The following is a 72,089-nucleotide window of genomic DNA, read 5'->3' as shown; positions in this document are numbered from 1 at the left end:
AAACAGGTCTATTGACGGACCTCCACTGTACACAGTTAGGCCTAAGATGACCTTCTACAGAATCCATTCACTGGGGTCTAGAAGAACCTGCTTAGAAAATATGCCATGGTATTTATTGTTCAGACAGAATATAAGCAGTTTTGAAGGTTAGTCCTATTTCTTGGGTCAGCATAAAAATCTTCCTAGAAAGGCTGCACAGGAGGCAGGAAAGAGATCCCCTTTATATGTACCAGATCACTGTGGTGGTGTCTGTCCAGATTGGCAGGGTCCCTGGACTTAAGCTCTGTTGGAAAGCTTTTATGGCCAGGGAAACTGCTAGCAGATCTTTCTGATTTGTATGCAATTTTCTCTAAGCAAACCAAATGCCCTGCACTTTCAAGGAACTTTAGTGGACCTCCCAAGATATGTCACAACTGCCTGTGGTGATGGTCTGGTGTGCTTCTGATAGAGATAAACTGTCCTTGGATTCCGCAGTATGATGTTCTTCCACCACAGGAGTTCATTTTTCAGACACAGTAGGAAAGGAATAGTGTTTCTTGTGGTTGGGTATGCTGTTCTTAAGCATTTTTCAAGAGCCAATGAAGTTTTCTCAAGTGTAGCTTTGCAAGTGGAATCATGAGAATGCAAGATGACCTGTATTCCAATATCCTCAGGATTTCCACTGCTAAGATGAAGTGCTTTGGAAGTAGACTGGTCACATAGCCTCTCAAGAAAGTAACCTTGTCCTGGGAAAGGTCAGCTTTCTGTTGGACTGAGTTTTTGAGGACCTCCAGAAAGAATTTGAGGAAAAGCTTGTGATTTTTAAAGGTTTAAGGTGAGAACTACCTTCTAAAAGTAAAGGAAAGATCAAAGGGGGGGGGGGGGTTCATCCAAGTTGGACGTTCAAGTCTGTAGTCGAAAGTGTCCAAAGTGAGTCAATTCCTTCTCATCTTCAGATCTAGAGGAATCTGTACCTTCATGAAAAGCCACCTCCCTGGTTTTTTTTTTTTTTTTGGATGGGGAAGCCTTAGTAGTAGCAGCAGCATTGAGAGGCTGCCCTAAATTTTATAAAGGCCATGAACTCCTGTGCTACTTTATAGACCAAAGTCGAAGATCCCCTTAAAATAGTAGTTGCAGGTGGTGGCAATGGAAACTTGGGTTTGGGTGTCTCTTAAAAAGGGATGACCTGAGGTTGTGCTTGACTGACTAACACCTTGGTTAAGTTTAGCTAATCAAGTTACACAAGGTATCTCCCTTGAGACCCATGTCACAGACATAGGAAGCTAAGGTGTGCTGACTGACCTCAGACACAACCAACTTATGCACTGTGGTAACATTCATACATAGGCCAGAGACCCTAAACGTTTTCTTTTTCTTGTGACTGGACAAGGAGGAACTAATGAACTAGTAGCATTCTCCATAGTCCAGCTGAGAAACATTCCTGAACAGTAGATAGCAGAGCAAAGGCTGTATAGAATTGGTACGTTCTCCCTGTATCTGTGGGGTCCCTCTCACTTCTCTAAACATGCTGACTGTTCCCACCACAAAGTCATCCAAGAATGGATTTATGGGCAGATGCACAGACCCTAGATGGCGCCTATCAAAGAAGAGTTGTACAGACAGACCACTCTGGGCTTCAGAGTGTGTGCAGTACCCTCTAGACAGGAGATCATAGATTACACTCCATGTCAAGGCTAGCCACTCCAGTGTAAAACATAGCTCCAAGTGACTTGGTCACGTTGGCTAATGCCACCAAAAAATGGGCATGGATATTTACCATATGTGGGTTGAGGACCAGGCCTACTCAGATAACTCATACTAATGGTAAGAGGGGCCTTACTGTGCCCCTATTGGTCAGTGTGCGCTTGCCATAAAACCTAGCTGCCGTGGGTCAATAAGCTACTGGCCTGGTAGTGGCCAGTTAACTAGTTTGGGCTACCTGGGGCAGATGGATGAAAAACAAATCAACCTGCCAAACGAACTACAGACTGCTATACTCAATACAGGTTTACTAACAAGACAGAAAAGTGGATGGCATGACAGTAAGGAGGAGGTTGGATAACCACAGTACCCAGGAGACAAGATGGAAAGGCAGTGCAGCAAAGTCACTTGGCTTGGGACACAGTCTAGTACTCAAAAGGACGGACGGACTAGAAATGATGTGGAAACTAGTGAGGGAGAGGCTTTGGAAGACAGTGAGGGATGCCATCACAATTAGTGAGACTCATGGCAATCAAGACTGCAGTGTGTAAAGGACAGTGTTCATAATCTCAGCCTATGTTGAATAGCAGGGCTGTCATAGCAAGGAAAAGACTGCATTCAGGCAGCAATTGCAGAACCTTCTACATAAAGCATGACAAACATGAGTCAGTGTTGACAATGGGGGGGCCTAAATGCAAGTATAGGGACAGAACAGGACAGAAGGACTGCTTGGGTCCACATGGAGGGGGGGGGTCAAGTGAAATAACAGAGGTCAGGCCATTATAGACTTCCGTCTAGCAAATGACTTGATGGTGGCCAACACATGGCTCATCAAGAGACACAGTCTTAACATTACATATAGAAGTAGCCAACATGCAACTCGTGTAGACTTTCTCCTAGTAAGGAAAGGGCACTGGGGGAGAATCAGTGATGGTAAAGTCATCTCCAGTGAAACAGTTGGCCCGCAGCATAAACTGCTGATTGCCACCATCAGCTGCAAGGAGTGGTGAGAGAAGACACCAAGATCAATGGAGACAAGGCTGAATACCTGGAAGATGACTGAAGAGAAGGCACGAGAGTTCAAGGAAATACTTGGTGCTCTAGCTCCTCAGGAAGATGACGAAATAGGTATAGTTGAAGAATAAAGGCAGTGCCTCAAAACCATGCATGACAGTACAGAACAGATATACAGCAAAGTCAGGTTTGGAAATAAGGTACATAAAGAAAGCTGGCAGTGGAATGCAGAAGTCTATGAAGTCATCAAAAGAAAGGGTGCAGGAAAAAGTGGGAGACAGAAAAGATGGACCAGACTAAGAAGGAATACTAACAGACCAAGACAGCAACTTCAACAGCGTATAACAAGGCATCAGAGGGTACTCCGCCAGCTTCTGGAAAGCGACTCAACAGATGGCATAAAAAAATATCAAGTTGCAATGCAAAGGCAGAAAGGAAAGGAAAATGGTCAAACACGCTTTATAAGGGATGCCAGCAACAACCTGCACACCAGTCCACAGAACATTAAAAACAGATGGAAGGAGTACATCCAGAAGCTTCTGAATGAAGAACACCCCACAGAAGCTATACTGCGCCTCAGACACAACTTACAATGAAAGAGAAGCCCACCCCAAAAGATAGAACAGCACTGTGGAAAATGAACTTTGGGAAAGCAGCAGGCTCAGATGTCACTACAGATATTCTCAAGATGTTGGGTGAGTTAGAGTAGAAACATCTCCTGAGGGTACTCACGGCAGTATGGACAGAAAGGCATATCTCAGATGACTGGAGAATAAGATTACTAGTGCCAGTGAACAAAGGGGACATTCACATGGTACAAAGTGTCAGGGCTAGTGTCTAACAGAAGAATGCTAAAGAAGCTAAAAAACTGTACAAAGCAGTACTGTCATCAGTACTACTGTATGGTACAGAAACCTGGGCAGTGAAGGCAGAGCAGTTGAAGTTAGAGGTGGAGAAATATGAAAGTGTCTGAAACCGAAGGTAGGATGCACATTGTTGGACAGCAGAAATAAGGACATCAGAGCAGAAGCTCAAGTAAACTCCAACCGCAGAGATCAAAGAATAGATTAAGGTTGTTTGACCACATGTGCAGAAAAGCCTAAGACAACCACTCTGAAGATTATTTGGGACAGACAAAGAAGGCAATAGGAAACTAGGTTGTCCAGCAAAGAGATGAATTGTGTGAGATAAAACCTGTGATGATCAGACATGACTGTTGAAGAAAGTAGGAGTGTAGCACTGAATCTAGAGAGATGACGACAGTTTATGTGACATCCAGACCCCATCTAGAAAATGGGTGTTGACTACAGAACATTTTAGTCTGCCCACTCTTATAATGGCTTCCCATGGGCCAGCACCAAAGAATTTGGAAGCAGATGACAAATGGTCCAAAGGTTAAGACAGCTACAATGAAATCATTCATTCACAACCAGTGAAGACATGGCTTAGAAGCCCCAACTAACTTCCTTTTCTTGGCGACAGGAGAGAAGCCATCTGAGGTATAAGTACCTTAAATGGCAGATCATGCAAGAGATTTTAACAGCTAGTTCATGACAAAGTTTCAGAGAACTAATGCAACTCCCTAGTGAAGTTCAGTTTTAATGAATGATAAATGGAAAAAAGCAGATGTGATGTTCCTCGCGTAAACAGAAATGAGAAGTTTTCTGGGAAACTCTATAAGGCACCTGATACCCACAAAGGCACTTACTCTTTCAAAAACGTAAGACAAAACAGGACTGCTTTTCTCAGAAAAAAAAAAGAAGTCCACAATGAGGTACTTATTTACACAATTTATTGTTAAGAAACAGACTAGAAAACCAACAAAGACACAGTGAAGAGTCTTTTACTGGGTCAGTGGATACCACATCCCACAATGCTGAATCCTTCACAAATGCTTTCTATGGACATCTCCAAGAATGCATGAATCGTGCAATCCCAAATAAATCCAAGTCCCTCTCCACCAAAGGCAAGCGTCCTGTCTGGTGGACCTCAGCCATAAACAAATTGTATAACAAAAGAAGGAAGCTACTGCACGACAGAGCAAAATCCCATAAAGGGAAGACATCTCTGATCAACACTAGCAGAAAACTACGTTCTCTCATAAAAGCATCCAAGGCAAACTTTGAGAGAAAAATCACTAAGGACACTAAAGATAATCACAAAGCCTTCTTCAGCTATGTTAGAAACCTGGGCGGAAACCCTCAGATATGCTCAGAGTTAATTCACAACAACAAAAAATACACTGAACCCACAGATATTGCCAACATTCTGGCTGACAGGTTCAGTGCAAATTTCTCCCCTCCCTCACCCCCAAAAGAAGAAATACTTATCCCAGCTGAATGTAATCTCCCTGTCATCTCAGATGTCCAGGTGAGAGCCGCCCTCAGCAAAGCTAAAAACATAGCATCAATGGGACCTGACGGTATCCCGGGTTGCGTGCTACGTGAACTCCAAGAGGAGCTAAACCCGCACATAAAAATGCTATTTAACCTTAGCCTTACTACAGGATATGTACCTGAACACTGGCGTACAGCAACAGTGGTCCCACTCCACAAAGGGGGTACCTCTACAGACCCTGGGAACTACCGCCCCATAAGCTTAACCAGCCTGGTCTGCAAAGCTATGGAAAGAATCATTATGGAACTCAAAGAGACATTGGGGACCTACAGATACTTGACCCCACCCAGTTCGGCTTTGTAAAGGGCAGATCCTGCCCTTTGAACCTGGTTGACTTTTTCGAAACAGTCACTAGAGCCATTGATGAGGGCAAAGCAGTCCATACAGCCTACCTGGACTTGGCTAAGGCCTTCGACACAATACCCCACTCAGGCATCATAGATAAGCTCAACAGCTTAAATGTAAACCCTTATGTCACTAGATGGGTTGCAAACTGGCTAAAGGACAGAACCCATAAAGTTAAAATCGCTGGAGCAATGTCAGACACAAAGCCAGTCACAAGTGTTGTCCCACAGGGATCTGTCCTGGGACCCCTGTTGTTCGGCATTTATTTCTCAGATGTTAAAGCAAACATGGGAGGGTTGTGGCTGACCAAGTTCGCAGATGACTGCAAACTAGGCGCCATAGTCGATAAACCAGCGGACACATACATCCTACAAAAAGGCCTCACAGAAATGGACAACTGGTACCGGAGTCATGGCCTTAAACTAAATGCCAAAAAATGTATAGTCGTCCCCTTTGGGAAAAACAAAGTACCCACAAATTATCACATAGACAGCAACCCACTGAGCAGGGAAAAAGTAATCAGAGACCTAGGGACCCAAGTCGACAGCGACCTCTCATTTGACACCCACGTTGCCAAAGTGGTTAGAAAAACATTCTACCTTGCACACCTTATCATGAAGAGATTCACATCCAGATCCAAGGATGTCATTGTATCCCTATACTCCTCCCTCATCAGACCCATGATTGAGTACAATGCCCCATTTGGTATGTACCTCACCCGGCATTTGCAACAGCTGGAGAGATCACAAAAGTACCTCACCGAGAGGATCAAGGGGCTCCAACATATGTCTTATTCTGCCAGACTAAAGAAACTCCAGCTCCATTCAGTAGCATACCGCCTGCTTAGAGGTGATCTCTGCCTGACGTACAAGGCCATGTCCAATCAGGAACTGATGGACATGCTCCACCTCAAAAAATCCAAATCCATCAGAACCACGAGAGCTAAAGACTTAAACCTCGGCACAAGTATGAATAGGACATGCTGGAGGGATAGATTCATAACCCAGAGGCTTCCCATGCTCTGGAACAAGATCCCCGTTCATGTTAGGCAGAGCTCCTCACTGACTCTCTTCAGGAGAAATCTTGATGAGTGGATGGGAGTTCGTAAGTTTACCCCAGGGGTCACATCTGTGTCACTACTAGACAGGGGCACAGTAAACTAATTCTATTATATAAGGGGACCTTCACTGTGTCACTACTAGACAGAGGCACAGTATTCTAAATCTATTCTGTGCATTTTGTACCATTTTATGGGGTGGCGAAAGCCACATCACTATGGCTAGGCTTACAAATGCCCCAGGGCAGATAGCCTAGTACTAAACTATGAAACTATGAAACTGGTAGCATAAACAGCCAAAAGCTTCTGAAATTTGGCATCTGCTTTTACATGGGTACACTCTTATACCTCCTCAGATGTACAAGTGCGAGGAAGGCACCCTAAAGCCTTGGAAATTGCTTGAACATCTGATGCTTGGCAGGATACATCCCATATAAGTTAGGCTATTTCAACAGTGATTTAATGATTAACATCAGGAGCCTTTTTCAGAGCTGCTATTGAAGCAACAAGGCCAAGCTTGGGGGCATCAGACTACAATGAGCAATCCCTCAGGATGTGAAAAATCCTGACTTTTTAGGCACTGAGTCAACTGTGTCCAGGTTATTCTATGTTAACTTGGAGACATTTTAAGGATGTCTTTTCAGGGATGGGACCACTCAAAGTCTAGAGGGGGTAAATATGCAAGTCTAGTGCAGTCTTTGCAATTAAGGACTGGATTTCTGGGCCACCTCCCTTTATATCATCATGAAATTGAGGAAATCTCAAAATTTAAGGTCAAGAGAAGATTTCAGAGATGACATACCCTTCCTCACTGTCCAAATCTATGATATCTAACTCTGCTTGTAAGTCAACTTATTTCATAGGCACTAGCTAGATGAATTAACAGAATGGTTGAGGCCATAAAATCTAGGATTCGAAGAATGAATCTTGCTATAGGAGACTAATGTTTTAGAAGAGACGAGGCTGTCAACTGAAGAGACAAGAGTCTGTGACTGGGTAGGCTAACAGACAGTATTCACATGGCATTCTATGAATTCTGTTCTGTGTTCGGGTGAGCCGGAAGTTGGGTACATTTACTGTTATGCCTAACAGTCAAAGCATTCCGAGCAAGGAGAACTGTTTTGACAAATTTGATTTGAGGTAACTGTCAAGAGCCAACCGTCTACATATGGGAAAACTTGGATACCTAGCAGACAAGAGTAGTGCTGCTACCACGGCCATCATCTTTGTAAAAACCCTAGGGACTGTGGTGAGATAGAAGGGCAGTGTTCGACACTGGTAGTGATCGTCTCCAAGCCTGAAATGGATACATCTCCTTGAATGCATCTGTCTTAATGTGATAGTATACATCCTAGAGATCTGCTGAGCACATCAAATCATCCCTCCTCAAAAGATAAAATGAAATGAATTGTGACCATCTGGAATTTTGACTACATTAAGAATTTATTTAAATGACTCAGATCTATAATGGGTCTGAGGTCCCCCGTTTTCCTTGAAACTAAAGAATCTTGAATAGACTCCAGATCCTTGGTCTTTGGGGACTGACTGAATTACTCTTTTCTAGTATCTTTGAAATTTCTGTTACTGCCAGTTCATACTAACTGGGTGAGATGCCCGAACCAATTTTGTAGGTTGTGAAGTACAGGGAAATGGGATTATATAGCTTCTGAAAATAATGTCCACCACCCAGGAATCTGCTGTTTGGTGCAGACACAACCCCCCCCCCCCAACTTCTTCCAGAGTGCAGGTGTTGGGCAACCCTTCAGGGGTGATAAAAGGGTTTCTTGGAAAAAGGCCTTCAAACCCTGATTCTGCAGGCTGTTTCTGCCTCTTGGGTGACATCCATTATGATATCAGCCACCCCTGCCCCAAGCAGAACCATCACTAGAAATCTCTTGATAAGACTCCTGTGATTTTCTGAACCACCATCTTTTTCCCCGACTCTCTGGTTGCTAGAAAAGGCCCCACAAGGTGCAGAAAAGTGATACTTATGGCGGAGAGGGTCTTACCATCCTGTTAACTTGTAGTTAGTGTGCCTTTGACTTTTTGCCCAAACTATGTGGATCCATCATAGGGGTCCCTTGATAAAGGAGGTCTTGAAACATCCCACAAAGTTATAAAGACGCATCCAGACATTGTAATGCCAGTGCTTGCTGCCCCGATTAAACCATCTGCTACATTCAAGAGGAGTTTCATGGCCACATTAGATGATAACTGTAGAGGGTTGACAGCTGAGATTAGATTTCACTTTCTTCTGGACATCCAAAGGCAAGACTCCAGAAAGATACTTGGAAATCCCTTTGGTCAGGTCTCCCTGAAAACGAGTGACGGGGCCAAGTAATTCAGTGCTCTAAGGGCAAGTGACACAAGCTTACATCCATTTCCCAAAATGATCCTAAACACTATGGACTCTCTATTTGGAGAGTGGATCGTTGAATTCTCTTCCAAAAGTTCTTTCTTGTTGGCCGCAGTGACCAACATTGCATCTACAGGATGACCCTTGTTCCAATGTTTCCTATTAGCCAGGGTGGATAAAACAGTCAGGTTTCTTTGGGACAATCTCCACTATATCAGGATCCTTCCATGCCCACTGGGCTATCAGGTCCATTAATGGATCCATGGGAGGAACCACCTTGAAGAAGATGGGCCAGAACAAAAAGCCTCTAGAAACATGGACTTATCAGGGGAAGGAGAGCGTTTGGACCACCCCTCATTCTGTTTCATTTATTCCAAGATTTCGCCAAAAAAGACATCTTCAGGGGGGCTTCTGGGAGATCCTTTCTGCAAGTCTGCGTCCTTGAAGGACACTGGAAAAAAGAGTTAATATGTTTCTGCCTGCAACTCCATTTTTGGTGTACCCGCTAAGTGGAAAAATCCAAGGGTTCCAAATCAGACTGGGAACCAGCACGCAAGCCTCCTGTGGCTTTGGTACAAACTGATGGTGGGAAGAGCCATATTCCACATAGGTCTTGGGTGAAGCTAATCTAACTGCAGACATCTTCTCCCCAGCAGTTGGCAAGACCCTCTAAAATGCTTCGAAAGCCAATGACACCATTTGTTCGGAAGGAATTCACTCCAATGAAATCAGTCCAGACCCACTGGAACCAACAAGCCTAGACTCTGAAGCTGATCTCCATGCCGAACTTTTGAGTGCTGAAGCACCAAGGGTCAGGGACAGCTCTGACAACTTTGGCATTGACCACCACCCCTTCCTTCGCACTTCAGCACAGAGCCCAACAGACAGGGACTATGTCGGAGTCAAAGAGGGTAAGGTTTTCAGGTCAGACAATACTTCAGGGTAGACAGGTGCCGAAATCACAGATTCTGACAGACTGATCAAAGTCAGGCAATGTAAATGAGAGGTGACTGGATAGCACTTTATACTGCCTGAGAAGATGATATAGAGAGAACCCAGACTTAGATCTGTGTTCTTAGTAATCTCATCACTGTCAACATCTTGCTTGGACATACTACTATAGGACCAGATTGATGATGCCACCAAATCTGGTCTAGTTGGTCTCTTCCCTTGAAGAACTGAGAAATGCAACCTAGGGCTCACCGGCTCCAGTAAGAACTGGGGCCAACTAGCAGGCGAATGGATCTGAGATTAACAGATATGAGCATCTAGGTATTTTTGGATCAGGCCCAGGTGCTGGGGTCAGATCTGGTGCCCTCTTTCTAGACTTTTCGGTTTGTTTTATCTTTTCTATCTACATCCTTTGAACATTCCATTTGTTTAGACTTCATTTCCTTTAGCTTCTTCTCCTTGGGGTTGGAAGTAGTAGTAGTAGGTGTAAACTGGGGGAAGAATTCCCTTGTCAATTAACTTCTCCCTTCTTTGCTGGAAAAATGGGTTATTCTGCAACAATAATGCTATGCAATTCTAAAAAGTAAAATACACTACACATGCACAAAAAGAAGTTATGTCTTATCATAACGTTCCATCTGTGTTGCTGATCTTCTTTCATTCATCACTGATGGGTTCAGTTCCAAGCCCTCGGAACTGAGTCGGCCTAATACCAAGCTCACGCCAGCCAAAAACCCTCGAGCTAAGCTTTTACCCATAATGCCCTTCTCCGTTACCGCAGATGGAGTTTGCCTAGTAATAGTAAAGCAGAGGTCATTTCTGCACAAATGCCCTAACTCACCACTTGGACCCAAAGTATCCCCCAGGAGCCTTTGGAGAGGGAAGGAGGGTGGGAGGTGATGAATGAAAGAAGATAAACAACAGAGATGGAACATTATGGTAAGACATAACTTCTTTATCTGATGTTTATCTTCTTTCATTCATCACTGATGTGATAGAATCCCCAGCTACCTTGTGTTACTTGGGCAGCCCTTATGGAAGAACATTCCTGAGCACCACTGAGCCAAAGGCAGTTCTCCCTCTGGAGACCATATCCAATTTGTAATGATTAATAAAAGTGTGGTGGGTAGCCCATGTGGCTGCTGCACAAGTATCATCCATAGAGGCTATCGAATGGAAGGCTACAAAAGTTGCCATAGATCTGGTAGAGTGGGTTTTAACATTCTGTGGTACAGGCTTTTTTGCGAGCAAATAGATATAATGTATGCAATCCCTTAGCCATTTAGATAAAGTCACCTTGGAGACGGAATTTCCCATTCTAGGTCCAGAGAAGGAAATGAAAAGTTGGCCAGTTTTACGTACTGCTTTGGTTCTAAATAAAACCTCAGTTGTCTATAAACATCCAAAGAGTGCAGACAGTATTCCCCTTTATTAGAAAAATTTGGGAAAAATACTGGCGCGTCAATGGTCTGACTGATGGAAAAATCTGAAATAACTTTGGGGAGAAAGGAGGGGTTTGTCGGGAGTGATGCTCTGTCCTTGTGGAATATTAAATAGGACATTTTAATGCATAATGCATGAAGCTCTGAAATTCGTTTGGCTGACATGATAGCTACCAGGAAAAGGGACTTCCAAGACAAAAATTTGAGGTCACACTTTACTGCAGCCTCAAAATGCGGTTGAGTTAAAGACTGAAGGACTAACATGACTAACGTTCCATGGCTCTATAGGTTGTCTGACTGGAGGCTTAATGTGTGAGATTTCTTTAAGAAAGGTTTTGCATAACCGAAGCGATATGAGGGGAGAATTACCAAAACCACCATGAAAGTCAGAAATAGCCTCTAGATGTACTCTTATGGTAGAAGCTGCAGCTCCATCCTCGAAAACTTTGCAGGTATTGTATGACTGTTGTAACTCGAGCAGAGTACTGGTCTAGCCTTCTTTTATTAGACCAAATAGAGAATCTCTTCCATTTGTCTAGATATAGTTTTCTGGTGGATGGCTTGTGTGAGGCCAGGATAATGTCAAGTACAAGTGAGGGAAGGTTATCCTGCCTGGCGATTAATGAAGTGGAGAAACCAAGTTGTCAGCTTGAGACTGGATAGGTTCGGGTGACTCAACCCTTGGGGGTGAGAAATCAGGTCTGGAAAAGGGTCCCGAATACACGGTTGACATAATAGAGGAGGCCGAAAGAAGGGGAACCAAACTTATCGAGGCCAAAAAGGGGCTATGAGGATCACTTTGTATTTCAACCGAATAGCTTTCTTTATGAACTGGGGAATCAGAGGGATGGGGGGATAGGCATATAGCAGTCCTGTGGGCCAATCATGAATCAGAGCATCCCTCGGGGACTCCCCCGTGGGGTAAATAGGGCAAAATAGCTGCTGCATTTGATGTTTGACGGCAAGCCAAATAGTTGCAGCAAGGCTGGCCCCAACGGGTGAAAATTTTCACACCTACTTTGGGATTGAGGGACCACTTGTGAGGCAGAATACATCTGCTCAACTTGTCTGCAATCACGTTGGAATTCCCTGGGTTATGTGTTGCTATCAGAAAGTGGTTGGTAGCTATCGCCCACTGCCAAATTCTCATGGCCTCTCGACATAGGGGATAGGACTTCGTTCCTCATTGCTTATTGATATACCAGACCATTGACATGTTGTCTGAATTGCAATCGTTCCAAAAGGAACAGACTGGAATGCTTGCAAAGCTAACAGCACCGCTCTCAGTTCTAGAATGCTGATATGCAAGTTGGCCTCTAAAGTGGACCATGTACCTTGGACGGTCTTTCTCTGGCAATGGCCTCCCCACCCTATCAGGGAAGCATCCGTGGTCACAATGGTCTTGGGTTGGGGAGGATGGAATGGGCGGCTCCAAAGCTCTGTCTCTGGCATCATCCACCAAAGAAGGCCCTGTTTGCAACAATTGGTTATCTGAATCTGAAAACAGAGGGTGGTGATTTGGAAACCATGGAAATAGCAGAAGCCAGTGAAGTATTCACATGTGTAGTTTCACAAGAGGCACTATCAGTATGGCAGCTGCCATGGATCCCAAAAGCTGAAGAACCTCCCTTGCTGAGGCTTTGTTTTGACAGAGTATCACCCGGAGCTGGAGCCTCAATCTCTGAAGTCTGTGAACTGGGAGAGACACCAGACAAGAACGGGTGTCGAAGACTGCTCCAATGAACTCTATGCAGTGGGTTGTTATTCCCACATGTCTCACCAGGGAAAGAGTGTACTGCAGGGCTGCTACCAGAAGATGCTTGGTGGGGGCAGTAAGGAGCCAATCGTCCAAATACTGAAAGACCCAGAATCCTTGCAGTCTCAAGTGAGCTGTGACCACTGCCATGCACTTTGTGAACACTCTGGGACTGTAGAGAGTCCGAACGGCAGGGCACAAAATTGGTAGTGATCGTCTCCTAGCTGGAAGTGGAGACGACTCCTAGAGCTTTTGCCCATTCTGATGTGGTAATAAGTGTCCTGGAGATCTATCGAGCACATCCAATTACTTTCACTTAGAAAAGGGAGAATGGACTGAACTGTGACCATCTGGAATTTCGTTTGGAATTTCGTTTGGGCAACTGACTTGTTCAAATTGCAGAGATCCAAAATTGATCTCCAGTCCCTTGTCTTTTTTGGCACCAAAAAGAATCTTGAGTAGAATCTGGACCCGCATTGGTCTGGTGGACTATTTGGATGACTCTTTTGAAACAGCTTGTTTATTTCTGCAGCTGCTTCTTCCCTTTGACTGGGTGGAACATTGGGAATCTTTGTCGAAATCTCTGGGTAAATAATTAGGGGAATGGTGTAGCCTCTGGTTATAATCTTCTGCACCCAATGGTCGGATGATATTGAATGCCAGACAGCGTGGTGTAGAGAGAAACAACCTCCAACTGCTTCCAGAGGAAAACAATTGGGCCACTCTTAAGGAGCGCTGGTAAGGCTGCCCAGAGAAAGAATCCCTGGGTCTCTGATTACATGGGCCCTCTCTGTCTCTGTAAGGGTGTCTTCCAGAACTGTTACTCCCTCTGCCCCTGGGGCTATCATCGCCATGTGTGGCATGAAAAGGACACAGATTTCATGTGCCCCATTTTCCTGCTTCTCTGCTTCCTGGAAAAGGAATGTTGTGGATTGGAAAAACACAGACCTACAGCAGACAAGGTCTTACCGTCCTTCTCACACCTGGCCAGGTTGTCTTTCACCTTGGGGCCTAAAAGGGAAGATACTTCAATTGGCGCGTTCAGGAAGGAAGACTTGAAAGGGTCTGGGAAGTCACAGAGGTGTATCCAGGCATGGTGTCTCACAACTATGCCTGAACCTGGCACTCTAGCCGCCCCTTCGGTTGCATGAGAAAGCAACCTCATGGACGAATTGGAGATAAGATTCCAGGGTTGCGAGCTGTGAGGCAACTTTGTCTCTTACCCCATAAGACACCTGTCCTGCGAGCATTCCAAAGAGTTCAGAAACCAAGTCTCTTTGGAGTCTCGTAAAATGTGCCAAGTAATTCAGAAATCGTATGGTAAAAGTCGCTGAAGCAAAAACTCGCTTCCCTTATCTGACAACAGCCCAGGACACACTGTTGCGTGGATTAACAGTATGACTCATCGGCGAGATCCTTTTTCGTGGCCGCCACCACCATAGCATCAACTGGTAAACCTCTTGACCAATGTGGGTTTTCCTCAGGGGGGGGGCTAGTATCTTGTCAGGTCTCCGAGGGATCGACTCAATAGAGTCCGGGTTCTTCCAGGTGCGCTGCACCATGAGTTGTACCAGCTCGGCCGCAGGCAGGGTCACCCAAGAGGTAGACGGCTGGGTACAGAAAGCCTGCAGAAACACAGACTCCTCGGAAGAAGGTTTAGTGGGCTTCCAATCATCCCTCTGTTTCAACATTTGAAGGATGTCCCCAAAGGAGACATTGGGGTTGACCATGGGGACCCTTCACAGTCAGCGAAATACGTATCCTCTGTCAGAGATTCCTCACGGGAGTCTACGTGCTTCCTCTTGTACGATCTCTTACATGGGGGCTCCTCAGCAGGGGCCTCTAAGGAGGACTTAGAAGAGGGGGCACTCTGTAATGGGGTCTCCTACGACTTTCCTGCCCAGTGTCCCAGGGTGGTGGCTTGTGTCAGCTGTAGCTCAGGAAAAAAGGAGGTCTGAGGTTCCGACGTCGGCGGAATACTGCCAGAAGCAAGACCCCTCTACATAGCTCGGAAAGCAGGTCCACCCAAAGAGGGATGGGAGCCTGGAACAGAGGGGGACAAACCTGGAACTAGGGTCACGCCCAGCTTAGTTGAACCTGCTCCCGAGGGTGGAGCCTCAACCAGGATCGGTGCAGGCAGAGCCCCTGGCACCGTGGATGGAACCGCAAACACACTCAGAACTGTACCCCAAGCTGAAGAGCCTGCAGCCCAGTCACAAAATTGAGGAAAGCTCAGTTCAGAAGCGACCGTAGCCCAAAGGGACAGTCCTGGAGCCCCAGTGAGGTCCACTACAGGCACCGAGACGGGGGGGGGGGGGGTGTTCTGAAAATGACATCAGACCAGAAGACTTTGGCAGCCAAAAACACCTCTCTCTCAATGCAAATAAACAAAAAATTCTACTATTCCCTCCCACAAAGACATACTCCTACAACAAAAATGCTTTCAAAGTCCTCAGTCAAACCAACTCACCTATAGAAGTGGTTCCTTCCGCTAAACTACTTGGCATTACTACTGACGAACAACTCAAGTTTGATATCCACATTCAACAAAATGTTAAGAAAACCCACCAAAAGCTAGGTATACTGTACAGGAACAATCACTTTCTCTCCTACTCTACTAGGCATACTCTGGCGTCTACTTATCTACTTCCTTCCTTATTATATGGAGCCCCTCTCTTAACTAAACTGTCCTCCTCTATCACCTCCAAACTAGAAAACTGCTACAATAAAATCTCTAAATTTGCCACCAAATCCAAAACTTCTACCCATCATTGCCATTGCCTTAACCTACGATCCCTAAAATTGGCTTGAACTCCCAAACTACCTAGACGTCCTCCAACTCACCACAGCAGACAGACTTGTATTTCACCCCACAAAATGTCCAGCTCTAACAAATATCCATCCCCCTTACACCCCCAACAGAACTCTCACATCTGAGCATCAAAACCTAATTGCTATCCACAAACCCAAACTTCCAGCTGGCCAACTTATCTCTGTCTCACTAGCAAAAAATGGAATTCTCTTCCTTCCTCTAAGAACCATACTTCAAAACCCAGCTTTTCAAACATCTGTCCATGAAAGGGAAATGTACCTGCCTTCACCCCACCTAATCATTCCAAGTATATGTCCCCAGGCAGTTCTTTCTCAGGTTCCTAAGCTCTCTATAACATCCCACAGCTATTTTCCTATGAGTGTATCAAAGCTCTCTTCATCTTTTATAGCTACTTACCACACGACTCAACTTTGTAAATAGCTTCATACTTTAAAAGTGTGCATGTAAAGTGCATCCACATTTACTTAAATGTATGTAAAATGTTTTCAGACCTAATACATAACAGTGTTTGCTCAAATGAAACTGTGTAACCCATAAGACCACCCACAATGAATTTTGACTATGCATATCATTGAATGTACTTATTTGTAACTGTACTATATAATGTATGTTTTACACTTTTGTATATTTGTATTCTAAACTGTATAATGTATCTTAGAGCTTTTCTCCCCGGGCCTCCAATGAAAATGGGTAATTTAGGCCTAGTGGACTTCCTCGGTAATCAAACTGGAAATAAATAACTGGTATGGTCAAAGGAAGAGAGTAGGATGGAGTCTGTGGAGAAGCCAACCCACATCCTGCAGGTGGATGGGTCCTAGACGGAGTGGGTATCCCCTGACTGTCAAAGCTAATCCACAAGAAGCACCACGTCAAACTCAGAAAGGGTCCTGGTTGATCTAGTGGATACTACCGACAGGGAGTCAGGTCATTCTAGGAACGGACTATATGCTTGCCCTAGAAAAGGATCTGTTGATATAGAGTATCGGGTCTGTGGTGTGGATTCTATCGGCACCAATGTCTCAAGTTTGGAAGAAGGGACGTCAAAATGGTCATTATCAGAACCGTGAAAGGACTCATTGCCAGAGGGGCAACTTGTAAGAGACACAGAAGGTTCAGTAGTAGTAAATGGAATCGCAGAGGTAAGCATCGAAGGCCTGCACTGTGCCAAAGCGGCACTCTGTGCTGAAGTTGTAGTACCATTGGAAAAACAGCAGTCAGTGCCATAGACAGTATTGAAGCCATAGCAGGTGCAGGTAAAACAACAGTTGTAGTCGGAAGAGGTCAGTGATGATGAAGCAGACTTATGCTCCGAAGATAATTTTGGTACTTTAGACTTTACAGACTTGTTCTGGTCACCTGAGGGTGAAGAGGGGACAGAGTGGGATCTTTTCTTGTCTTTAGTAGGAGGGGATGAGACCTCAGTCACACAAAGGGCCTCTGCGCTCATTCAAGGAGCGGTGATTAAAACTTTGGCAAATCACACAAGGGGGTTGCACCGAAAGATAAGGCACCCCCAGCCAAAAAACAGTCATCATGGGAGTAATTCAGGCAGTTTTCCCTTACAAGAACCCACCGCCCTAGAAAACAATAATGGAAAAAAACTAAGGGTAATGCTGCTCAATGCCAGAAGTCTAAATCTCAAGATGCACGCCCTCGAAGCCCTCCTCAGTATGGAGAACATCGATGTCTGTGCTGTGACTGAAACCTGGTTCAAGGCTCCTGAGAGCACCCTGGCACTATCAGGTTTTACCTCATATCATGCGTTCCGGCCCCAAAACCTGGACCGTACCACAAAAGGAGGGGGTGTATCCATATTCATCAAGGATACCCACACCTCCAGGCTGGTGGCAACTCACGAAGCATCAGAGACCATTCAGGTGCAATTAACCATAGGCAAAACTGCTCTACAGTTTGTAGCATGTTACAGGCCACCCACTCAAACTCAGGAACCCCACACAGCCTTCCTGAAGACACTGAAGAGTATAAATGTCTCTCCAAACACCATCATATTGGGTGACTTCAACTACCCAAACATAGACTGGGAACATTACTCACGCCCCAATACCCTAGCCCAAAGGTTCCTGGAGTTCATAAACTCAAATGCTATGGAACAACTTGTCACCATTCCCACAAGAGGTGAAAATATACTAGACCTGATCACAAACATGGGGACAAAATGCTCCACACCGGAAGTATATCCCTCATTGGTGAGATCAGACCATAAACTAATCTCACTGGAGATCCACATCCCGCCCCCCCCCCCAACAAAAAAGACCACAGTGAAGAACTTCTCAAAAGCCAACTTCACACTTCTTAAGACTGGTGTGGTATCCTTCAAGGCCCCTGAGCCATTGGAAACCACAACCCACGCTGCTGAATCCCTTACAAATGCTTTCTACGAGCACCTCCAGGATTGCATGGATCAAGCAATCCCAAATAAAATCAAGACCCTTTCCACCAAAGGCAAGCGCCCGATCTGGTGGACCCCAGCCATAAACAAACTTTACAACAAGAGGAGAAAGCTACTACAAGATAGAGCAAAATCCCTAAAAGAGAAGACATCTCTGATCAATACTAATAAAAAACTACGATCACTCATAAAATCATCCAAGGCCAACTTTGAGAGAAAAATCGCCAAGGACTCATAAGACAATCATAAAGCCTTCTTTAGCTATGTTAGAAATCTGGGTGGAAACTCCCAGATATGCTCAGAATTAGTCCAAAATGATACAAAAATCACTGAACCCACAGACATTGCAAACATACTGGCAGACAGGTTCAGTGAAAATTTCTCCCCTCCCTCCCCCCCAAAAGGAGAAATATCTATCCCAGCAGAGTGTAGCCTCCCAATCATCTCAAATGCCCAGGTGAGAGCTGCTCTCTCTAAAGCTAAAAACACAGCATCAATGGGACCGGATGGTGTCCCCGGCTGTGAGCTACACGAACTCAATGAGGAACTAAACCCACACATAAGGCTGCTGTTTAATCTTAGCCTTACCACAGGATACGCCCAAAGAGTGGCGTACGGCAACTGCGGTCCCACTCCACAAAGGCGGTGCTTCTACGGACCCTGGTAATTACCGCCCCATAAGCTTAACAAGCCTGGTCTGCAAAGCTATGGAGAGGATCATAATGGAACTCATAAATAAAGACATAGGGGACCTACAGACATTGGATCCTACCCAATTCGGCTTTGTCAAGGGCAGATCATGCCTCTTGAACTTGGTCGACTTTTTTGAAACAGTCACCAAGACCATTGATGAGGGTAAGGCAGTTCACACAGCCTACCTTGACCTTGCAAAAGCTTTCGACACAATACCCCACTCGGTATCATAGAAAAGCTCACCAGCTTAAATGTAAACCCATATGTCACAAGATGGGTTGCAAACTAGCTCAAGGACAGAACCCACAGGGTTAGAGTTGCTGGTGCCATGTCAGACTCCAAGCCGGTCACAAGCGGTGTCCCACAGGGCTCAGTCCTGGGCCCCCTCTTGTTCGGCATCTACTTTTCAGAAGTGCAGGCAAACATAGGAGGATTGTGGCTGACAAAGTTTGCAGATGACTGCAAACTGGGCGCCATAGTTGAAAATCCATCAGACACAGATATCCTTCAGAGAGGTCTTATAGAAACGGATAACTGGTGCCAGAGCCATGGCCTTAAGCTAAACGCCAAAAAATGTATAGTCATACCCTTTGGTAAAAACAAGGCAACCCCAAGTTACCACATAGGTGGCAATCCCGTTATCAGGGACCTGGGGACCCAAGTTGACAGTAACATTTCTTTTGACACTCACATTGCCAAAGTGGTTAAGAGGACCTTCTACACTGCCCACCTGATTATGAAGGGATTCACATCCAGATCAAGGGAGGTCATTGTTCCCCTGTACTCTTCACTTATCAGACCAATGATTGAGTACAATGCCCCATTCGGAATGTATCTTACCCGACACCTGCAGCAATTGGAAAGACCCCAAAAGTTCCTCACCAAAAGGATAAAGGGGCTCAAAAATATGCCATATGCTGCCCGACTGAAGAAACTCCAGCTCTATTCAGTCGCATACCGTCTGCTCAGAGGTGACCTGTGCCTGACATACAAGGCCATGTCCAACCCGGAATTAATGGACATGCTCCACCTCAAAAAATCCAAATCCACCAGAGCCACAAGAGCAAGAGACTTAAACCTCAACACGGATATAAATAGGACGTGCTAGAGGGACAGATTCATCACCCAGAGACTCCCTATACTGTGGAACAGAATCCCGGTCCATGTGAGACAGAGCACCTCGCTGGCTCTGTTCAAGAGGAATCTTGACCAGTGGATGGGAGATCGTAGGTTTACCCCGGGGATCATCTCTGTATCACTGCTGGACAGAGGCACGGCAAACTAATGGGTATAGTATTCTTCAACCTAAGGGGTGGTGAAAGCCACACAACTCTGGCTAGGCTTATAAATGCCCTAGGGCACATAGCCTAGTATGAACCTATGAAGAAGCACAATGCTTAAACACCAACGTTCCTTTTTTTTTATCAGACATCAAGAACAAATACACATTCACAAAAGTCAGATAGGAAACTAAGGCAAAGAGTTCTATATTTATATCTAAACAGATATCAAAGACAGGATGAAAAAAAGGAAGGAAGATAAATACTAACGATGGTATTTAAGAAATACCAGGAGGGTAGGAAGAAAGGCCGTACCATCAATGGTACTGAAAATTACCAAAAAGGTAGAAAGAGAAGGGCAAAAAGGGTCTATAGAAAAATCAAAAATACCACCAAGGAGTAAAAGGTAGACACAATATCCAGGAAAAAAAACCTGAAATGTTTACACTTAGCCGAGAGCTTGGCTTGGACACAGCTTTACAGCTATGTGGCAAATGAGATCTGGGGTAACAGGGAGAAGGGCACTATGGGTAAAAGCTTATCTCAGGAGTTTTTTTGGCAAGTGCAAGCTTGGTATTAGGTTGACTTGGTTCCGAGGGCTCAGAACCGAACCCATCAGTGATGAATGGAAAGATGATTAACATCAGATTAATTTTTTTCTTTACTGCCTAAACACTACATTGAAAATTGCAGAATCAAGAACACTTCAGGAATGCACAACAGGAAAAACCTACTAGTAAACTTACAAGTCTACAAACTACAACACCTATGGTATCTAGGTTCATACGTAGGTACTAGGCTATTGGCCCTAGGGCCTATATACGCCTAGCCAAAAAGGTACCCTGGCTTTCGCCAACCAAGAAAATTATTTTCCTGTGCCCCTGTTGAGCAGAGCCACAGAAGTGATCCCCGGGGTGAATTTCCCATCTCCCATCCAATCAAGATTTTTCTTGAAGAGTGCTAATGTGGAGCTTTGCTTGATATAAGCGACAAACCTACAAACTACATGCAACACTATAAAACTGTAAAACTGTAGGGGAGGAGTAATAAAGGAATGTCCACAAATGGAAACAAATACACAGCCCTCGAATGCATCCAAACTCTTCTGTGGCAAACTGGAGGTGATTAGGTGATGCCCTAGGGATTACGGGTAGGGGAGGAGTCAACAGCCCTGAAGCAGAAATCTTCCAGGCAGTGCCAAGGTCAGATCCCATCGGATCAGACTACCCACTGTTGAATCGGACAAAAACAGGCAACACTGGATACCATATTAACATTTTGCCATTTTATATGCATTAATTACATTATCTTTTTATTTGTAATTATCCTCTGTCCAACATGGCATAAAATTGATAAATTCTTGCCTTTTCTTAAACCTCACTCCTGAACATTTTTCTGCATATGTTGTTCCCACAATTCCCATTTATTTCTAGGTAATTTTGCTCCTTCTCTTTTCTAAAGAGCCGCTTTCCAATCTTTTATCTTTATCAATAGCTCAAATATAGTTGGTTTAGACTTTGATTTCCATTTTCTAGTAATTGCTTTTTTGGCAGCCAACAGAATTAAACTTAAGGTCTTACTGTAGCTAGGCAATTCAGATCTTGTATCCCAGCACAAATGAATAATTTCTTTAGTTACACCCATTTGCTCACCCAGTATTTCTGACAGAGTACTCTACTCTGCAGGGGAATTTTTAAAACCTTCCAAATCATTACACTCCTAAAACACATTCCCAGTTACCATTTTCTTCCTATTCATACCTCCAACATTTGCTATCTACCGGAAGAAAAATTCTATGAAGTGTACTTGGGGTATAAAAATACCTATGCAAACACTTCCAAGCAAAGATCCTAAACCTTCTGGACTTTGCTGCACACTTGGGAGCCATACGTATATTGTGTCCCATTGTTTTCTTCTAAATTGCTTTTCCAGTCTCTATTCCTAAACTCATCTAACCTCCTCTGAACGATTTTTATAGTTATCACACGACATTTTACACACCCTACTAATTATCCCTTTAATAGGTGCTTCTGTTCTAGATTTAGCTAAAAACCCACAAGAGCAGGTCTTTCACTTTGGATTACCCTGTCCCTTTCCCCATATTCTGATATTAACTGTGTGGCTATTATTCTCATAGACCTATATCCAAACTCCCACTCTCTATTTCTTGAATCTCCCCCCAGTCATCCCTTTTCATTTCTTAATTACAACTTTATGTACGTTAGCCTTAACTGTGTAGCTCTAAAATTTCCCTTCAAATCAAGTAATCCCTATATAACAAGGTGCCTTAGAAGGATAAACGTATCCCACTTAATTCTCTCCCTCTTCCCTCACAGATAAATTGCTTTAACTCTAATTATTGTCAACAACTTCTCCTCTTGATAAAAATATACCTGACCTGTATATAAAATTAGAGAATAAAAGCATTTCACTGCTTGTATCTTACTATCCATAAACAAGAGCTTCCAGTTTCTTAGTTTTGGTATTATCCTTTGTGTAGTCTCTTCCCACATATCTTTAGCTGCAATAACAGAAGCTTTTTTAATCCATGCTACTAAATACTTCATCTTATCGTGACCCCATAAATATGGATATCATTGAACCCATCTGTATATGTAGGTACTTTTGTTTTATCTTCATTCACTTTACATTGCAGAGACCTGAAAATGTCTCAAAATGTTCCACGACACTGTGATGTCTTTTCTGGATTCATCAGGTACAAAATATCACATGCAAATAATATTAACTTTCCTTGATTACCATATCCATTACATCACCTGCAATTTAGTGTAGCCAAAACAAAGCCATTGTGTAGAGACAAGCTTAGAGCAGCTCTTTTGCACATTAAACAGAACTACTATCAAATCTTAGCAGAATTTAACCTAATATTGTACCAAACCTCAGAGACCAGCCTAGGAGACCTCTGTATAACCCAGTCCACGATCTACAGTAAAAACACAAATACAAGTCCGGACAACGCGGACATGCAATTTCCAAATGTTTCCATAGCCAGCTTGTAAGACATGGGCATCCTGAGACAATGTAGCAATTGTCACAAGTTCACAAATAACAATTTAGTCCTTCAAGAAACACAGTATGCAAGAGATGCACAAATACGACTGCATTGGTGGCAAAAATTAAAATACAAACAAGCTTGTTAAGAACATACAATACCATCCACTATACAGTGTCCGCCACACGCACCAACTTATGCTGAGGTAATAAAAAACAATCTTGCCAAACCTCAGACTACCTAAGCTTATAAACAGCAACAACTATCCTCCGCAATATTTAAAGGACTCCAAAGGTAACACCAAAGACCACACATATGCCTGCATCCAGTGGCTTCCCAAGAGCAAAGTCCATGAGGCAAACGTATTACCCAGGACTCTTGCCATAGGGGACTCCACTTTATAACCCATAGATGTCCACTCCAGACTGAACAAGTAGAAGATAATTGTTAGTTGCTTATCTGGATCCAGGACCTATGAAGTTAAACACGCACTCAATTCACTACACCACAGGTATCAATACGATTCCATCATAATCCATGGGGGAGTTAATACCCGAGATGTACTTCCTTAGACTATATGGGAAAAAAAAACATTGTTAATCTTTCTGAATGCATCTCTCAGGCAGGGATGTGCCTTGCAATGAGCAACATTCTACCTTCACCAAAGATGATGCCACAGTAGGAACAAAAGGTGGACTTCAGTAACTGCCTTTTCGGGAGGGGGGAGTTCAATTCCTGCACCCATTCTCCCCAGGATTCCAAATATTTGTTAAAACTTTACCCACCCCCTTACAGCCTTGTTCAGGCAATGCCAAACAGACAAACCTACCAACAAAGCAAATAAAACTCAAAAAGCCTAAAGGTGTCACTGCTCAATGGTAGCAGCCTAAACAAGAAACTATACAAACTACAAGCTCTCCTCACTCTGGAGAACAGACATCTGTACTGTTAAAACAGACCTAGTTTAAATATGCAGAAAGTACATCAGCAGTGCAAGGCTTCAGTACCTTCCACACATTTAGAATATCAGCTGCACAGACAGGAACTGGTTGCGGGGTCACAGTCTATATTAGCAACAAGTTCAACCAAATGGCGTCCAGGTGCTAAAATAAAAGCAAGTAACTAATGATAGCACAACGTTGTGAGTCCACAGAAACTATTTATTAACACAAAGTACATAGATTAGTTAAGCGCTTTTATCAAATAGTATGACTTCGTCTCAAGTGCCTAAATGCAAATTAATAACCAAGAAATAAGGTACTGGAGGGTTCACCACATAGCAAAACCAACTTTAATGAGCACACAAACAAAAAAATGCCTTAACTGAATCACCGCATTTTCATCAGTACAACTTCATCAGATGAGCATACCAACTTCAGATCACCCTTTATATACAGCCCTTAATAAATCAATTAACAAATGTTCCACATTTAAAGACACAACACAAAATAAAGTACATAGAAAAGTGTAATAAAAACTGTGCATGTAGATCTTAACTTAAATCACAACTAGTCAATTCAAAAGTACAATAAAATGTAAGAAAAAAACATGAATACATATAGAAATAATAAAACTGTGCAGTGAACATTTAAAAACTGATGTAAATAAAAGCAGTCATGAATCTAAAGTTCTTCTCTTACATTTTATTGTACTTTTATTGCTATACCCACTATAGGCAAACACAAAAACTCAAAATAAATCACACTGGTGGAACCTTAATAGGGAATATAACAAAAAAGAAAAAGTCATGGCTACAATCACAAGAGCAACTTCCCTAATGACAGGAGCTCTCTAATTAAACTAAACAGAAAACTAAGAGGGATAATCAAGTTAAACAAGGCCAATTCCAAGGTCAAGAAAGCCTCACAGGCTGAAGACAATCACAACACCCTCTACAGTTATGTCCAAAACCTAAAAGGAGCACACACCAGTATGCTCAACTGGTAGTCAACTGTGCCACCTTCACAGCACAGCAACAGCAAATTTGCTGACAAGAATTCAGATCAAACTTCACCCCCCACCCCCGCCTCCCCAGTGAAATACAAACTAGCATACCACACCCACCAACTATTAACATGCAGCATGTCCTAGCAGCACTTACCAAGGAAAAAAAAAAACATCCTCAGTGGGCCAACAATATCCTTGAATGCCTCCTAAATAAACCGAATCATGATATATCAGTATCACTTGAATCACTTTTCAACTATAACTTCAAAACATGCCTTGTATGCAATAAGCCAATAAATGTTCAGCTAGTTAGATGTAGCACCCCCCTAACTCTTGCACTGAAGAGCAAAAAAGGACGTTCATTTTACTGGCAAACCAACCAGGTAGCCAGACGCATGACAAACACCCCTCCCTAATGCCCCAGCCATTTAGGTCTTGTTTCTGTGCTCTGCTCCAACTCTCCCGCAACATAACTTCTTTTAAACTGTAGCAAACAGTTTGCTACAAAAATTGCTACAGTTTATACCCTGCCTGCATGAAGCTCTATGGCACTCATGTTTTTGTTAAACCACAAAAAGTTTTTTTTTTTTTTTTTTTACTTTTAAACTGTACACTACACACAAAGGAAATGCAATACTGTCTTTTAAAAGCTGGTACTGCATTAACAGAAGATCAGGAACAGCTAGTTGCGCCCTCCCCTACACTTTGTGCCTGGGGTATTTGCCCTCTCACCCCACTCTAGCCATGCTACCTGCCCTCTAAGTAATTCTTATTACTTCTTAACAGTATCTTTAAAAATAGGGTAGAAATAAACTTATTTTATCCCAATCGCTAGCCGTAACTTCTGAAGATATTTCTATCTTTCCATAACTACTCTCAATTTCCACTACCTATTCCTTAATTTTTTTTTTTTAATAGGCAGGAGGGAAAAAACAATGTGATTTTTACTTCATTACCCTGCATTTTTATCTTAGTTTTTATTGATGCATGACCTGAAACAGTTATTCGATGTGTGTTGAAGCTTTCAATTAAATGATGTTCCTGTGAAATGTAATTGCTGTCTAGTCCAGCTGTTGTACCTTGGGGAATAATTTGTAAATTATGTCAAGAGTTTCTAGTACCAAATTCACATTTTCCATACCATTTTATTTTTATAAATTTCTTCAGAAATCAACCTTCTTTTGTTACATTTTCCCTTCTAGGTCCCCAAATAAATCCTCACTATTTCAAATCAAGTTCCAGCCGCCACCTGTAAATATTCTTTGCTAAAAGTGGATTATTTTTCCTAAAATTTTCTTCAGCTCCATAATAACAGTTTTTGGAGAAATATAAATACATGCCGGTATCATCCTCCTATCTTGCCAACAGCCCCTTACTACCACAAATCTACCATTGTCTTTTTCATTTTCTATTACTATTGGAGCCCACCAGTAGTTAGTATAATTACTCACCTTTTTCATGCCCCCACTATTCTGAATGTCTACCTTAAAATCCTTTATCAAATTCACATGCTCATTTCTTTTCAAATAGGTCTCCTGCAGCATTGCGATATGCACTCTGCACTTTTTAATTCAATACTGTTTCCTGTCTATACCTTCAAGGCCAGTTACTTTCCAGGATAATAAGGATAGTATATCCATTATAAAAAAAAAATTACTGTTCCCACATATTATACATGACAGTTCTTTTGAATGTCTATTTTCAACTTGTGTGTTACATTATGCCAATGTTTGTCGGGCTGAACTTTTATTTTTTTTTAGAACTTTTACTAAAATTTTAGTGAGAGAGAAGAAAAAAAAAAAAAACCTGACAACCATATAACTATTTACAAGAGTCCATACCATGAATATCATACAGACTTTTTTAAACCATTAATATTTTCTAAGTATATGTCCAAGTTTAAGCCAAGATTTATAAAGATGTGGGACACAATATTCTCATCTTAATAGTTTACAATCCATTCTTGTCAACAATTTTTGCTAAATTTATAAAGTCAGTAAATAATGGGGTAGTTTTCAGTTGCATCTTCTAGTCTCCATTTGGACCAGTCACATTTAAGAGCATTTGTTTTAATGAAAATCCTCAAACAAAAATTAAATACATTTTTTAAAATACCATCATCTGTATTAACTTGTTAAAAAGAAATTATGTCTTACCATAATGTTCCATCTGTGTGGTCGATCTTCATTGATCCTTGTCTGTGGGCTCAGTTCCGAGCCTCGGAACAGACTGACATTTTTTCAGTTCGCGTCTCCCAAACTCGAGCTAGGCTCCACCCATAAAGCTCCTCACTAAATTACCTCAGATCAAGTTTGTCTATAATAGTGACAGATAGACAAGTAGTAATAAATAAGAGACCATATCTGTTTCCCTATTAAGAAGACAGTCTTTGGGAATATTCGGTCTACTAAGAGTCTTAGGCAAGGGGAAGGGAGGGCTATCAAGGATAAGTGAAAATTGACAACACAGATGGAACATTATGGTAAAACCACTTCTTTATCTGATGATGTGAATCTTCACATAATCCTTGACTGTGGGACAGAGTCTCTAGCTACCTGAATCTTGGGAGGTCTCATAAAAGAATATTCCTGAACATCATCAAACCAAATAATGCACATCCACTAGAGACCTGGTCCAGTTTGTAATGAGCAATGAAGGCATGAGGAGATGACCATGTAACTGCTGCACACGTCATCTAAAGAGGCTCTAGCATGAAAAGTTACAGAAGCTGCTATAGCTCTTCCAGTTGAATGAGCTTTCACAGGATGTGGTGGGTAAATTCCCTTTGAGCGATAAATAAAGGTGATAGTCCCTTAACCATTTTGCCAAAGTAACTTTAGAAACTGGGTTACCCAAGGAAAGTGAAGAGAAAGCCACAAAAAGTTGGTTGGATTGTCTAGCATCATTTGTTCTGTGTACGCAAAAGCATAACTGTCTGTGTATATCTAATAAGTGTAGACAGTACTCTCCTTTATTGGAGAAATTGGAGAAAAACTCTGGTAGATGTAAAGTATGATTGATATTTGACTCTGAAACAACCTTAGGTAAAAAGGGTGGACTCGTCCTGAGGGAAACCCTGTCCTTATGAAATATTAAACAGGGGGCTTGGAGGACAAGGCTTGAATCTCCAATATTCTTCTGGCTGAAGTGATAGTTATCAAAAACAAAACATTTTCCAGATCAAGAACTTTAAATCACAATTTGCCGAAGGTTCAAAGGTGGAAAAAATGACAGACTGTAGCACCCAAAGGCAAATCCTATGGAACAATGGGTTCTTTACATGGAGGTCTTAATATTAAGGTTCCTTTCAAAAATGTTTTGCAACGTTTATGAGACATTAGTGACGATCCATCAAACCCAATATGGAAACTAGATATCGCAGCGAGATGGACTCAAATGAACAGCCAGAGTGACAAAGAGAAGCTAGAAAATCTAAAACTTTATCCACAGGAGCTGCATAGGGGTCAGTATTACTGTCAAGCGACCACTTAGAAATTTTATACATTTGTTTTGGTACAGCTTTCTAGTTGAAGGCTTGTGGTGGGCCAAAATGATCTTTCGGACTGGGGAAGTGAAGGAAGAATGCCTGGCAATCATGGGAACTGGAAGGATGAACCACTCCCTCTGGATGGGATAACAGGTCTGGAGCTGGATCTAGAATCCAAGGTTTCCAAAGCAGATGAGGTCAAAAGAAGGGAAACCAGATCTGGGAGCTTGAACTGATAGTGACTGGCTCACAGACAGAAGTGCAGGAGTCTTCTGGAGCACTTGTCCATTTTTATGTGGTAATACACATCCTGAAGATCTACTGAGCAATGAGGATTATTTTGTTCTTTGACCTCTTGATTTTCTTTAGGAACTGACATACTAGAGGAGTCGGAGAAAAGGTAGACAGAAGACCGGGAGGCCAATCATGGAGAAGTGCGTCTCTGGATGACTTCCCCTGAGGGGGGACTAAGGCATAGTAACTGCTGCACTTGTTGCTCAGATGTGACACAGACCGCAGCAAGGTTGACCCCAGTGGCAGAATATATTTTCTGCCACCACTGGATTGAGAAACCACTCATGAGGAATTAGGATAGTTCTGCTCAACTTGTCCACAATCAAGCTGGAGCTCTCCCGTTAGAAAGTGGTTGGAAGAAATCGCTTATTTCTATACTCTGAGGGCTTCTCAACAAAGTGGGCAAGACTTGGTTCCCCCTTGTTTGTTGATGTACCAGACTACAGACATCGTCTTTTTATACTGCCACTGTTCCAAAGGGGAGGGTATCCTGAAATGCTTGCAAAGCTAAGAGCACCGGCCTCATCTCCAGAACACTGACATGCAAATTGGCTTCCATCTGGGACCAAGCACATTGGACTGTCCTTCCCAGATAATACCCCCCACCCTACCTGAGAAGCATCCGTGGTCACTACAGCTTGGGGCTGAGGGAGGACAAAGGGACAGCCGAAAAGATTTTGTTGGAAAGGAGACACAAATACAGGTCTTGTTTTTTAATGATTGGTGATCAAACTTTGATGAGACATCGGTTGGTTTACTAATGACCACAGGGAGGCCAGAAGCCATTGAAGAATCCACATGTGATTTCTGGCCATGAGAACTAGGGTAACAGAAGCTGCCATTGACCCTAAAGCCTGTAGTATGAGTCTTGCTGGAATACTTCTGTTCTGAATAATGTGATTTACTTGTGATCTGATCCTTTGGAGCCTTATGGTAGCGACGCAAATCCCGTGACTATGTCTACTATAGCTCAATGAATTCCAGTTTTTGCGTGGGGTCCAGATGAGATTTTTCATAATTTACTGCGATTCCTAAGGTGGTGCCAAGATGAAGGGTGTAATCTACTGCCTTTACTAGTTGACACCTGGTGGTACTGGTAAGGAGCCAGTTGTCAAGATATGGAAATACTCTGAAACCTAGCAGTTTGAGATGCACTGCCATGCATTTGGTAAACACTCTGGGGGCTGCAGTGAGGCCAAAGGGCAGCACCCTGAACTGAGTGACTGGCTCCCAGCCAGAAGACCAGGAGTCTTCTGGAGCACTTGTCAATTTTTATGTGGCAATACACATCCTGAAGATCTACTGGGCACATCCAGTCATCTTTCTCCAAGAATGAACGTACTGATTATACCAAGACCATCCAGAACTTTGTTAGACTGATTTCTTCAACTGGCTGAGATAGAAATTGTCTCTCTGGTCCCCTGTTTTGTTTGAGCACTAAAAAGTACCTTGAGTAGATAGATTCTGGATCCTTTCTGGTCTGTGTGACTGACTGGATGACTTTTGTTGAGCAGTTTTTGAATGTCTATGACTGCTGCTTCCCTGTGACTAGATGGAACATCCTGGAGTCTTTTTGTCTTTTTGGTTTCATAAAAAAGGGGAATGACGTATCCTCTGGAAATAATCCCTTGCACCCATTTGTCTGTTGTCATTTGTAGCCAAGCATGTTGGTGCAGGGATATCTGTCCAACTGCCTCCAGTGGGAAGGCAAATCGGGCCTCCATTCAGGAGCTGTGGTAGGAGTTACCCGAGAAGGAATCTCTAGACCCCCTGGTTTTGCGGGCCACCTCTAACTCTAGAATGGCATCTTCCATTATTACTTCCCCCTCTGCCCTGGGAGAAGTCCTAGCCACATGAGTCCTGGAAGCCCTTGGGTCATTTTAATCCATAGCCTCCCACTTCTCTGGTTTCTAGAGTAGGGCTGTTAAGGAGTGTAGAAACGCATGTCTTTAGCAGAAAGCATCTTACCATCTTTCTCACATCTGGCTAGTGTTTCTTTAATCTTGGGCTCAAACAGGGATGATCCGTCGAATGGAGTGTTGACAACAGACATTTTAAATGGCTCCAAAAAGTCACACAAGCACATTCAGGTGTCTCTCCTGGTAGCTACACCTCAACCTGCTGCTCTTCTCATCCAGTCAGCAGCATGAGCAATTAGCCTCAAGGATGCATTGGAAATCGATTCAAGGGTGGCAAGCTGACAGGTAACCTTATCTCTGACCCCTTCAGCTACTGGTCCTGCAAGAGTGTCTGAAAGCTCTTGGATCTCTCTACAACCTAATGCAGTGTGTCATATAATTCAAGGACCTCACAGCAAAGGGTGATGAAAATACTTGCTTCCCAAACCTATCCATAGTCCTAGACTGCTTGTTAGGAGGAAGGATATTAGGACTTTCTTCTGCAAGTACCTTTATGGTGGCTGCCGCTATCACCATGGCATCTACAGGAATACCCTTGGCCTAATGTTGCTCATCCTTAGGGGCAGAAAGAATCCAGTCGAGTCTTTTTGGAATCTGTTGATTGTGTCAAGAATTTTTCAGGCCTGCTGAGGGATTACTTTAATAAGCTTGTCAGAGGGATGAGACATCCAAGAGGTAGAGGGCTGGGCACGAAACAGATTCTTCTGAGGAAGGTTGGAGGGAAATCCAGCCACCCCTCTGATTCAGGATTTCTAGGATATCCCCAAAGGAACCCATCAGGGGGTGACCTAGGGGAACCTTCCCCTTCATCGAAATCAGTATCCTCTGTGAAAGACTCCTTTGGGAAGTCCAAGTGCTTCCTCTGGCACATTTTCTTCACAGGTACCTCTTCGGTAGGATGCTTGGACAGGTATCAGAAGAAGAAATCACAAGGGTGGATCTCTCCTGATGCTTTTGTGTCCTCTGTCCCAGGGATGAAGCTGGAAGATGCTCAGGTAAAGGGGACTATCAAGATATTTGGCCCAACAGGTATGGCAAGGATAGAGTCCACAAAGGAAAAAGCCTTCTCCGTGATACGAAAGGCAGGCCCCCTGAAGAGGGATGGGAGCCCGGAACCGTGGTCTCACCACGCACTGAGGAAGCCTTCTCTGAAGCATAAGCAGGGTCAAGCTTACAAATGCTAAGGGACATGGAAAGCTCCAAAGGGATCCAAGTCAAACCCTGTCCCTTGAAACTAGTGATGAAGCCTCAACCACAGAAGGTCAACAGTTCCGACAAATCGAAAGAATTCAAGGCAACCATCTGTGCCGGAGAAGAAACTAACCAGCACTGAGACAGACAGAGCCAGGGGCTCCGAACACTCAGATGCAGTCAGAAGAAGAATCAGAGAGTCTCGAGGAAGAACCGGTTACAGATCCAGGCTGGCCATGAACAGAGGATGGAGGCAATCCCCTTGTTGTCAGGAGCTGGTCAACCAGTCTAATTATGTCTGACTTGGATAGACTCTGTGGACCAACTAGAGGAAAGTGATGGGGATTTAGGTGGTCTCTGTTCCATGAAAGGACTGGGTGGACAGTCAACAAAAATGTCCACATATGGCAAAAATAACTCCTTGGTAAGGAAATAAAGCTAGTTTGCTTTGGTACCGATAAACTCAGGGGTACTAAAGCTCCTGATGTCTGCTATGAGATTTAACTTGACGTCGAATCATCCTTCCCTACCAGATCCGAAGATGCAGTCGACACCGTAGGTTGTTTTGTCAATTGAGAAGGTGGTTCTGTGGAACTTAATCAAAAAATTGACAACATTCTGTTCTAAGTGGAAGAGCTGGCTTCAGTTCTTGGAACAGATATGGCCTCTTCAAAATCACCCTTTTAAAGTTCCTTCAAAATAAGTTTGTTATTCTGCTCAGTCAAGGTTCTGGTGGAGAAACCATAGCAAACTGCACAATCCTCCTGGAGAGGAACAGAGCCCAAACAATATACAGAGAAAACATTCCCATCTGAGATGGACATTTTTTGCACCTCTTAAAGCCAGAGGTGCCCTTAGATGACTTATTGGCGATGCTAACAAAGGAAAGGCCTAGCTTTATCACAGAGACAGACACACACAGAGACAGACACACACAGAGACAGACACACACAGAGACAGACACACACAGAGACAGACACACACAGAGACAGACAGAGAACGTCTATAATACAGGTGGCAGTTAATATCACAATGTTTGTGTTCATACAAGTTGTTTAAAAACTACCACCTATAGTTTACTGTTTCTAAACAAGGAAATGTTTCTCAGGGATGGTATTTTTAAATTTGCTTAAGTGGGCAAGTAATTTTATTGAACAGAGTAGTGGTCAACTGACTAATTGTACTAGTGTAACTTGAACGCAGATTCTGATGAAGTTCCACAGGATGGGGATGAAAGCACTCAATCTGCGAACTGTGTTTTAAGAAATTTTATTAAAGCACCTTTTTAACTTTGTCATCTGGTCCTGCTGAATTTGTGCTCTTTTGGACTGTTTTAAAATTACAGGTTACCCATGCGAATAAGTATGCTACAGCTTGTGTTCCCACTTGTATTGATTGTGATCTGCTCTTTTCACTCTATCCCTCTCCCAAATGTGAACTTGTACACTTTCAGGAAGCAACTTTTAGCCTAAGAACAAAGTGCAGTGGGAATCTTCAAATAAAATTAAATTGTACACTGTTCCGTTACATACATTCAAGTATTAAGGCTGCTTTCCCTTATTTCCCATAACTTCAAACTTTACTTTTCATTAAACTGCTTGCCATTGTTCCTTTAAATTTGCATTTCCCTCAACAACAACAAAAATGCTCAGGATTAATTAATTGCACCTGCGTACAGCTTATCCCCATGGAAAAATATTCCACAATGAATCTTTGTAAAATTCGCTCAGAACAGGATGCACAGCTGCTTTCAGCAGAAAAGTTCTCTACTCCCAATGACCACCTACCAATGGAAAAAAGAAACAAGCCAATATCCCATCAGAAGCAAGAAACCAAACATCATCATGACTGTCATCCTTCTGTCCCATCATTAAACCCTTCCTGTCCACAACACATCCACAGTCCAACCCAAGGCATCAACCCAGACATCCACCCCTGCAAAAGAAAGAAAATATCTTAACCCTAACTATAATAGAATCAGTGTACTTCAACAAGCCACCCTCACTCCACCAGTTCAAGACCACAGCACACCAGCACTAAACTAACACTTGTCCAGCCTCTCCTCTCCTACTACACTAAGCCCACATTTCCCACAAGCAAAAACGCACTTATCTACATAAATATCTTCAAAATATACAGTCACCCAAAAGACTTCCCCCCAGGAATAATAATTTTCTACAAAACACTCTGCTGTTGCTGTCTCCTATTTTTAATACTTTGCCCTTCTGCCACACTTTTGTCACGATCAACTCTTTCTGCTGGTATGATTGCATTTTTAGCAATGCAGAATTTGGCTGCTTTCTCATGGCCATGTTTGGAGCAGGTGCCCTTTTATTTAATAAATGCTGCCGTGGAACCTTAGTTCAGTTTTTTATTTGTGCTTTCATAAATTAATACTGCTCATTTCTTCCAGCTTCTGCGGTACAGCAGAAAATGTCAGGTTTTCTCGGCGTACTCTCATCTCTTTTTTTTAAATGGCTTTTCTTGAAAAGCCTCAGCCAGCTTTTTCTTCATTTCAGCCTTTAATTTTTGTAGTTTTATCAGTTCAACTGAACAGCTAGTTAAAGCTTCTTCTATTTTTTCAGCCTTTTAGAGTTGATATATTCACTCAGTGTTTCATTTATTTTAATGAACTCTAATACATTTGATTTATCTTTCCCCTCTAAATTACTGGAAGGCATGTCTTGAACCAAAGCTGAAGTTTGAGCTCCCCACACTTTTTTTTTTTGCTTTTTTAACAGCTGCAGAAACCTTCCCACACAAGGTTTGCTTGGCACCTTTTCTGGTCGACTTCCTTTCAAGTTTTGCAAATTTCTTCTCTGCTGGCACCCAGACAATGTACTTAATAGCCAATAAATTAATGCTATGTACTTACCATAACAGCAGATCCAGGTTTTCTGATTTTCATCCAGTTCAAACACATGGTTCATCAGAACAGACAGGATCCAAACTGTGCCAAACCTGAAGCTTCTTCAGATCCACAGCTCTAACTCGTTACCCTCTCCATAATCCCCCTGTACTCCACCCTAGCAGCTCAGCTACAGTTTGCCCACCTATTGTGCCATAGCTAGACCACCCTACAAAGAAACCCATAACTCAGATTGTAACCACTCCTTCTCTACAGACTGGTACTACCTCACGACTGCAAAGAGAGGACATACACTGGTCTACCCAACCTCAAAGCCATAGCTGACAATATGTAAGTGGGCAGCAGGGAGTGAGTTTGAACCAGACAAAAATCACACAACATGGATTTAACATAACTTTTGTATTCAACGTTGTATATTTTTGTCTATTTCAAACATATGGGACAGAATGCAAGCTGTCAAACTGGGTGGTATCAAGGAAATTTATTCCTGAGTATGGTGGACCCAAAGAACATTATCTGGACTGTGCATCCAGTTTATAGTTGGATAAGCAGGTGTGTACTGTGGACCAGGTGACTGCAGCACGTTATCAATGAACAGTCCTTTAGAAAAAGCTGTCAAAGTAGCTACTGTTCTAGTTGAATAAACCTTAGGTTTACTTGTTAAAGGCAAATGTTGCTTAAGAAAATACAATCTGATAACCATCCTGATAAAGTAACTTTAGCCACTGCTTTTACATGCTTTGGTTTAGACAATGAAATAAACAACTGATCAAATCTTCTGAACTGTTATGTTCCAAGTTAGAAACAGAGTTGTCTGTGGAGATGTACTCTCCTTTGAGAACATGGGGAAGAAAACTGGTAAGTTTATGGACTGGTTAAGATTTACTTCGGATACCACCTCAGGGATTAAAGAATGTACTAGTTCCAAGAGACACTCTATCCTTGTGGAAAACTAAACCAGAGAGGCTTACATAGGACTGCCTGTAGAACAAAAACTCATGTAACTGACATGACTGCTCCTAAGAAAATAGTCAGGAAAGAATAGTTGTGTAAAATCTTACCATAACCACAGATGTCCTTCTCTTCCATGTTGCAGTATTCTAGTTGTGGTATTTTCTGCCCTCATACGACTCGTACGTCGGCTCCGATGCAAAAGCTTCAGCTTGGCTGTTGCAATGTGCATTGGACGTCACACATAAGGCCATAAACCAGGGGCCTTAAATGGGGACGTCTGCACGCACAATCCTCAGAACATGAAGGCCAGCAGGCAGAGGATAACGACCAGCAGGAGGGATGCCAGTGGTTTTCAGGTGTGTGACCTGGCATCCTACTGCAGTGTGTGTAGGCCAGGTAAGGAAAATGACTTGGGGGAAATGGTGGGTGGGAAGGAATACTGCAACATGGAAGAGAAGGACATCTATGGTTATGGTAAGATTTTACACAACTACTCTATGTCCTTCTATTCCTATGTTGCAGTTGTGAGTGTACCACAGCTTATGCGGATGAGAGGGTGGTGGTAGTTGAAGAGGATTCTACAAATCCTTGCAGGATTGCCCTGGTGAATCCTGTCTGAGCTCTGGAAACTTAGTCAAGTTTGTAATGTTTGGTGAAAGTGTGGATAGTGGCTCATACGGCTGCTTCCATAATGGATGCCATGTCTAGAGCCAGCTCTAGTGGAATGGGTCTTTACTCCCACTGGAGGTTCTTTTCCATGGTGAGAGTAACAGAGGCAAATAGTTTTCCTGATCCAGAATGCGATAGTTTGCTTGTAGACTGCCTTGCCCAGGGCTCTGGGGTGAAGGGAGACATAAAACTGGTTAGATTTCCTAATGGTTTTGGTTTTGTCCAGGTAGAACCTTCGTTGTCTGTGCACGTCCAGGGAGTGCAGAATCCTCTCCTCTTCGTTAGTGTGGGAGGGAAAGTAAGCGGGTAGATGGACAGATTGGTTTAGAGACAAGTCATTAACCACCCTGGGCATAAAGGAAGGATTGGTTCTCAGGGTTGCTCTGTCTCTTTGTGGAAGATGGTGTAGGGAGGACAGGCCATTAAAGCCTGCAACTCTGACACCCTTCTGGCTGAAGTGATAGCCACCAGTAGGACCGTCTTCCATGTACACATCTGTAGGGAAGAGGACCCAGCTGGTTCAAAGGGATGCTGGATTAGTTTCTCTACAATGTAGTTAAAGTCCCAGGGAGGAGGAATAGGTTTCTTTGGTGGTCTCATGTGTAAGACCCCTTTAAGGAAGAGCTTTACACAGAGCCTGGTTAGCGGGGGGGAGGTGTCAAGGGGCAGGCTGATATAGCAGAAAGGTGTACTTTTACAAAAGAATAAGACAGTCCACTTTTAATCAGTTGACACATGCAAGACAGAACCAGGGGGACCTCAGCAGAGCAAGGGTCCCTCTCCTTGTGCAGACACCATTTTGTAAATCTTTCCCACTTAGCCAGGTAAGATTTTCTGGTGGTAGGTTTTCTTGCCTCCCTTAGGACCGAAAGCACGTTCTCGTAGTGGTGTCTGAAGGGGATCAAAAGTCTATCACCCAAGAGTCAGGGATAACATCTGTAAGTGTGGGTGTAGGAGAGTTCCTTTGTCTTGTGTTAGTAGGTCCACCTTGAAGGGTAACTTGAAGTGATTGCCCTTGGATGGGTTGTGAAGTAGGAGGGAACCAGTGCTGCCTTGGCCAGTAGGGTGTCACCAACAAGATTTGTGGTTTATCCTTCTGTATTTTCAGGAGGACTTTCTGAATCGGTGGGAAGGCACAAACGAACTTCCCCTCCCAAGAGATGATGAAAGCGTCCACTCTCCATGCTAGAGAGGAGTAGGTTTTCGAGCAGGTTTGCAGTTGCCTGTTCTGGGGGGAGGCAAACAGGTCTATTTGTGGAACACCTCACCAGTGGACTATGTCTAGGAAGACCTCCCTGTTCAGCATCCATTTGTGTTGTGGTGAGGAAGTCCTGCTCAAGAGATCTAATTGGTGATTGTTCAGTGAGGGATGTAGACTTCCTGCAGGACTAGGTTGTGGTGAGAGGCTAGGTCCCATATATCAGCAGGGTTAGCCTGCATAGCTGATAGGCTTTGGTTCCTTCCTGTTTGTTGAGGCACGAAATGACCGTGGTGTTGTCGGTCATTAGTTGTACACCTGAAACCAGCAGGGGAATAAAGGTTTTTAGAGCTAAGACCACCACTGTCATTTGCCTGACACTGATGTGCTTGGCCTGTAGAGAGGGCTGCAACTTTTCCTGAATCCTGTAGGAAGCCAGATTTGCTCCTTAACCTGAATCTGAGGTATCTGTATGCATAGGTTGGGTTGGGGGGTTGTAGAGGGAGCCCCAGGTTTAGTTGGACTTGCTGGATCCACCAGTTGATTTCTGTCTTTAGCCAGGGAAGGAGGAGAATGACTTGCTCTGAGTGATGTAGGTGTTGGGACCAGATGCTTTTGAGGTACCACTGTAGCTAGCGCATGTGCATTCTTATTAGTGGTAACATGGGGATAGTAGCTGCCATTAAACCCAGGAGACGGAGAAACTGCCTTGCCGTCACCTTCTGGGATAGTAGGGTTTCCTGGAAGTGGGAAGTCAGAGAGAGAACCTTGTCCTGTGGGAGAAAGGCCTTCATTTTGTCTGTTCTGATCCTGCAGCCTAGGAAAATCTTGTCCTGGCCTGGGATCAGGGAGGATTTGGGAAGGTTGATGGTGAACCCCAGATTCTGCAGAAGGGACATGGCGAAGTGTAGGTGCCTTGAGAGAGTCCCTCTGGACTCTGCCAGTATCAGGATGTTGACCAGATAAGAGTAAATCTGGATTCCTTGAGTTCTACAGAAGGCAAATGCTGGGGCTAGGCACTTTGTAAAGACTCGGGGGGGGGGGGGTTGTGGATAAACCTAAGGGCAAAGACGTAAATTGAAAATGAGAGGAAGGTCCAGAGAAATGCAGGAAATGCCTGTGGGAAGTCCTGATGGGTATGTGTAGTCAGGTGTCCTTTAGGTCGAGGGTGGCCATGAAAGCTTTGGCTGGAATTAGAGGCAGCTGGGTGGGGAGAGAAAGCATTTTAAAGGGGGGTACCTGAAGGTGGAGATTTAGGTAGGACAAGTCTAAGATGGGTCTCCAGAGCCCATCTTTTTTGGGGACCAGGAAGAGACGGAAGAAGAAACCCTTTCCTTCTTGGCCTGAGGGGACAGGTTCTACTGATGCCTAGCTTTAGTAGGTCTGCCAGAACTTGTGGCATGAAAAGGGCCTGGTTCTTTGGGGGGAATGGAATGCCTTTCCTGGGTGTTTTTTCTTTCCAGGATAGGAAGAACCCTTTTTGGATAATGGTTAATACCCATTGGTCTGTGGTGATGGATTGCCAAAGGGGGAGACAGTGGGAAAGGTGTGCCGAGAGGGATAGGTGGGCAGGGTATTCACACATTACTGGGGCTTCCTCTGTCCTGAAAGGATTGTCTGGGTTGATGAGGTGGAGCAGAAGGTCTGGCCGTGCAGGGTCTTTAGCCCCTCTTCTAGATCTGGAAGAAGAGGCAGAAGAGTGAGGATTACGCCTCACAAAGGTGGCTTTAGCAGGGCAGTTCCTATAATACTTTGGAATGGGGACACCAAAAGATGCTTAATGTCCTGTTGCTCTTTACTTTTTTCCTGCAGATTCTTAGAGGTCTACAGATACTTTACCAAAAAGGACATTGCAGTAAAGTGGGGCATCCCAAGATCTTAGACTTGAAATCCACTGGTAGGTTTGGAAGTCTTAGCCATGAATACCTCCTGAGGACAGAAGCAGATGCTGCAGACCTGGCAGATGCTTCAGCAGCATCATAGCTGCACCTGATGGCGTGCCTGGCTACCTGTTGGGCCAAGGACAGCTTGGAGGTAATGTCAGTCTTAATGGGACTATCAGGCAAAGATGCCGGCATGGAGGAGGCTTGAGAAACTAAGTCTACAGCGTACTTAGTCATGTAGGTCTGATAATTCATGGCTTTGAAAGCCGAACTGGAACATGTGTATACCTTCTTTCCCATCCATATCCATATACTTGCTATCTTTATCAGTGGGTAGGAGGGAGGCAGTAGGCAGCAGTCTAGATTGCTTATCTGAAGTGGTGGCAATCACAGCTGGGTCAGCCAAGGGTGGCTTAACCAGGAATTTCTGGTCCTCTGGCACTTAAAAGCAGCAGTCAGGGTGCTTATGGGCCAGAGGCTAGGTGTCTGGGGCCTTAGAAGCTGAGCTGAAGGCATCCAAGTAAGCAGGTAGAACCGGAGGAACCGCCGAAGGGGATGGTGATTCTACTTGCAGAAGCTCAAAGTATCTTTTTTGTGTGTCAGTCATTTGGGACGTATCCCATTTAAAGCAATCCTTAATCTTGGTGATGGTCTCACCAAACGTAATATCCTCAGGAGGAGAATCCTCTTCCACAGATTCCTCATCAGAAGAGTAATATTCCTGGGGAGAAGCAATATGGGATGCATATGAAATGGAATCCTCTGAGGAAGAGAAGGAAGAATCATGCTCTTTCTCCCTGACTTGAGAGGTCATGGGTGGGAGGAAAGAGGCAGAAGCAGGCCTAGGGCTCTGCAGAGGCAGAGTGGAGGGGGCATGAGGCTCAAGGCCTGAGAGTCATAAAAGCCTGCATGAGGGAGGAGGTGAAAGCCTGCCAGTCTGGTATGGCTTCTGTAGAGGAGGAGGAGGTATGCTTAGTTTTCTGCTTCTTTTTGGAAAGGGTGGAAGTAGGGAGGGGCCTGGCGTCGGGTTTGGAGACTAATACATCTGAAGTCTGGATCCCGGTCAGAGGTACCACTGAAACTAGATCCCCCTTGACATCGACGGTAATAGTTTGGTCAAGCTCAGAGGACATGCCAGTCGTCGGCTGTGCCATGGCTTCCTTGAAGGACGTCATTGCAGTTGACGGATCCGCCAAGTGAGAACGGCAGTTAGCGGTGCATCGGGAAGCGGAGCAGCAGGCAAGGAAGGTCTAGGAATCTTGGCCTTTTTGTGCGGAGGTTCAGCTGCGGCTTCCAATGCAGGATCCATTCAAAGGGCTAACTGCTTAAGGTGCTGGTTTTCAAGGTAGAGGTTTAAAGTGGCCAGGCAGCTGCGAAGGGTGTTCAGCACAAAGGATTGACAAATTGCGCAGGAGGAGTGATAGTGTTCCCGGCCTAAGCAAAAAACACACCTATCATAAGCATCCTTATGGCATATCTGGCGCCCACACTGGCACTTTCACTTTTTACCCATCAGCTAAAGGCTACAACAACCAAGCCTAAGCAATAATAATTGGCTAAATAAGAAAAATAGAAACCCAACGGATTACTTATCTTTAAGATGCGACATCTGAGAAGTGATCATACGATGTGAAGGTAGTCTGCAGCTGAAAAGTTCTGAGGATTGTGCATGCAGATGTCAAATTTAAGGCCCCTGGTTTACGGCCTTACATTTGACGGCCAACGCACACTGCAACAGCCAAGCTGAAGCTTTTGTATAGGAGCTGACGTACAAGTCACCTGAGGGCAGGAAATCCCACAACTAAAATACTGCAACAGAAAAAAGTACTGTCTGTTCCTATGGACCCGCAAAAACACCAGTACTCGAAGGATAAATAAAAGGAACTTTAATTTCCAAGCATAAAATGTCCAGTTAAGCGCTTTCATCCAAAGACTTCATCAGAACTTCTGATGAAGTCTTTGGATGAAAGCGCTTAACTGGACATTTTATGCTTGGAAATTAAAGTTCCTTTTATTTATCCTTCGAGTACTGGTGTTTTTGCGGGTCCATAGGAACAGACAGTACTTTTTTCTGTGGTTATTGGTTGTTCGCTGTTCCAGTTTCTTGTTTATCTTATAAAATACTGCAACATAGGACTAGAAGGACATAGGTTGGTACTAGGCTATCGGCCTTAGGGCCTTTGCAGGCCTAGCCATAACAATTCCCTGGCTATTTCTTCCTAGAATATTTACTTCCTGGTCCCCTGTCTAGCAGAGCGACTGATGTGATCCCCGGGGTGAATTTCCTATCTCCCATCCAATCATCAAGGTTCCTTTTGAAGAGGGCCAGAGAGGCGCTCAGCTTGACATGTATGGGCAGTCTATTCCAGAGTATGGGGAGTCTCTAGGTTAGGAACCTATCCCTCCAGCATATTTTGTTCATTGTGATGACCAGGTTTAGATCGCTGGAGCATGTAGCTCTGAAGTATTGGGATTTCTTTAAGTGTAGCATGTCCAACAGCACTGGGTTTGACATGGCCTTGTATGTTAAGCTGAAATTGCCTCTGTGTAGGCGATATGAGACAGTACAGCTGGAGTTTTTTTTTTTTTAGACTGTCAGCATAGGGCATCTGCTTTAGGCCTGTGATTCTTTTAGTGAGGTATTTCTGCAGCCTTTCCAGTTGTTGCATAGGTCTTGTGAGGTACACACCAAACGGGGCATTGTACTCTATAATGGGCCTAATGAGGAATGAGTACAGTGGGACAATGACCTCCTTTCTTCTGGATGAAAAGCCCTTCGTGATGAGGTCTGCCACATAGAAGGATTTCCTGACTATTGCGGCTATGTGGTTATCGAAGGTAAGACCGCTGTCCACCTGTGCCACTAAATCCCTTATCACACTTTTGGTGTTTAGTATACTGCCACTTATGTGGTAATTCATGGGTACATGGTTTTCCCAAAGGGATAACTATACAATTCTTGGCACTGAGCTTGAGCCCATGGCTCTGGCATCAAGCATCGGTTTCTGTAAGGCCGTTTTGTAGAATATCCACATCATCTGGGGATTCATTAATGGCTCCCAGTTTGCAGTCATCTGCGAACTTTGCCGGCCAGAGTCCCTTAGTGTTGGCCTGTACTTCAGAGAAATAAATGCCAAACAAAAGCGGCCCCAGGACTGAACCCTGAGGTACTCAGCTTTTCAGTTGTCTGGAGCTGGATTTTGAGTTGGCTCCTTTTACAGTGTGGGTTCTGTCAGTAAGCCAGTTGGCAACCAATTGAGAGACGTATGGATTAATGACAAGCTTAGTAAGTTCATCTAAGATTCCAGAGTAGGGGATGGTTTCGAAGGCCTTAGCGAGGTCCAGATAGGCTGTATGGACTGCCTTACACTCATCCATGGCTCTGGAAACAGATTCGAAGAAGTCAATCAGGTTGAGGAGACAAGATCAGCCCTTTACAAAACCAAACTGGGTGGGGTCCAGTGTTTGAAGGTTGCCAGTGTCTTTGTTTATAAGTTCCGTGATAATGTGTTCCATGGCTTTGCAGATCAGGCTTGTCAGACTGATGGGATGATAGTTCACATGATCCAAGATGGATCCCCCTTGAGGAGTGGGATAACTGTAGCTGTGCGCCACCCATTGGGAACGAAGCCCGAGGTGAGGCTATGATTAAACATGACACTTAGGTGAAGTGCCAATTCATTTTGTAGTTCATGAAGTACACAGCCCGGGATGTCATCTGGTCTCATGGATGCTGTATTCTTAGCTTTCGAGAATGCGTTTTTTTACCTGTGTGGCCATGAGTACCAGAATTTGGCAATCTTTTGGTATTGTGATGGGCCCTTTAGAGAGTGAAAGACGGGTGAAGTTGGCACTGAATCGATCTGCCAGGATATTGGCAATATCCTTGGGATCAGTATAGTTAATGCCTTTCTGTTGTAGCTCAGAGCATATCTGAGCATTGCCATTTAAATTCTTGACATAACTATAGAATGCCTTGTGGTTGTCCTTGGAATCTTTGGTAATTTTATTTTCGTAACTAGCTTTGGAAGATATTATGAGGGATCTCAGCTTCTTACTGAGGCTGGTAAGGGAGTTTTTTGCATCCTGGGATTTTCCTCTTTTCTGCAACAGTTTATTCCTTCTGTTGTATAGTCTGTTTATGGCAAGGGACCACCAGATTGGGTTCCTTTTTTTGGAGGAGACCATCTTGGTTCTGTTTGGAAAGGCATGATTCATGCACGAGTGGATGTGCTTGTACAGTGCCTTAGTGGAGGATTCAGCAGTCAGTCTTCCAGTTCCTGTCTGCATGGGTGTCATGAAGTTAGTCACTTCTGACTTGAGTAGCATGAAGTTGGCTTTAGAGAAGTTTTTTTTATGGAAGTTTCCCTACTGGGGGTGGGATGTGGACATCAAGGGTTATTAGCTTATGGTCAGACCTGACCAACGGGGGGGGGGGGGGTGACCACTGGTGTGGAGCATCGATCTCCCTGGTTGGCAATGACCAGGTCTAGGACATTTGAGCCCCTGGTGGGACTATGGATTAGTTGGTCCAGGGCATTGGAATTTATGAATTCCAAGAACCGTTAGGCAAAGGTGTTGGCACCCGAGTAGTTTCCACAAATAATGGCAGGGTAGTTGAAATCACCCAGTATTAGGGGGTTTGGTTGTATCTTATTATCTAGTATGTTTAGAAAGGTGTAGTGGGAATCTTGGGGCATGGTGGGTGATCTGTAGCAAGCTACAATTTGGACTGCAGCCTTACCTAGTGTTAGTTGCACCTGTAGAATTTCAGATGCATTGTGTTGGGCAACTAGCCTGGAGGAGAGATTATGCTTGGTGAATATAGACACTCCTCCTCCTTTAGTGCTTTGGTCCTGGTTTGGTGGCCGAAAAGTGCGTTAAGAGTTGTGGCCTGGTATTGCAGGGGTGCTCTCTGGAGCCTTGAACCATGTCTCAGTTACTGCACAGATATCAATGTTCCCCATTTTTAGGAGTGCATTTTGAGGTTTAGACTTCTAGCATTGAATAGCATTACCTTCAGATTTTGCATGCTTATATCTGTTATGGTGGTGGTTTTGTCCTTTGAGCCTTGCCTAAAAAAGGCACTATAGGGGTGGCAACAGCCTTAGCCAGTAACCTGAATCCCAGGGGCGACAGGTGCAGACCATCTCTGGCAAAGCATTGTGGTTTGTCGCTCATGTCGTTCCAGGCAGACAGATATTGGATCCTCTTTGAATGACACCAGTAACTTAGCCAATTGTTGAAGTCAATCATTTTGTCCTTATACTGTGGTATCATTAAATCTGCTTTGGCTGTGGGCTCAAATGGAAACTGGGTCAAAGCTTGCAGCATAACGGCAATGTCCCAGTGAGGAGCAGGGTCTCTAACAGTGTGTGTGTGGGGGGGTCTTAACAGAAAAGTGCCTTTAAAAAGTCTTTAGCAATTTTCAATGAAGCTAAACTTGTGTCCTTGCGTCCAATATGAAAATCTGAACTAGCCACCATCTGAAACTTGATGGTGGAATAGCTGGATCCTTTATCAAGGAGTTCAGATAAAAATTCTAGCACAAATGGAATAGAAACTGGAAAAGGGTTGAGCCTTTAGAAAGAGCGCAAATAGAGAACTTCTTCCATTTGCTCTGGTGCATCTTTTTATTGGTCTGTTTTGGAGAAACAGAAAAAATACTGACTACCACAGGAGAAGCCTAGCATCTCTGGCTACATTCAGAATTGCAGGTACCATGCATAGCCTTCTGATTCAGCAGAAGCAATTTGTACAGGTAGGCCAACAGGTCTGGATAGTAATGCAACACTCATGGGAGATGTACTAAGAGAGACCACAGGTCAAAGAACCATGTCTGTCAGGTCCAAAACAGGACAAGGAGGATTACCCTGGCCTTGGCACTGTTTGCTTCCTGTATGAATTTGTTCATTAGGGGAAAAACAGAAAAGCATACACGAGACCTAGGGGCCAATTGCTGGATGACTGCTCCCCCCTTAACCCTGTGGAAGGAATAGGGCAAAATTATCTGCTGCATTTGTTGTTGAGAAAAGAAGCAAATAGGTCACAGCAAGGGTAGCACCAAGTGACTGAAAATCAAGTGTGCAACTGTTATTTTGAGATAATATGCACGAGGCATCAGGATAGTTATACTCAATTTGTCTGCTCACACACTGGTGGACCCTGGGATGTGTGCTGCTGTTACTAGAAATTGGTGTGAAGACATCACCTACTGCCAAACTCTCAGCCTCCTAACACAGAGGATAAGAATGGGTTCCACCATTTGTTGATGTACCATACCACTACCATGTGGGTGTATACTCTATCAGTGAAAGCTTAAAAAGGCTAATGCTGATTCATCGACCCTATTTCAGCGAACGCTAAAAATCCCAAACACTCGGAACACCAAATTTTTTCTAAGGGGAAAAAAAAATGCTGGGCTGGTTTCGGGGGGTTGCCGTTTCCACCACTGTGGTCCGATCTCTGAGTTGGTATATTTAAGTGGGGGGAGGTGTGTAGGGGGCGAAGCACACCACATTACATAATGTTATTTTATATATGTTTTATTTGCGGAAAGTACAGTTTTGTACCTACCATAAATGTAGATGTCTGATAGGCATGCATCTGCAGTCCTTACAAATGGGTTGTCCTGTCGTCAGGCAGCCCTTCGGTCGGCCGGATTCCAAAGTCTGGGTCTGGCCTCGGCTGGTGTCGCACTTCACCCGACGTCATAGCTGCAGTTCTTGGGTATAAAGGCATCAGCCGCCATTTTCCTCAGTGTTTCTTGCCCCAGATGCCAGGTGCCCTCTAGGAAGGCTAAATTTGGATAAATGCAAATAGTTCCAAACAGTAGAGAGCAAACCAAAAATAAGCATGTATGTACATATATACAAACAAATACACCATAATAGATTCCCCCAGCTAGCTACAAGATGGGCAAATACCCTAGGAGTACCACAGAGGGGAAGGAGGGTGGGTAATCCTAACTGCAGATGCATGCCTATCGGACATCTACATTTATGGTAGGTACAAAACTGTACTATGTCCTTCAAGGATGCATCTGCAGTCCTTACAAATGGGTAGAATACCATAGCCAAACTGGGGGAGGAGAAATAAGATTATGGTGTAGTTAAGATCCCTTGCAAAACAGCAGTGGCAAAACCTGCTCGGGATCTGGAGTATAAAGGTAAATTATAATGCTTGGCAAATGTATGCACGGAGCTCCAAGTAGCAGCCTCTAAAATGTCTTTGGTAGCCACTCCTCGTTAAAAAGCTGTGGTAGTGGCTGTAGCCCTTGTAGAGTGAGGCCTGATGTTTTCTGGAGTTTTCTTCCCATGGTAGGAATAACAAAATCTAATGCAATTTCCTATCCACTTAGAGATTGTCTGTTTCGAAATAGCTTTTCCTTCCATTCCTGTTGCATATGCTACCAGTAGCTGGTCAGTTTTTCCATTGCTCTTGGTCCTGTCCAGGTAGTAACGCAATTGTCTATGTACATCCAAGGTATGCAACAGTCTTTCTCCCCTGTTCTGTGGGTTGGGGAAGAATGTAGGTAGGTGGATAGCTTGATTTAAAGATACTCTGGAGACCACCTTTGGTATAAAAGTAGGATTTGTTCTCATGGACACTCTATCTTGATGGAAGATCAGGAAGGGTTGTACTGCCATTAATGCCTGTAGCTCGGATACCCTTCTTGCTGAAGTGATTGCAAGCAGGAAAGCAGTTTTCCATGATAAGTACTGTAATTCTGCTGTTGCTGCTGGCTCGAAAGGAGGGAGTGTCAACTTTTCTAGCACAAAGTTCAAGTCCCATGCTGGCAATGGTGGCTTCCTAGGTGGTTTTACGTTTTTAAGTCCTCTCAGAAACTGCCTGAGTAGAGGATGTGAGAAGACTGGAGGATCCAAGTTGTATTCTGCTGAAATAGCTGATGCATGAATCTTAATGGAAGAATAGGACAGGCCGTTGTGGAAGAGCTCTGCCAAGTATTCCAGGATGTTAGCTATGTTTACCAGTGCCCCATTTTCTCCTTTTGCAGTACTCCAAATGTGATATATTTTCCATTTTGCTAAATAATTTTTTCTTGTTGAGGGTCTGCGAGCCTCCAAGATAATGTCTTTAACCCTTTGGGATAAATTTGGGTTATTTGGTCTCATGCAATGTTCCAGGCAGTCAGCTGCAGTGTTTTCAGGTTTGGATGCAGGGTGTTGTAGTTGTTCTGTGTTAACAGTAAGGGAACTAGAGGTAGAGTCCATATTTGTCCCAGAGACATGCTCCTCAGTAATGGGTACCAATGTTGCCTTGGCCAGTCTGGAGCTATCAGAATGATCCTTGGACGGTCCTCTTTGATTTTCAATAGCACCTTGTGCATCAAAGGAAGTGGTGGGAATGCATATGCTGTCAGGCTTCTCCAACTGAAAGATAGGGAGTCCACTTTCCAAGCAAGTGGGTGGTACGTCCTTGTGCAGAATTTCTTCAGTTGGTGATTGCGTGGGGATGCAAATAAGTCTATTTCTGGTAGTCCCCACTTTCTTGTAATGGCTTTGAAGATGTCCGGATGCAGCATCCATTCGTGGGCATCCGTGGTAGTTCTGCTTAGTATGTCTGCTAGAATGTTTTCTTTTCCTGGTACAAAAACTGCTTGTAACTGAATGTTGAAGCTCAGGGCCACATTCCAGAGGTCCATTGCCATCCGGAATAGAGGGTACGAATGTGTGCCTCCCTGTTTGTTGATGTACCACATAACTGTGGTGTCTGTCCTTATCAACAGTTGACCTGGTCGAAGAAATGGTCTGAATGCCTGAATTGCCAGTTTTACTGCCAGCATTTCCTTTTGGTTTATGTGTAGGCGCAGCTGGTCTTGAGTCCATAAGCCTTGTATGCACTTGTCCAGCATGTGCGCCCCCCAACCGAGGTCTGAGGCGTCCGTTGTGATTGTCTGACTTGGTTGAGTGCTGTGGAAGGGCAGTCCTTTGTTTGCTTGACAGGCCTGAGCCCACCATTGGAATTCTTGTTTCAGGCATGGGATTATTGGAATTTGGGTTTCTAGGCTGTGCTTGTGCTGAGACCATAAATTCCTTAGGTACCACTGTAACTTTCTCATATGCAGTCTGGCATGTGGAACCAATATTATGCAGGATGCCATGAAACCCAAGGCTTGCAGGACTTTTCTTGCTGTTAGCTGGTTCTGCTTTGTTAATGCCATGAAGTAGAGAGGGAGTTGCTCCTGTTTTTCTACTGTTAGGAAAGCCATTTGTTTTGATGTGTCCAGCTCTGCCCCCAAGAAGGTTATCCTTTGGGATGGTATCAGCCTTGACTTTTTTATATTGACTGTGTAGGGCTTGCAGTAGATAAATGACCCTTTTCAAGTCTTCTGTTAGCTTGTTTTTGTTGTCCGCTTGTAACAGGCAGTCGTCCAGGTAAGGGTAGATTTGGATTCCCTGATGTCTGCAATGAGCAATTACTGATGCCAGGCATTTTGTGAACACTCTGGGCGCAGTAGATAAGCCAAAGGGCAATGCTGAGAATTGATAATGCTCTGATCCTGCAAGAAATCTGAGGTATCTTCTGCAATTTGGTCGTATGGGGACGTGCAGGTATGCCTCCTTGAGATCTAGAGTTACCAGCCAAGACTCCTTGCCCAGCATGGGAAGAAGCTGCTGTAGGGTCAGCATTTTGAATTTTGGAACAATGAGATATGTGTTTAAAGCGGACAGGTCGAGAATAGGTCTCCATTGGTTTTCTTTTCTTGGTACCAGGAAGAGTCTGGAGTAAAATCCTTGTCCTTGTTCCAGAGATGGTACCCTTTCTACAGCTCTCATCCTTAGTAAGTGAGTTATTTGTTCCAGAGCTTCTGTCTTCTGATTTGGAGGTAGGTTTGGCAGAGTATGGAAGTGAAACCTGTAACCTTGGTCTATTGTCTGTAAAATCCATTTGTCTCCTGTGATGTAATGCCAGTTTACTGAAAATAAGGCTAGCTTCCCGACTAAGGGTGCTTCTAGTTGTTCCCGGGTAGGCGGTGCCAAAGCCAAGTCACTGTGATTGTCCTGTGGAAGTGGTGGTGGCTGGGTCTGTGGCTGCTCCTCGCTGGTTGTTATTTTGCCACTGACGTCCCCTGTAGGCACCTCTGGATTGACCCCTGCCTCTTGAGCGCCTATTCCTGCCTCTCGGAGCTCTGGAGGTGTCTGGAAAGGACCAATTCTTGGAAGGCCAGTTCCTACTAAACCTTGGAGGCTGGACCTGCAAGAAATCCTTGACTGTCTGGACAGATTTTGCTTTCTCTTCCACCTTCTTCAGCACCTGCTGTGCAGGGGAGCCAAACAAATTGAGCTTATCCATGGGAGCATCTAGGAGCTTTGATTTAACATGGTCTGGTAAGGACTGCTCTTTTAACCATGCATGTCTTCTGATCACTGTGCCAGTCATGGCTGATCTAAAGGAAGCCTCCAGTGCATCATAGCCGCATTTTAAGGAATGATTACTGACCTGCTGAATGTTATGTACCATTTCCTGTACAGATTTTTTATCTAATGGTTCATCAGAGGTTAGTTTTTTAGTTAACTGGTCTAACATAAATTCCTGATACTGAATCATGTGAAATTGGCAGTTCAAGGCCCTAGCTGAAAGAGTAGCAGAAGTGTAAACTTTTTTACCCCATCTCTCCAAGGCCCTAGATTCCCTTTCAGAGGAGGGTTTTGCTGAGGTAGCTGCTACAGCTTTGGGTCCCTGGGAGATAGTTTCGATCTGCAAAAGGGGCCTTATACAAATGATAATGTGTGTCCGGAACCCTGTAGTACCTATCGGGCTTAGCCGGGGCCGGAGGTAGAGAATCAGGAGCAGTACAAGCATCATTAAATGCATCATCCACAACAGTAAGTACTGGAGGAATGGCTAAAGGCCTATGCTGTGGCAAATGCAAAAAGGTTCTAAGCCTTTTCCTAGAGTCTGAAAAATCCTGGCCCTGCCATTGAAATTGTTCCCTCATAGCATGCAAGGTTCCCCCAAAAGAAAATTCCTCAGGTGGAGAAGCAGAAGGAATGGACTCTTCTGCATCAGAGTCCTCATAAGGAGAAAAGGAGCCCTCTGGAGGGTTTGAATTATCTGAATCATCAGAGGGGTCATCTGAAGAAACTGGCTCAGGGGGCTCTACTCTAGCCCTCTTCTCTGGAGGTGGGTGAGAGGCCCTGTCTGGATGCGGTTGGGATCCCTGGATCAAAGAAATGAGATCCTCTGCTAGACTAAGCATTTGTGAACTAGAGCTAGGCCTGTGAGAAGGGGCCTTTAGCAGGCACAGTTTTGGTAGTTTTTGCTGCTTTAGCCCTGGCAAAGGCCTTAATCGACATGGATGCAGGAGGCCTAGCAGCACCACGTGCAGGAGAGGATATATCCAAAGGGATAGTGTCAGATAAATCCTGTGAACCTGCAAGAGCAGGTGGGATATCAGTAGCAGATTCAGCCAAGCTAGATGAGGCCTCGGTAGAGGCAAGTTAAGGAAGAACCGTGGACTCTGTTTCAGCCGAAACCGAGACACTGCGTTGGTTTTACCGCCGTTTCGGCCGAAACCGCGGACGTCGGTCCTTTTCCTTGCGCTTTTTAGAAATTTGCGTAGTCGGAGGATCCGACGGCATAATGTAAGCAAAAGCGGAGCCGAAAAACTCCTCAGCAAATTCCGATCGACGTCTAAGCGTCCGGCCGTTAAAAGAAGCACAGGCTAGACAAGCTGCTACGTCGTGGTCTGGGCCTAAGCAGTGTAAGCAGTAAGAGTGGAAATCTTTATGAGGTATTTGTTTCCCACAAGTTAAACAGTTATTCACTTTTTCTGACATCGGCTGAGGCAAGAAAGAGTCCCCAACGGGGTACTTAGCTTTTAGAAGTCTTCGGTAGTAGAAGTATTCGGTAGTAGTAATCTCTGGTTCTGACCGACCGGCACTTGCGAACAGCTTGCTCGCCACGCGGCAAGAAAGACTGAGGAAAATGGCGTCGGCTGATGCCTTTATACCCAAAGAACTGCAGCTATGACGTCGGGTGAAGTGCGACACCAGCCGAGGCCAGACCCAGACTTAGGAATCCGGCCAACCGAAGGGCTGCCTGATGACAGGACAACCCATTTGTAAGGACTGCAGATGCATCCTTGAAGGACATCACCAATTTTTTCCCCCTGGGAAAAAAAATCGCTGTTCCGAGTGTTCGGGATTTTCTGCATTCGCTGAACTAGGGTCGATGAATAAGCGTTCATTTATTTAATAGAGACCCTACCATGTTGTATGTATGGAAATCGCAAACACACACACACACACAGGAGATCTTGGAATGCCTGCACTGCTAAGAGGACCGTCCTCAACTCAAAGAAACTGATGTGAAGACTGGCTTCTAGAGGTGACCAAGTATCTTGGACTGCTATCCCTTTGAAATGCACACCCCATCCCCCCCCCCCGGAAGTATCCATGGCTATCATGGCCACCAGTGAATCTGAATGGAATGGGTAAACCCCTGGTACCAGTTGTGGATGCTACCCACTGGGCAGTATCTTTTCTGCAAACTTGTGTAATTCTTAATTTTGCATGCAATGGATGAAGGGACTGAGACCACTGTACTGCTAAGATCCACTGTAGTAGCCTCAGAGTATCTGGCTAAAGAAACCATCAAAATTCCAGATGCCATGAGACCTCAAAGATGTAGCACTAATCTCAATGCTGTGATGGATTATGTAGTAGTTGCATGGCCATGTGTCACAGTGACTAAAAAAGAAGTTATGTTCTTACCATAACGTTCCATCTGAGTAGTAGACTTCATTCTTCTGCACATATGGGTATACGGATCTGATTTGGATCCGAGCCGGCAAAACTTTTCAAGCATGAGCTCAGAGCACCAAGCTCCTCCCTTACCTATATTACATCACTTCCTCCCATCTAGCTCCAGATCGAGTTTGCTGACACTAAATGGCAACATAACGACAATCCTCAACAGGAAAAACCTGAAGAGTGAGGGGGATGGAGGGAGGAAAGGAGCAGAAGAATGAAGTCTACTACTCAGATGGAACGTTATGGTAAGAACATAACTTCTTTATCTGAAGTAGTTGACTTCATTCATTCCGCACATATGGGATAGAGTCCCCAGCTACTAGTATTCCTGGGAGACCCCTATGGAAGGATATTCCTGAGCACCGCAGAGCCAAAGGATGCTCTCCCTCTAGAAATAAGATCCAATTTATAATGAGAGATGAATGTGCGCGAATTGGCCCAAGTCGCTGCCGCACAGATATCGTCTAATAGAACTCTTGACCAGAAAGCTGCAGAAGTGGCTATTGCTCTAGTGGAATGAGCCTTCAATACACTAGGAGGAGATAAGCCTTTGTCCTTATAAACATGTGCAATACAAAGCGTGATCCACCTTGCTATGGACACTTTCGAAACTGCTTTGCCCAAAAATGGTTTAGAAAAAGAGAAACAATTGATCCGACTTCCAGAAGGCTTTAGTCCTATGGAGGTAAAAACAAAGCTGTTTATGGACATCCAATAAATTAAGCTTACGTTCACCTCTATTTTGGAAATTTGGGAAGAAGACTGGCAAATTTATAGATTGATTAATATTGGCTGCTGAGGACACTTTGGGAAGAAAGGAAGGATTCGTATGCAGCGAAACCCTATCCTTGTGGAAAACCAAATGGGGGGCAAGGAGGATAAAGCCTGCAACTCTGAAACTCTCTTGGCTGAAGTGATGGTGACCAAGAAGGCTGTCTTCCACGACAAAACTTCATTGGAACTGATACGGCTAGCTCGAAAGGAGGAGAGGTCAAAGCCTGAAGGACTAAAGTCAGATCCCAGGGGGGCACTGTTTCTTTAACTGGAGGTCGCAATAAAAAAGTGCCCTTCAGGAAAGCTTTACACAATTTGGCAGAAGCCAGAGCAACCTTATTTTCACCCACATGAAAATTAGAGATGGCAGCCAGCTGAACCTTGATGGTGGACGCACTTGCGCCTGATCGAAAAAGATCGGCCAGAAAATCCAGTATGACCGGGACAGGGGCTGTAAATGGGTTCAGATTGCGCTGAGAGGCCCAAAAGCAAAAACGTCTCCACTTGCTATTGTAGAGTTTCCTAGTGGAGGCTTTAAGAGAAGCTACCAGAATATTCTTAACAGGGGACGAAAGTCCGGGAGTCCTGATGATCATGGGAGCTGAAGCAGCCACACCGTCAAATTGAGACTGTCCAGGTTGGGCAGGGGCAAGCCCGACGGGTAAGAGATCAGATCCGGGCATGGATCTACAGTCCATGGAGGAGCCAACAGGTGAGACCATAGGAAGGGAAACCACACTTGACGAGGCCAGAAGGGAGCTATGAGAATGACTTTGCACTGCAGCCGGCAAGCTCTCTGAAGGAACTTCGGAATAAGTGGTAACGGGGGATAAGCATACAGTAGCACGGAAGGACAAGCATGGACCAGAGCGTCCCTGGGGACATCTCCCGGAGGGGGATCAGAGCGAAGAAGTTGCTGCACTTCATGTTGGAAGGAGACGCGAAGAGATCGCAGCAAGGTTGACCCCAAACACAGAAGATCTTCTCCGCCACTGAATGTTTCAGAGACCACTCGTAAGGCAGAAGGATTGCCCTGCCGAGACTGTCCACTAGAATGTTGGAGCGTCCCGGGATATGTGTTGCTATGAGAAACCGGCTGGTGGATATGGCCCACTCCCAAACCCTCATGTCCACGCGACAAAGGGGGTAGGATCGGGTCCCTCCCGCTTTGTTTATATACCGGACTATAGACATGTTGTCTGACTGGAAGGCTCTTAACGCTAAAAGCACTGCCCTCATCTCCAGGACACTGATGTGTAGCTTGGTCTCTGGAGGGGACCATGTGCCTTGGACCGTTCTTCCCAGGAAGTGCCCCCCACCCAAGCTGGGAAGCGACCGTGGTCACCATGGCTTGAGCCAGAGGGGCTAGAAAGCTGCGCCCCGCAAAAATGTCCGCTGATTGAAGCCACCACTGGAGTGATGTTCTGCATGTCCAATTGATTTGGATGTGGAAATTCATCGGAAGGTCTAGCCAGGACCATTGAACTGCTAGATTCCACTGAAGGACTCTCATGTGAAGACGTGCAAGGAGGAGGATAGAGACTGTGGCTACCATCGAACCCAGGGCCCAGAGAACACTGGCCGCTGTGACTACAGAGTGATCCAAGATCTCCAATACATGGAGTCTGAGATTTTCTATCTTTTCCGGGGTGAGAAAAATCTTTGACTGAATCGAATCCAACCGTGCCCCGATGAAGTCTATGATCTGAACCGGAGCCAGGTGGGACTTGTTGATATTGATCGTGATGCCTAACTTGTCAGCCAGACTGAGGAAGTAGTGTACGGCCTGACACATGAGACATTTGGTGGATGCAGCGAAGAGCCAGTCATCTAGGTAGGAGAATACCTGAATGCCCTGAAGTCTGAGGTGAGCCGCTACAACCGCCATAACCTTGGTGAACACCCTGGGGGCTGTGGTGAGACCAAAGGGTAGGGCTCTGAACTGAAAGTGACTGGCTCCTAGCCAGAAGCGTAGAAACCTCCTGGTGCTCCTGTGGACCTTGATGTGATAGTAAGTGTTCTGAAGGTCTAACGAGCACATCCAGTCGCATTCTCTCAGAAACGGTAGAATGGACTGGAGAGTGACCATCTGGAATTTTTGTTACTCTACCGACAGGTTGAGGATAGACAGGTCCAGAATGGGCCTGAGATCCCCCGCCTTCTTTGGCACTAAAAAGAACCTGGAGTAGATGCCGGATTTGGATTGATCTGGGGGGACCAGCTCGATGGCTCGTTTTTGTAACAGCTTCGAAACCTCTAAAGCTGCAGCTGAGCGGGTGGAACATCTGGAAGGCGTGCTGGAGTTATCAGACATGAAATGAAGGGGATAGAATATCCTCTGGATATGATGTTTAACAACCAGCGGTCTGCAGTAATGGACTCCCATGACACTGGATGTAAGGAAAATCTTCCCCCGACTGCCTCCAGAGTTGAGCAGCCGGGCAACCCCTCCTGGTTGCTGTGCGGGTCTGTCGGAAAAGGGTTCCCTAAACCTGAAGTTTCTGGGACCCCCTCTGCCTCTGGGACGGTGTCGGTCTTGTTCCCCTCTGCCTCTGGGGGATGAATATTCCTAAATGTCATGAAAGGAATGTGATTTCCAGAACCACATCTTCTTTTGCTCCTTTTGGTTCCTGGAATAGGACCTCTGGGGGTTAGAGAAGCAGATTCAGACAGCCGACAAAGTCTTTCCGTCCTTCTCACTCTGGGTTAGTGTGTCACGTACGGTCTTCCCAAAGAGGGATGATCCATCGAATGGGGCATTGATGAAAGACTCCTTAAAGGGGTCCGCAAATTGACACAGCCTGATCCAGGCACGTGGCCTCAAAGCAACGCCAATACCTGCAGATCTAGCAGCACCCCCCGTGGCATGAGAGAGGAGACGCATAGAGGTATTAGTCACCGATTTCAGCATAGTCATCTTGGCAGTAAAGGACTGCTTGTCCTGCTGTGACAGAGATTCCGGGGGCAACTCAGTTTGCTCCGATATAAGGTCTCGCTGCAGTCGAATGACAAGTACAAAGTAATTCAGCGCACGAATAGAAAATGTCACTGATTAGTACATGCGCTTCCCAAAACGATCCATCGACCTGGACTCCTTGTCCGGTGGATGAACCGAGGAACTCTCCTGTGCTAGTTCCTTCTTTGTGGCAACCACCAAAGTGTCTACCGGGGCTCCCTTGGACCACACCTGCCTGTCCGATGGTGAAGAAAGAATTTTGTCTGGCCTTTTGGGGATAGGCTCTGCGATGTCAGGAACCTTCCATGACCTAGCGGTGATGAGGTCCACCAAAGGGTCAGCTGGTGGGGAAACCCAGGAAGTACATGGGCCCACAACAAAGGCATCCAGGAATACGGACTCATTCGCAGAGGGTTTGGGAGCTGACCAACCACCTCTTTGGGGAGGATCTCCATGTCGTCTCCAAACGCGACATCCTCGGGAGGTGATCTGGGGGAACCCTCTCCTTCATCCATGTCAGTATCAGTGGTAATGGACTCAGGGGAGTCCAAGTGCCTCCTCTTGTACTTACGCTTACGAGGTTCCTCTCCAGTGTGACTCTCTGGAGAGGATTCGTAAGCCTCTTGGGGTTCCCTGAGCGGAATGGCCTGGGGCTGTCTTGGCACGGGCTGTCCCTGAGACAGGGCAATGGGAGCAGAATCCAAAATCAGGGGGGTCTGGGCCAGATCCGAGGATGTGAGCTGTGGTCTCAACCCCTGGGAGAAGACCCTTTCCACTGCCCCGAATGCTGATGCAGAGCATGCCTCCATAGAACTAAGGAAGAGGCTCTCCCCGGCACCGAAGCCGGAGCCAACTGAGGGGTAGTCCGGGCGCCGAGGGTGGGATCCGAAAGAACGAGATCCCGACTCTCGGGTCCAACTCCCTGACCATGGCTAAGAGAGTTCCCTGGATCCGAGATCGGATCAGAGGAACTCAAGGTGACGGCCGGCGTCGAGGAAATGAAAACCATCAGCGCCGACCTCACGACTCCGAAAGGTCTCGGACCCGAAAACCCCGAAGCATCGGGTCAGATCGGGGAAGGAGCAATAGGGTGGAACATAGTAGCAGAAGAAGAACCCTCACCAATGGGAGAAGGTCCTGGTAAGACCCCCATCTGAATCTGGTTCTGGATGAAGCTCCTCATCAGCCTGTCCATATCAAGTTCGGATACACTCTGAGTCGATCTGGAGGAAGCGACCGACTCGGGTCTGGGTCGTATCAGAGGGGAGTGCCTCAGCTCAGATGGCTCTGTCGGCTCCGGCGAGAAATGGGGAGAGCATAGCCGAGGAGAACGAGACCTAGATATCTTACCAGAGGGACTGGAAAAAGACTCCCTGTCCACAGACCTTTCCTGTCTCTCTCTTTATGGCACCTCTCTTTCTCCCTTTTGTCCCTACCTCTCTGGGACGACTTCGAAGAAGCAGGCCTGGCGGGAGGTTGAGTCTCTGCCTGCACAGAGTCACTGGCTGGAGAGGAAACCGAGGCAGACTCCAGGGCAGAAGCAGGTAGCAAGCCTTTGGCCACAAGCTAAGCCCGACGATCCTTCAATGCCCTAGGGTTAAACCCCGAACAAATATCACAGGATACTGACAGATGGGCGACCCCTAAACGTAGAACAAACAGAGTGTGGCCATCAGCTGGAGAAAGCTTATGACCACACTCTGTGCACTTTCTGAAGAGAAAGTTAGTCTGTTCAGCCATAACAATGACAGAAAAAAAGCCCTAAACGGACCACACGCCCACACACACTAAACCGGGATGGGCCTAGGCGGGAACCAGAACACAAAACTACCACTAGAGAATACAAACTAAAAACTTTTTTTTTTTTTTTTTTGACACGACGACCAAACGCAATGTAAGGGAGGAAAAAGGGAAGGAATTCACACTCAACAAATAGCAAAAAGGACCAAAAACCTTACCACCTAGCTAAGAGCTCAGATACCACGATGCTGACTCAGAGTGGCAAATGAGATCTGAGGCTAGATAGGAGGAAGTGACGTAATATAGGTAAGGGAGGAGCTTGGAACTCAGAGCTGATGCTTAAAAAGTTTTGCATGCTCGGATCCGAATCGGAACCATATACCTATATGTGCAGAATGAAAAAAAGTCAACTACTTCAGATTCCTTGATTGGGAAGCAGACTATCTCATGGGTGGTATGCAGGTGACATCCTATGAATTCTATTTCCTGCGTTGAGGAGAGGTAGCATTTGGAAAATTCATCATTATACCCAAGTCCATCAGCAATTGGAGCATCTGGTTCAAACGGTACAGCAGTAGATGCTCAGAGGTAGCTGCTGGGAACCAATCGTCAAGATATGGGAACACCTGGATCTGCAATAGACAAAGTTGCGCTACTACCACCACCACCACGATCTTGGAGAACAACATGGGGGTTGTAGGAGACCAAAATGCAGGTGCTGGAACTGGTAGTAACTGGCTCTCAGCTAGAAGCAGAGGAATCACCTGAAATGAATGCTATGTTGTCTTGATATGATGGTAAGCATCCTGTATATCTATGGAGCACATCAAATCATTTGCAACTTCTATGGCTGCAGAGTCACACTGACTTGGTGAAACATCAGGGACTTTTTTCTTTTTCTGAGGCAGAAAGGAACCATTCAGGAGCGTCAACAGGCTTTCTTAGTGAAAGGAATGCAAATGCCCTAGTTGTACAGTCCACCTTTGCATCTAGAGTATTGTCCATTAGCATTACCCTCCCCTCTGCCACAGGGAAATTTATCACCTTGGGAGTCGTGGTAAGAACTCTTGATTTCTAGTACCACATTTTCCCTTAACTTTGATTCCTACAGAAAGATCTTGAGGTTGAAAAGGATACTCCCGCTCCAGACAGTCTTACCATCCTGTTGGCCCCTTGCACGGGTGTCTTTGACTTTAGATCCAAGTCTAACCACTGAAGGGAGATTAACAAAGGACAACTCAAAGCCCTCCACATAATTACACAAATGCAACCAGGTGGGGTAGCACATGGTAATGTTGGTGCCTGCTGCTCTGGCCATGCCATCAACTGCATTAGAGAGCAAGTTCATGGCCACATTAGAGGTGGATTTTTTGGTAGAAAGCTGGGAGTCCACTATTTTCTGAATATTCACAGGTAATACACAGAGAGAGAACTGGAGATATTTTTGGTTAAGTCTCTGTGGAATCTGGTCAAATGAGCCAAGTAATTCAGTGATCTATAAGCAAAAGTCACAGATGCAGAGGCCCATTTCACAAGCCTGTCCATTGTCCATAACTATCTGTTAGGTGGGATGAAAAGAGAAACACTCCAGTTGGTTCTTTTATTGTGGCTGCTGGTAATATCATAAGCATCCACTAAGGGATCCTTGCTCCAATGCTTCCTGTCCCTGGCTGCATAATATATGGCCTGCTTTCTTGGGGAGGACTCCACCACGTCAAGGTCTTTAAATGTCAGTTAAGCCACAAGGTCGATAAGGTGGTCTATGGATGGGAAGACCTAGGATAAGAACAGTTGCATAAAATCTTACCATAAGCATAGATGTCCTTCTCTTCCATGTTGCAATACTCCAAACACTTGGGTTATCCTATGCTAAGTACCCAAACGTCCAGCCAGTATACAAAAGCTTCTAGTCATGGATACGTATGTGGGACATCTGATGTTGGCTGAGGAGCTATAAAAGTGATGTCTGCACGTATCTCTCCTCAGAAATGAACGCCCCAGAACTCTTCAGTCCCAGAAGAGCTGTACAAGTCCTGTGTCATCAAAGAAGGGATCATTTTAATTGAAAAACGGGGGTAGCAGGGATGGAAAGAATAATGCAACATAGAAAAGTAAGACATTTATGGTTATGGTAAGACTTTACACAACTATTCTATGTTCTTCTATTCTCATATTGCAGTATTACAAACCCCTAGCGAGTGCCAAAAGCTCAAAGGGAAGAAGAGGGGGTGGCATGAAACTGTTTTCTATGAAAACATGTAGGATTGCCCTAGCAAATCTCTCTAAACCTGGAGATATGGCCTAATCTGTAGTGCTAAGTGAAGGTATGGACAGATGTTCACGTAGCTGTCTAAAATGGAAGCAGTATATACAGTCCTTTAAAAATGCTCCAGATGAAGCAATGGCTCTTAGTGGAGTAAACCTTAATGTTTGAATTTAGATGTTTTCCATGGTAGGTTAGCAAAATTATATGGCCTTAAAAATCCAGGCAGAAATTGTCCGTTTTGTCACCACTTTTCCCAGAGCCCTGGGGTGAAAGGAGACAAATAATTGATCTGATTTCTTAATGGACTTGGTCTTGTCAAGGAAAAACCTAAGATGTCCATGAACATCAAGGGAATGCAAGACTCTCACTGTCATTCTGGGGATGTGAGAAAAAGGTTGGTAGGTGAACACCATGGTTTAAGAGGAATAAGCCAGCCCTGCTTGCAAGAGTTCACATAGATAGGAGAGGACAACACTAAGGGGACCTCAACTTGCAGTGGGGCTCAGCTATCTCTGTAGACACCACATGGGGAATATTTTCCATTTGGACAAATACGATCTCCTAGTATTTGGTTTCCTGGCATCCTGCAGGACTACTAGCAGATACTCAGTGTAACGGTGTCTGTAAGGCATCAAGATTCTATCACCCACAGGGCTAGGTTCTGAGATTACAACTGGGGATAGATTAGGGATCCAATGTCCACTGTGAGGAAGTCCACTCTGAGGTAACTCGTGATGACTCTCCCCGGCTAAATGGAGAAGGAGAGGGAACCAATGCTGTCTTGGCCAAAAGGGAGTCACCAACAAGAATTTTGGTTTGTCCCACTGGATTTTCGGTACGATTTTTTGAAGTAATGTGAGGAGGGGGGGGGGGTGCATAGAAAAACATCCTCTTCCAAGAGATTGAAAAAGCATCAGTTAGCCTCACTAGGGGGCTGGAAAGCCTGGTGCAAAACAGCGGTAGTTGTCTGTTCAGAGGGGATGCAAACAGAAATATTTGAGGTATACCCCAACATGGGGATGATGTCCAAGAACACAACCCTGTGAAGCATTCATTCGTGGGATTGTGATACGGACCTGCTCAGGGTGCCTGCCCAAGAGTTATGTGCTGAAGGGATATAAACCAAAAAAAAATTATTTTCCTGATGCTGATGTGCTCCCACCAGAAGGTGTCTGATCAGCTACCATGCACTGTCAAGCTCCCTAAAGCAGCTCCTCAGCCCAGATCTGAGGCATCACTGAAAGCATCCAAGAAGGCTGGTAAAACAGGAGAAATGGCAGAAGGAGAAAGAAGAGCTTATGTTCAACTGGCGGCAAAGAGGTCCTGAGGAAGGGCAAGCACTGATGTCATTTTTATTGCCCACGCTCCCACTGCCAAAGTCAGGCTTCCAAAGTACCTAGTAGTGACTAGAAGCTTTTGTGTACTGGCTGGACATTCAAGTAGATTGCAGAAAATAACCGAAGGGTTTGGAATACTGCAATATGATAATAGGACATAAACAGGTGAAGGGTCTTGGAATGACCACCCCCATCTACATGCTTCATCAATTCGAGGATAGTGACAAAACTGACGTCTTCAGAGAGTGATAAGAAGAGAACTCTCCCCTTCCTTTAATTCAGTGCCTTTGGTGTAGGACTCTGGAGAGAAGTCTGTGTGCTTTCTCTTGCACCTCTGTTCCTTGTGGTGACCTTCTAGGGGAGTTACAGAAAAGTCTGAATCGGACCAGGAGCTGAAGAAACGGACATTCTCAGAAGGCCTTGAACAAACCAATCCTGTCCGGCAAGACAAGCAACAGCAGAGTCCTGCTGGGGCTTAAGTGGAACAGACTCAGTTGGAAACACTTGATTCTTGGAACCTATCAAAACCTCTTTCAAAGTCTCCGAAGGCTGAAGACACACCAATACTAAGAGTTTTCCGCAATCCAAAAATGAAAGGGAACTTTTGGAACAAACTACTCATGACCCTGAAGCTGACCTTGGAACTGAGCTATCCAGGGTAAAACCCCTGAAGGGAAAGAAGGCTCAGAGTATCTTTGTTTTGACACAACCCCACCCCCCCACCCCAAACCTGGCAAAAAATCTTTGGCTTAGGAGTCTCTTCTCAATCTGATGGCATCAGTGTCAAGACAATGAAGAAGCCGTCACTGTTGAAGTGGTTAGCATCTCTAGTGCTGACAACGGTGCTACAAGCTGAGTCAGTCCCAATATCAACAGTGCCGAAGTATGGCATCTATGAATGAAGAAGTTTGATGGACCATATTTTGCACCTTTCCAGGGGATGGTACAGAGATTACCCCATGTTGGATTTACTCCCAGAAAATCATCATCATCCTGTCAGCATCTTGCTCAGTGAGATTCAGAGATGATCAAGCAGATAAAGTCACTGATAACAGCCATGAGTATCTTCTACCTGTTGGATTAAGGGAGTGCAATTTACAAATGACCAGATGTGGAGAGCACCTCGGTCTTCAAGAGGGAGATGAGAACAGAGAGACTGTCAATTTTTATTTGCATGCACATTTTGGGCTGGGCCCAAGTAAAGGTAACCGCTCGAGAGTTTTATTTAGCCCTTTTTGTATATTTCTCCGGCATTCAGTTACCTTTGGCTTTTCTCTCTGTCTAGATCTTTATCCTTCTCTTTCTCTTGACTCTGCTTTGTATTTTTCCAATTTTTGGCTGACAGAAAAGAAATTGAAGGTGTAGCTCCTGTCTGCATGGTAAGGAGCCCCTTAAACATTAACATGTCCCACCTGGTTTGCAGAGCTCTTGCACTTACAGCAGCGCACAACTGACATTCAACATCTAAATGGGCAGCACCCACGCAGTAGAGGCACTTAAGATTGCGGGTCCCTGGGTGGGAGCTTATGTCCTCACTCCACAAATTTTTTGAAGCCAGAACACTCTGCCATTTCAAAGTCCTTGAAAAGCCGACAGATAAAAAAAAAAAAAAAAAAAAAAAAAAAAAAGCTATTAAGACACATTCACACACTATCTTAACTACACTAAAGGCAATAACAGTAAGATATCCAACAGCTATAGCCATCTAAATTCTATACAACATATATTTTATACAACCATGGAAAACTACACTAAATGAGGAAACTTGAGCTAAGAGAGTAAACATTATATATGGTGCACTATAATATTTCCGAAGTGCGGGGTATCAACTGACACATGGTTGAATCAGTGTTTTCAAAATGGCAGTGAACTGAACCAAAAGTGATGACTTTTGAATGATCGAATGACAAGTTACACTCTATCAATACAGATTAGACATTCTGGGAGATGACGGTTCAGTGAAAAACAGGGAATTAAGCCCATTTCCTCACTGTAGTCTGATCTCGGAGTCAGTATAGTTAATGTGCAGGGCGGCATAGCCCCCCTGCAAAAGAGTAACATTAAGGTACCATTGACTGTAGAGTGTAACAGTACGTTAAAGCTGAATACATCGAACAGTTGTCGCTGTAATCATTTTCACCTTGGTTTACTTTTCGGCATTCTGGATTCAGCATTTCGGGTCGACATTCTAAACAGTCGACCGAAGCAGATTCGGAATGCTAAGAGTAAATCATGTGTGTGCGTGTCTATATATATATATATATATATATATATATATATATATATATATATATATATATACACACACACACACACACACACACATATATATATATATATATATATATATATACATATACATATATATATATACATATATATATATATATATGTGTGCATGAAAATATATATATATATATATATATATATATATATATATATATATATATATGTATATAAATATATACACTATCCACTGACAATCTTCTCATACATTCCTCAAACTTGCTGCTGACTCAATTGCCTATCCCGTATCTATACTAATTAATCAATCTATTCTGGAATCAACTGTCCCCACCCTTTGGAAATCTTTCTTCACTATCCCTCTTCATAAAGGTGGAAACTCCACTGACCCCTCAAACTACCGACCCATTGCCGTTCTAGCCCCCCTCTCCAAGATATTAGAAAAATGTATTCACTCACAGCTTCTCAATCACCTCCTCACACACCACTTACTTACCCCTACCCAACATGGCTTTCGTCCTCACCACAGCACCAACATTGCCCTCCTCTCCTTCACTCATATCATTGCAGAGGCCCTAGACAAAAATAAACTAATTTCCGGTCTCTTCCTAGATCTCTCCAAAGCCTTCGATACGGTCTCTCATCCTCTACTACTATCCAAACTCACAAATCTCCACCTATCCCCCTCCACAATTGCCTGGTTTAATAGTTATCTATCTGGCAGGGAACAATCTGTCAAATGGCTCTCATCCTCCTCACCTTTCCTTCCCATCTCCACTGGTGTTCCCCAAGGCTCCATCTTGGGACCCCTTTTGTTTAACATCTTCACCAATGATCTTTACACCTCATGCAAAGAATCCTCCCTTATTCAGTATGCCAACGACTGTACACTTATTATCCATCTCAAATAACATTCCTAAACTACACTCCTTGACCCAATACGCCCTACTATCCACTAAACAATGACTCTCTCACAACCTATTGATCCTAAATCCCAAAAAGACCAAACTCCTAATTTTCCTTCCCCGTTCTCTTTCGCTTCACAAAACCTCCTTTTTATTACATCTTCTAACAATACAAACATCCAACCTGACACCCACACAAAACTCCTACAGGGTCATTATCGATAACCAACTCAAGTTCAACCTACACATACTCCAATGTTTAAAAAAAAAAAAACAGAAACTAGGTCTGCTATATCGGAACAAAAAATTACTAACCCCTGAATCTAGACTTACCCTGGGCCAGGCACCCCCCCCCTCCCTCTTATACGCCGTCCCAGTTCTTAACAATATCCACGCCTCCACTATAAACAAACTGCAATAGACTTACCATAAAATAGCCAGATTCATTACCAACTCCCCATACAACTCACACCACTGCATTTCTTCAAATTCTCTTCAATGGCTTGAACTTCCCCAGTTTCTGCTATCTTATCAATTTCATATGCTGCACTCTATTCGTTATAAACCCTCCTTCTGTCCATCTCTATCTTCCTTAGTCCCCATCTACATCCCATCCCGGAACCTCCGTACTTCTAACCAACAATTACTTGATATCTACCACCCAAAAAAGGTCAACAGGCAATCTATTCTACAAACACTCCCTTACCCATGCTTGGAACAAACTTCCCCTTGACTTGCGTTCAATCTCCCACACCTCACACTTGAAAAATGAACTAAAATCTTATTTACTCAATTCCAGAACCTGCCCTTGCCATGACCCTACCTAGTCTTCCTTCCCTTTATGTACCCTCAAAAGGGCCATACTTAGTACCTCATTACACTTCTCGCTCCAATGTGTCTACTATGCATTTCTTTGCCGGCAAGCTCTCTGAAGGAACTTGGAATAAGTGGTAATGGGGATAAGCATACAGTAGCACGGAAGGACAAGCATGGACCAGAGCGTCCTGGGGACATCCCGGGGGGATCAGAGCGAAGAAGTTGCTGCACTTCATGTTGGAAGGAGATAAGAGATCGCAGCAAGGTTGACCCCAAACACAGAAGATCTTCTCCGCCACTGAATGTTTCAGAGACCACTGGAAGGCAGAAGGATTGCCCTGCTGAGACTGTCTGTCCAGAATGTTGGAGCGTCCGGATATGTGTTGCTATGAGAAACCGGCTGGTGGATATGGCCCACTCCCAAACCCTCATGTCCACGCGACAAAGGGGTAGGATCCCCTCCCGCTTTGTTTATATACCGGACTATAGACATGTTGTCTGACTGGAAGGCTCTTAACGCTAAAAGCACTGCCCTCATCTCCAAGACACTGATGTGTAGCTTGGTCTCTGGAAGGGACCACGTGCCTTGGACCGTTCTTCCCAGGAAGTGCCCCCCACCCAAGCTGGGAAGCGACCGTGGTCACCATGGCTTGAGCCAGAGGGGCTAGAAAGCTGCGCCCCGCAAAAATGTCCGCTGATTGAATCCACCACTGGAGTGATGTTCTGCATGTCCAATTGATTTGGATGTGGAAATTCATCGGAAGGTCTAGCCAGGACCATTGAACTGCTAGATTCCACTGAAGGACTCTCATGTGAAGACGTGCAAGAAGGAGGATAGAGACTGCGGCTACCATCGAACCCAGGGCCCAGAGAACACTGGCCGCTGTGACTACAGAGTGATCCAAGATCTCCAATACATGGAGTCTGAGATTTTCTATCTTTTCCGGGGTGAGAAAAATCTTTGACTGAATCGAATCCAACCGTGCCCCGATGAAGTCTATGATCTGAACCGGAGCCAGGTGGGACTTGTTGATATTGATCGTGATGCCTAACTTGTCAGCCAGACTGAGGAAGTAGTGTATGGCCTGACACACGAGACATTTGGTGGATGCAGCGAAGAGCCAGTCATCTAGGTAGGAGAATACCTGAATGCCCTGAAGTCTGAGGTGAGCCGCTACGACCGCCATAACCTTGGTGAACACCCTGGGGGCTGTGGTGAGACCAAAGGGTAGGGCTCTGAACTGAAAGTGATTGGCTCCTAGCCAGAAGCGTAGAAACCTCCTGGCGCTCCTGTGGACCTTGATGTGATAGTAAGCGTCCTGAAGGTCTAACGAGCACATCCAGTCGCATTCTCTCAGAAACGGTAGAATGGACTGGAGAGTGACCATCTGGAATTTTTGTTACTCTACCGACAGGTTGAGGATAGACAGGTCCAGAATGGGCCTGAGATCCCCCGCCTTCTTTGGCACTAAAAAGAACCTGGAGTAGATGCCGGATCTGGATTGATCTGGGGGGGACCAGCTCGATGGCTCGTTTTTGTAACAGCTTCGAAACCTCTAAAGCTGCAGCTTCCCTGTGAGCGGGTGGAACATCTGGAAGGCGTGCTGGAGTTATCAGACATGAAATGAAGGGGATAGAATATCCTCTGGATATGATGTTTAACAACCAGCGGTCTGCAGTAATGGACTCCCATGACACTGGATGTAAGGAAAATCTTCCCCCGACTGCCTCCAGAGTAGAGCAGCCGGGCAACCCCTCCTGGTTGCTGTGCAGGTCTGTCGGAAAAGGGTTCCCTAAACCTGACGTTTCTGGGACCCCCTCTGCCTCTGGGACTGTGTCGGTCTTGTCCCCCTCTGCCTCTGGGGGATGAATATTCCTGAATGTCATGAAAGGAATGTGATTTCCAGAACCACATCTTCTTTTGCCCCTTTTGGTTCCTGGAATAGGACCTCTGGTGGTTAGAGAAGCGGATTCAGACAGCCGACAAAGTCTTTCCGTCCTTCTCACTCTGGGTTAGTGTGTCACGTACAGTCTTCCCAAAGAGGGATGATCCATCAAATGGGGCATTGATGAAAGACTCCTTAAAGGGGTCCGCAAATTGACACAGCCTGATCCAGGCATGTGGCCTCAAAGCAACGCCAATACCTGCAGATCTAGCAGCACCCCCCGTGGCATGAGAGAGGAGACGCATAGAGGTATTAGTCACCGATTTCAGCATAGTCATCTTGGCAGTAAAGGACTGCTTGTCCTGCTGTGACAGAGATTCCGGGGGCGACTCAGTTAGCTCCGATATAAGGTCTCGCTGCAGTCGAATGACAAGTGCCAAGTAATTCAACACACGAATAGAAAATGTCACTGATTAGTACATGCGCTTCCCAAAATGATCCATCGACCTGGACTCCTTGTCCGGTGGATGAACCGAGGAACTCTCCTGTGCTAGTTCCTTCTTTGTGGCAACCACCAAAGTGTCTACCGGGGCTCCCTTGGACCACACCTGCCTGTCCGATGGTGAAGAAAGAATTTTGTCTGGCCTTTTGGGGATAGGCTCTGCGATGTCAGGAACCTTCCATGCCCTAGCGGTGATGAGGTCCACCAAAGGGTCAGCTGGTGGGGAAACCCAGGAAGTACATGGGCCCACAACAAAGGCATCCAGGAATACGGACTCATTCGCAGAGGGTTTGGGAGCTGACCAACCACCTCTTTGGGGAGGATCTCCATAATGTCTCCAAACGCGACATCCTCGGGAGGTGATCTGGGGGAACCCTCTCCTTCATCCATGTCAGTATCAGTGGTAATGGACTCAGGGGAGTCCAAGTGCCTCCTCTTGTACTTACGCTTACGAGGTTCCTCTCCAGTGTGACTCTCTGGAGAGGATTCGTAAGCCTCTTGGGGTTCCCTGAGCGGAATGGCCTGGGGCTGTCTTGGCACGGGCTGTCCCTGAGACAGGGCAATGGGAGCAGAATCCAAAATCAGGGGGGTCTGGGCCAGATCCGAGGATGTGAGCTGTGGTCTCAACCCCTGGGAGAAGACCCTTTCACTGCCCCGAATGCTGATGGAGAGCATGCCTCCATAGAACTAAGGAAGAGGCTCTCCCCGGCACCGAAGCCGGAGCCAACTGAGGGGTAGTCCGCCGAGGGTGGGATCCGAAAGAACGAGATCCCGACTCTCGGGTCCAACTCCCTGACCATGGCTAAGAGAGTTCCCTGGATCCGAGATCGGATCAGAGGAACTCAAGGTGACGGCCGGCGTCGAGGAAATGAAAACCATCAGCGCCGACCTCACGACTCCGAAAGGTCTCGGACCCGAAAACCCCGAAGCATCGGGTCAGATCGGGGAAGGAGCAATAGGGTGGAACATAGTAGCAGAAGAAGAACCCTCACCAATGGGAGAAGGTCCTGGTAAGACCCCATCTGTATCTGGTTCTGGATGAAGCTCCTCATCAGCCTGTCCATATCAAGTTCGGATACACTCTGAGTCGATCTGGAGGAAGCGACCGACTTGGGTCTGGGTCGTATCAGAGGGGAGTGCCTCAGCTCCGATGGCTCTGTCGGCTCCGGCGAGAAATGGGGAGAGCATAGCCGAGGAGAACGAGACCCAGATATCTTACCAGAGGGACTGGAAAAAGACTCCCTGTCCGCAGACCTTTCCTGTCTCTCTCTTTATGGCACCTCTCTTTCTCCCTTTTGTCCCTACCTCTCTGGGACGACTTCGAAGAAGCAGGCCTGGCGGGAGGTTGAGTCTCTGCCTGCACAGAGTCACTGGCTGGAGAGGAAACCGAGGCAGACTCCAGGGCAGAAGCAGGTAGCAAGCCTTTGGCCACAAGCTAAGCCCGACGATCCTTCAATGCCCTAGGGTTAAACCCCGAACAAATATCACAGGATACTGACAGATGGGCGACCCCTAAACGTAGAACAAGCAGAGTGTGGCCATCAGCTGGAGAAAGCTTATGACCACACTCTGTGCACTTTCTGAAGAGAAAGTTAGTCTGTTCAGCCATAACAATGACAGAAAAAAAGCCCTAAACGGACCACACGCCCACACACACTAAACCGGGATGGGCCTAGGCGGGAACCAGAACACAAAACTACCACTAGAGAATACAAACTAAAAACTTTTTTTTTTTTTTTTGACACGACGACCAAACGCAATGTAAGGGAGGAAAAAGGGAAGGAATTCACACTCAACAAATAGCAAAAAGGACCAAAAACCTTACCACCTAGCTAAGAGCTCAGATACCATGATGCTGACTCAGAGTGGCAAATGAGATCTGAGGCTAGATAGGAGGAAGTGACGTAATATAGGTAAGGGAGGAGCTTGGAACTCAGAGCTGATGCTTAAAAAGTTTTGCATGCTCGGATCCGAATCTGAACCATATACCTATATGTGCAGAATGAATAAAGTCAACTACTTCAGATTCCTTGATTGGGAAGCAGACTATCTCATGGGTGGTATGCAGGTGACATCCTATGAATTCTATTTCCTGCGTTGAGGAGAGGTAGCATTTGGAAGATTCATCATTATACCCAAGTCCATCAGCAATTGGAGCATCTGGTTCAAACGGTACAGCAGTAGATGCTCCGAGGTAGCTGCTGGGAACCAATCGTCAAGATATGGGAACACCTGGATCTGCAATAGACAAAGTTGCGCTACTACCACCACCACCACGATCTTGGAGAAAAACATGGGGGTTGTAGGAGACCAAAATGCAGGGGCTGGAACTGGTAGTAACTGGCTCTCAGCTAGAAGCAGAGGAATCACCTGAAATGAATGCTATGTTGTCTTGATATGATGGTAAGCATCCTGTATATCTATGGAGCACATCAAATCGTTTGCAACTTCTATGGCTGCAGAGTCACACTGACTTGGTGAAACATCAGGGACTTTTTTCTTTTTCTGAGGCAGAAAGGAACCATTCAGGAGCGTCAACAGGCTTTCTTAGTGAAAGGACTGCAAATGCCCTAGTTGTACAGTCCACCTTTGCATCTAGAGTATTGTCCATTAGCATTACCCTCCCCTCTGCCACAGGGAAATTTATCACCTTGGGAGTCGTGGTAAGAACTCTTGATTTCTTTTTTCCTTAACTTTGATTCCTACAGAAAGATCTTGAGGTTGAAAAGGATACTCCCGGTCCAGACAGTGTTACCATACTGTTGGCAACTTGCACGAGTGTCTTTGACTTTAGATCCAAGTCTAACCACTGAAGGGAGATTAACAAAGGATAACTCAAAGCCCTCCACATAATTACACAAATGCAACCAGGTAGCACATGGTAATGTTGGTGCCTACTGCTCTGGCCATGCCATCAACTGCATTAGAGAGCAAGTTCATGGCCACATTAGAGGTGGATTTTTTGGTAGAAAGCTGGGAGTCCACTATTTTCTGAATATCCACAGGTAATACACAGAGAGAGAATTGGAGATATTTTTGGTTAAGTCTCTGTGGAATCTGGTCAAATGAGCCAAGTAATTCAGTGATCTATAAGCAAAAGTCACAGATGCAGAGGCCCATTTCACAAGCCTGTCCATTGTCCATAACTATCTGTTAGGTGGGATGAAAAGAGAAACACTCCAGTTGGTTCTTTTATTGTGGCTGCTGGTAATATCATAAGCATCCACTAAGGGATCCTTGCTCCAATGCTTCCTGTCCCTGGCTGCATAATATATGGCCTGCTTTCTTGGGGAGGACTCCACCACGTCAAGGTCCTTAAATGTCAGTTAAGCCACAAGGTCGATAAGGTGGTCTATGGATGGGAAGACCTAGGAAAAGAACAGTTGCATAAAATCTTACCATAAGCATAGATGTCCTTCTCTTCCATGTTGCAATACTCCAAACCCTTGGGTTATCCTCTGCTAAGTACCCAAACGTCCAGCCAGTTCTAGTCATGGATACGTATGTGGGACATCTGATGTTGGCTGAGGAGCTATAAAAGTGATGTCTGCACATATCTCTCCTCAGAACTGAACGCCCCAGAACTCTTCAGTCCCAGAAGAGCTGTACAAGTCCTGTGTCATCAAAGAAGGGATCATTTTAATTGAAAAAAGGGGGTAGCAGGGATGGAAAGAATAATGCAACATAGAAAAGTAAGACATTTATGGTTATGGTAAGACTTTACACAACTATTCTATGTTCTTCTATTCTCATATTGCAGTATTACAAACCCCTAGCGAGTGCCAAAAGCTCAAAGGGAAGAAGAGGGGGTGGCATGAAACTGTTTTCTATGAAAACATGTAGGATTGCCCTAGCAAATCTCTCTAAACCTGGAGATATGGCCTAGTCTGTAGTGCTAAGTGAAGGTATGGACAGATGTTCACGTAGCTGTCTAAAATGGAAGCAGTATATACAGTCCTTTAAAAATGCTCCAGATGAAGCAATGGCTCTTAGTGGAGTAAACCTTAATGTTTGAATTTAGATGTTTTCCATGGTAGGTTAGCAAAATTATATGGCCTTAAAAATCCAGGCAGAAATTGTCCGTTTTGTCACCACTTTTCCCAGAGCCCTGGGGTGAAAGGAGACAAATAATTGATCTGATTTCTTAATGGACTTGGTCTTGTCAAGGAAAAACCTAAGATGTCCATGAACATCAAGGGAATGCAAGACTCTCACTGTCATTCTGGGGATGCGAGAAAAAGGTTGG

This window comes from Protopterus annectens, chromosome 3.part0 (assembly GCF_019279795.1).
Source record: "Protopterus annectens isolate FY-2018-M chromosome 3.part0, PAN1.0, whole genome shotgun sequence".
Lineage (NCBI taxonomy): Eukaryota > Metazoa > Chordata > Ceratodontiformes > Protopteridae > Protopterus > Protopterus annectens.
Note: the sequence above shows the minus strand (reverse complement) of the source record.